Source organism: Triticum aestivum, chromosome 4D (genome assembly GCF_018294505.1).
Source record: "Triticum aestivum cultivar Chinese Spring chromosome 4D, IWGSC CS RefSeq v2.1, whole genome shotgun sequence".
In the NCBI taxonomy this organism is placed as follows: domain Eukaryota; kingdom Viridiplantae; phylum Streptophyta; class Magnoliopsida; order Poales; family Poaceae; genus Triticum; species Triticum aestivum.
Window position 1 is genome coordinate 43,924,740 of NC_057805.1, and position 72,089 is coordinate 43,996,828.

Sequence of the window (72,089 nt, forward strand, 5' to 3'; positions counted from 1 at the left end):
CAACGAAAAGTCATTGTGCATGGTTTGTCGAAGACAAAGTCTATGAAGTTTTAATTGGAGATTGCCTTGAAGAATCTACAACGAGTACTGAAATCTACTATAGAGGACTATTTCTATGATGATGCTTCTGGACCGAGTACTACGATGGTGATGAGACCTCCTCCAATGCATTTGTGCTTAGGTGAGGTGCTAAGTGCACTAAAAGTCTTAGCAACCAATGTCCCAAATGCATGGGTGCTTAGCTTTTGTAGCTAAGCTTGCTTTATTTAATTGTTTAGCAACTAATTTCCTTCATGCATTGGTTGGTAGGAATTGTGCATAGGTCCACGTGCTTAGCATTGTTTCCTGCGGTCACGATAATGCTCTCTCTCCTCTTTAATTGCTTTGCCACATCATTTTTTCGCCTATGTAGCACCCTTAGAGCATGGTTAATAGAAGAGGCTCTAAGAATGTGGAGTATTTAACCAAAAACTACCACATTTCATGGAAACGTGTCGAAAAACTACCACTTTACGAATTTGTACAAAAAACTACCACTTTTGTCCTAATCCGTGGCAAAAAACTACCAACTCGCCAAACCGCTCGCTTCACCCGCGCTAAGCTCGAATCTGACCAGTTGGGCCCACGAACCAGGTGCCACCATGGCCAACCGTCGCCCGCCACGCGTTAACGGCCGTTAACAGCGTGTTTGCGGCTGTCGGTGGTCCAATAAGTGAGAGCGAGCTCATCCACTCACTCATCCTCTTCCTCCTCGCTCGCTCAGTCACTCCTCCTCATCCTCTCCCTCTACCTGGTGCTCTGAGCATATCGCCGTCGCCGCCGCCGCCATTGCTGCCGGTAGAACTTGAGGATGCCATCCTGGAATGACGAGGAGAGCTCGGACGAGAACATCTGCATGGTTTCATGGATCCTCAGCTCTTTGTAAGTGCATAATGGTGGAACAGAGTTAGGGTTAGGGTTAGTTCATCCAAATTGGAGATTCCAAGTTGCTTTTGGTTTGATTCCAAGTTTCTTTTGCAGGAAACCCCTGACAGTGTGGTGGATCCATCTTTCTGTGGTTCTTTCACTAAATCTGAGCCGACGTGCATGATGCATCATCAGAGGCCGAAGAAGATGGTAGCTTTTGAAGGTGCTTTGACTGGGAGGCGATATCTCGGTTGTCCTGTGCAACAGGTATTAAATCTTGAATGCTTACTTGTTTTGCTAGTGGAGATGTGTGGTGTGTGATGTGTTTTGTTGCTGGAGATGTGTGGTGCAGCAGGTATTAAGTTGTGCAGAGATGTGTGATGTCTACTACGCAACCTTCTTCTTGTAGACGTTGTTGGGCCTCCAAGTGCAGAGGTTTGTAGGACAGTAGCAAATTTCCCTCAAGTGGATGACCTAAGGTTTATCAATCCGTGGGAGGTGTAGGATGAAGATGGTCTCTCTCAAACAACCCTGCAACCAAATAACAAAGAGTCTCTTGTGTCCCCAACACACCCAATACAATGGTAAATTGTATAGGTGCACTAGTTCGGCGAAGAGATGGTGATACAAGTGCAATATGGATGATAGATATGAGTATTTGTAATCTGAAAATATAAAAACAGCAAGGTAACTAATGGTAAAAGTGAGCGTAAACGGTATTGCAATGCTAGGAAACAAGGCCTAGGGTTCATACTTTCACTAGTGCAAGTTCTCTCAACAATAATAACATAACTGGATCATATAAATATCCCTCAAAATGCAACAAAGAGTCACTCCAAAGTCACTAATAGCGGAGAACAAACGAAGAGATTATGGTAGGGTACGAAACCACCTCAAAGTTAGCCTTTTTTATCGATCTATTCAAGAGTCCGTAGTAAAATAACACGAAGCTATTCTTTCCGTTCAATCTATCATAGAGTTCGTACTAGAATAACACCTTAAGACACAAATCAACCAAAACCCTAATGTCACCTAGATACTCCAATGTCACCTCAAGTATCCGTGGGTATGATTATACGATATGCATCACACAATCTCAGATTCATCTATTCAAACCAACACAAAGTACTTCAAAGAGTGCCCCAAAGTTTCTACCGGAGAGTCAAGACGAAAACGTGTGCCAACCCCTATGCATAGGTTCATGGGCGGAACCCGCAAGTTGATCACCAAAACATACATCAAGTGGATCACGTGATATCCCATTGTCACCACAGATAAGCACGACAAGACATACATCAAGTGTTCTCAAATCCTTAAAGACTCAATCCGATAAGATAACTTCAAAGGGAAAACTCAACCCATTACAAGAGAGTAGAGGGGAGAAACATCATAAGATCCAACTATAATAACAAAGCTCGCGATACATCAAGATCATACCACCTCAAGAACACGAGAGAGAGAGAGAGAGATCAAACACATAGCTACTGGTACATACCCTCAGCCTCGTCATGGAGAGTGCCGGGATGATGAAGATGGCCACCGGTGAGGGATCCCCCCTCCGGCAGGGTGCCGGAACAGGGTCCCGATTGGTTTTTGGTGGCTACAGAGGCTTGCGGCGGCGGAACTCCCGATCTATTCTCCTTTCCGATGTTTTTAGGGTATATGGATATATATAGGCGAAAGAAGTCGGCCAAGGGAGCCACAAGGGGCCCATGAGGGTGGGGGCACGCCCAGGGGGGCAGGCGCGCCTCCCTGCCTCGTGGCCACCTCGTTGCTTCCCTGACATACACTCCAAGTCTCCTGGATTGCTTCCGTTCCAAAAATAACTATCCCGAAGGTTTCATTCCGTTTGGACTCCGTTTGATATTCCTTTCCTTTGAAACACTGAAACAAGGGAAAAAACAGGAACTGGCACTGGGCTCTGGGCTCTGGGTTATTAGGTTAGTCCCAAAAATAATATAAAAGTGCATAGTAAAGCCCATTAAACATCCAAGATGGATAATATAATATCATGAATACTTCATAAATTATAGATACATTGGAGACGTATCAGCATCCCCAAGCTTAATTCCTGCTCGTCCTCGAGTAGGTAAATGATAAAAGAAATAATTTATGAAGTGTGAATGCTAGCAGGTGCACAAGTTTGATCAATGATAATTTCAATCACCTTTTCTAGCATCATCATATGTCATAACAGTAGCTCAACTCATAGAACTTTTCATGATCAAGTAACAAACTATTCACATGTTAAAGGATAGATCATAAACTTTCTTGAAAACTAACAAACCGTGTTATTAGTCATCAAACAATTACAATTCATCTTATTTTCAGGAAGAGTCTATGTCAGAGCTTTGGTTTAGCAAACTCCACATACTCAACTATCATTTAGTCTTCCATGATTGCTACCAATCAAAGCATATTTTTAGAACAAATAGTATTCATCGAACATAGAGAAAGATAGGGGCTTAATGTTTTGCCTCCCAACCTTTTACCTCAAGGGTAATGTCAACAATAATAATTCATGCTCAAATATATTTGAATGGCCATATATGCTTAGATCTTTCCATCACATGATGCTTGCCAACTAAAGAGTGGGTTGGAATGAGAAGGAATACTACTGACTCTTGCATAAAAGTAAAAGATAGGCCCTTCGCAGAGGGAAGTAGGGATTTGCAGAGGTGCCAGAGCTCGAAGCTAAAACAGAGATGAAAATAATTTTGAGAGGTATGCTTTCATTGTCAACATAACGACCAAGAGTTCCCAATATCTTCCATACTAGATACATTATAGGCGGTTCCCATGCAGAAAGGTAAAGTTTTTACTCCCCCTCCACCAACATTCACGCTCCACGGCTTGTCCGAAACAACGGGTGCCGTCCAACTATCAACATTCCTGGGGGAGTTTTGTTTAAATTATTTGCGATTTTTTTTGATCTTTTGATCATAGGACTGGGCATCCCAGTTACCAGCCATTTTCTCGTGAATGATGAGCGGAGTCCACTCATCGTGAGAATAACCCACCTAGCATGGAAGATACTGACAGCCCCTAGTCGCTACATGAGCGATTCGGGCATACAAAACAAATTATTATTTGAAGGTTTAGAGTTTGGCACATGCAAATTTACTTGGAACGGCAGGTAAATACCGCATATAGGTAGATATGGTGGACACTCATGGAAGAAACTCGGTTCAAGGAATTTGGATGCACAAGCAGTATTCCCACTTAGTACATATATTTTGGCTAGCAAAGGATTCTAAATAGCAAGCACCGCAAGTTAGAGGATCCATAACAATATAACTTCTATACAAATATACACAAGCATAAGTCATTATGTTGTCTTCCTTGTCCAACTTCAACTAATTTGCTCAGGTTTGAAAATAATTAACGGGGCTCACAATCATAGAAGATGTCCAAGATAATATATTTATATGTGAAATCTCTCTTCCTTCAATATTCTTTCATGAATTGTTCAAGTGACCAATACAATGTTTGCTAACCTTCAATAAATTTACCACCTGTACTTCTTATATGTGAAGTCATTACTCCCCATGGGGTAAGCATATGAAACATATATAATTTCAGATTTATGATATTCAAATCATTCAACTATTTACTCATAGGATATAAGTGAAGCACACGAGTAAATGACAAACTACTCCAAAAAGATATAAGTGAAGATCAATGAGTAGTTAAATAATTATGTAGCTATGTGAAGACTCTCTCTCATTTAAGAATTTCAGATCTTGGTATTTTATTCAAATAGCAAGCAAAGCTAAAGAAAATAAAATGACGCTCCAAGCAAAACACATATCATGTGGTGAATAAAAATATAGCTCCAAGTAAAGTTACCGATGAACGAAGACGAAAGAGGGGATGCCATCCGGGGCATCCCCAAGCTTAGGCTCTTGGTTGTCCTTGAATATTACCTTGGGGTGCCTTGGGCATCCCCAAGCTTAGGCTCTTTCCACTCCTTATTCCATAGTCCATCAAATCTTTACCCAAAACTTCAAAACTTCACAACACAAAACTTAACAGAAAACTCGTAAGCTCCGTTAGTGAAAGAAAACAAAACACCACTTCAAGGTACTGTAATGAACTCATTCTTTATTTGTATTGGTGTTAAATCTACTGTATTCCAACTTCTCTATGGTTTATAAACTATTTTACTAGCCATAGATTCATCAAAATAAGCAAACAACACACGAAAAACAGAATCTGTCAAAAACAGAACAGTCTGTAGTGATCTGTAACTAACGCAAACTTCTGGAACTCAAAAAATTCTACCAAAATAGGACGACCTAGATAATTTGATTATTTATCTGCTGCAAATGGAATCAGTATTTTATCACGTTCTGGAAATTTTAAACAATTGTTTTCGTGAACAGAAAGTTTCTGGAATTTTCAGCAAGATCAAATAACTATCATCCAAGAAGATCCTATAGGTCTTACTTGGCACAAACACTAACTAAAACATAAAACCACATCTAACCAGAGGCTAGATCAAAAATTTATTACTAAACAGAACCAAAAAGAAAGAACAAAAGAAAAAATTGGGTTGCCTCCCAACAAGCGCTAACGTTTAACGCCCCTAGCTAGGCATGATGATTTCAATGATGCTCGCATAAAAGATAAGAATTGAAACACAAAGAGAGCATCATGAAGAATATGACTAGCACATTTAAGTCTAACCCACTTCCTATGCATAGGGATTTTGTGAGCAAACAACTTATGGGAACAAGAATCAACTTGCATAGGAAGGTAAAACAAGCATAACTTCAAGATTTTAAGCACATAGAGAGGAAACTTGATATTATTGCAATTACTACAAGCATACATTCCTCCCTCATAATAACTTTCAGTAGAATCATTAATGAATTAAACAGTATAACCAGCACCTAAAGCATTCTTTTCATGATCTACTTGCATAAATTTTTTACTACTCTCCACATAAGCAAAATTCTTCTCTTTTGGAATAGTGCGAGTATCATAAGAGACTCGAATACTATAAATTGTTTCCATATTAAAAGAGTAATGTTCAGAAAAAGGGTAATCATAAGCATGAGAAGTTTTATAAATATAATCATCACTACTTTTTATAGCATAAGTATCGTCACAATAATCATCATAAGTAGCAACTTTGTTCTCATAATCAATTGAAACCTCTTCCGAAATAGTGGATTCATCACTAAATAAAGTCATGACCTCTCCAAATCCACTTTCATAATTATCACAATAAGATTCAACATCCTCCAAAATAGTGGGATCATTACTTCCTAAAGTTGACACTCTTCCAAACCCACTTTCATCAATATAATCATCATAAGTAGGAGGCATGCTATCATCATAACAAATTTGCATATCAAAACTTGAGAGGCTAAAAATATCATCTTCATTAAAAATAGCATCCCCAAGCTTGGGACAAACATTAATTTCAGCAAATATATTCTCAAATATGTCATCCTCATCAAACATAGCTTCCCCATCTTGGGCCTTTTCATATCATAAGCATAATCATTCTCATCATTAATAGTATGGATAGCACCAATAGTATAACAATTATCATCATCACAATGAGTAGTAGGAGCAACATCATTTGGGAGGGATACCTTTTTACTTTTGCTTCTCCGTCTTTTCTTTTTCTTCTTCACATCATGTGTGGGTTGAATCCTCCTTTTGGAGCTCCTTATTAATGAGATTGGTTGAATAGAAGGCTCCTCCTCGTTACCTGATTCATCATAAGAAATAATAGGAGGATATTGGGAAGTCTCTTCCCTTTCATTAGTATTCTCTTCATCTTATATTTGTTTTCTTTTCTTTATGTAATTGGCAATATAAGGATTTTCAATGCAATTCACCGCACAATACATATAAATTTCTTCTAGATCAATATCGAGGAATTTCTCAAGGTTAAATTTTGGAATACCCTCAGTTGCACGTTTCATTTCTTCATAACCCAAAAGCAAACTAACTTCATTATGATATGCAAGGGAAATCAAATCATCACAATTTTTGGACACGATTCGATCATGAAACAATTTGCATCGAAGATTTAAATGACCATGTTCATTGCAAAGTTCACAAGTACGGTAAAGATATTTTAAATTTTCAGCACTCACATTTAGCCTTTCTTGCAACCATTTAGTTTCTAAATACTTATGCTTCTTGCAAAATCTGTCTTCTCTATTTGCTATGTACTTGCAAACTCTATGCACTCCACAAAAATCGACATGCTTATAAGAGACATTTTCATCATGACTAGTACAATCATCATTAGTACTATGGATATTCAAAGAGTTCATACTAATAACATTGCAATCATGCTCATCATCCAAAGATTTAGTGCCAACATTTTATAGACTTCTTCTTCTAGCACTTGAGCACAATTTTCCTTTCCATCATTCTCACGAAAGATATTAAAAAGATGAAGCGTATGAGGCAAACTCAATTCCATTTTTTTGTAGTTTTCTTTTTATAAACTAAACTAGTGATAAAACAAGAAACAAAAAGATTTGATTGCAAGATCTAAAGATATACCTTCAAGCACTCACCTCCCCGGCAACGGCGCCAGAAAAGAGCTTGATGTCTACTACGCAACCTTCTTCTTGTAGACGTTGTTGGGCCTCCAAGTGCAGAGGTTTGTAGGACAGTAGCAAATTTCCCTCAAGTGGATGACCTAAGGTTTATCAATCCGTGGGAGGTGTAGAATGAAGATGGTCTCTCTCAAACAACCCTGCAACCAAATAACAAAGAGTATCTTGTGTCCCCAACACACCCAATACAATGGTAAATTGTTGGTAAATTGTATAGGTGCACTAGTTCGGCGAACAGATGGTGATACAAGTGCAATATGAATGATAGATATGAGTATTTGTAATATGAAAATATAAAAACAGCAAGGTAACTAATGATAAAAGTGAGCGTAAACGGTATTGCAATGCTAGGAAACAAGGCCTAGGGTTCATACTTTCACTAGTGCAAGTTCTCTCTACAATAATAACATAACTGGATCATATAACTATCCCTCAACATGCAACAAAGAGTCACGCCAAAGTCACTAATAGCGGAGAACAAACGAAGAGATTATGGTAGGGTACGAAACCACCTCAAAGTTATCCTTTTTGATCGATCTATTCAAGAGTCCGTAGTAAAATAACACGAAGCTATTCTTTCCGTTCGATCTATCATAGAGTTCGTACTAGAATAACACCTTAAGACACAAATCAACCAAAACCCTAATGTCACCTAGATACTCCAATGTCACCTCAAGTATCCGTGGGTATGATTATACGATATGCATCACACAATCTCAGATTCATCTATTCAAACCAACACAAAGTACTTCAAAGAGTGCCCCAAAGTTTCTACCGGAGAGTCAAGAAGAAAACGTGTGCCAACCCCTATGCATAGGTTCATGGGCGGAACCCGCAAGTTGATCACCAAAACATACATCAAGTGGATCACGTGATATCCCATTGTCACCACAGATAAGCACGGCAAGACATACATCAAGTGTTCTCAAATCCTTAAAGACTCAATCCGATAATATAACTTCAAAGGGAAAACTCAATCCATTACAAGAGAGTAGAGGGGAGAAACATCATAAGATCCAACTATAATAGCAAAGGTCGCGATACATCAAGATCGTACCACCTCAAGAACACGAGAGAGAGAGAGAGATCAAACACATAGCTACTCGTACATACCCTCAGCCTCGAGGGTGAACTACTCCCTCCTCGTCACGGAGAGCGCCGAGATGATGAAGATGGCGACCGGTGAGGGATCCCCCCTCCGGTAGGGTGCCGGAACAGGGTCCCGATTGGTTTTTGGTGGCTACAGAGGCTTGCAGCGGCGGAACTCCCGATCTATTCCCCTCTCCGATGTTTTTAGGGTATATGGATATATATATATAGGCGAAAGAAGTCGGTCAGGGCAGCCACGAGGGGCCCACGAGGGTGGGGGCGCGCCCTGGGGGGGCAGGCGCGCCTCCCTGCCTCGTGGCCACCTCGTTGCTTCCCTGACGTACACTCCAAGTTTCCTGGATTGCTTCCGTTCCAAAAATATCTATCCCGAAGGTTTCATTCCGTTTGGACTCCGTTTGATATTCCTTTCCTTCGAAACACTGAAACAAGGGAAAAACAGGAACTGGCACTGGGATTTGGGTTAATAGGTTACTCCCAAAAATAATATAAAAGTGCATAGTAAAGCCCGTTAAACATCCAAGATGGATAATATAATAGCATGAATACTTCATAAATTATAGATACGTTGGAGACGTATCAATGTGTGCTGTGTTTTGAGCTGAAACTGAAAAGTGCCATACATATGGAAGCATATATGTGAAAGTAGATCTTGAGTTAACTGAATTCAGTAAATGACTGAACCTGAGAACACCTGTTAAATGTGAAACTGTGAACTGAATATATCTGTTAGCTATTAACTGAAAAGAACAGAGTTAACTGAATTTATCTCTCCTGCTAAATTAGGTGATGTGTGCTTAGTTTCAAAGAATTATGTTAGCTGAATTCAGAGAGCATTGATGTAAACATAGGGTTTCACTTAATTGGATTGAGTTTATGACTTGAGTTATCTGTACTAAGTTTGTTACTAGGTTCTTTGTGCTTAATTATAAATAATTGCTTCTGTAGGATGCAGGTGTCAACTGTGGGGTTGTGGAGTGGGTGGATGGTCCTTGGCTAGAGATTCTACAAAGGTGCCTAGCAAGGATTTGGGACATGTAGCATGAGCAGAACTTGGGTAGGGTGAAGGACAAACAAGCCCATGAGAAAGAGGTGGGCAAGCTAAAGAAGGAAATTGATTTCATGTCAAACAACTACAGCCAGTTGGTGAAAGATGTATCCAAGCTTTTTGACTATCAAGATGGCAAGATATCTCATGACATGGACTATACCAGTCAGGCAATCAATGAACTAAATGAAAAGAAGAAACAACTTGAGGATCAGGCAAAGATTGAGATAAGTATGGAAAAGCTGAAGCTTGCCAAGGAGCAAAGGTGCATTCTTCAAAGCTAAGCAGATATCATTCGGAACATGAGGAAGGCCATGAAGGAAGTGGAGGGGGATAGGGACCTACTTAAGCAAGAGAAGAAGAAGCTGGAGTATCTGATTGCTGATCTGCTCAATGCTGGGCCTGCCAACAAAGATAAGTTGGAGAGGATCAAGGCAATAACGAATGATTGAAGTGCTTGTTGTGTTGGTTAAGTAATTATTAGGCCTATATATATAGCTGGCCTTGGAATGTCATGCATGTTAGGTGTATATTTTGGGAAAGTTTCATGTGCTTTCAGAACCTGAATCAAGATGGTATGAGGGAGGTACTGTTATGGTTTAAGAACTAGGTGGTTTTATCTATGATGTAATGACTTTTATGTTAAGACCTACTATGCTAAGTGAGTACTCATGCTAAGTTAAGTAAGTAAGAATGTTTTATCTATGATGAGGCTGTTTTACTCTGCATATATTATGTGTAGCCAATATCTGCATATATATCCTAGCTAACTCACAGTAGTGACATACTTGGAAATGATAACACTGACAATAGTGACATACTGCAAGTAGATAGCAAGTAGAACTGAACATAGATAGCAAGCAGATAGCAAGTAGAACTGAACATACATAGCAAGTAGATAGCAAGTAGATAGTCTGACATACAACTGAACACCTGTCATGTGAAGCTTGCTCATTGTTGCTATTGCATGACTGCATGTCACACCTGTCATGTCCCACCTCCCGCAGTCACATGAGTTAGTAGCTATGTTCACACAGTACTGATTTTCACCATTAGACACTTGCCAAATGTCAGGACCAGCCCTATGTGCCTCACAAAATTTGGCATACTTCTTATTCTCCTCCAGTTTCTGTGAATAGTTGGGTGTGATCATCCACCTGCTGGTCTTTGTATTTTCCCTAGTCTTCTGCCTTTTGATCATCTGCTTTGTCCTAATTCCTTCAAACATTGTCCTAATTGGTTTGTCCATAACATCTGATACGTCTCCAACGTATCTATAATTTTTTATTGTTCCATGCTGTTATATTATCAATCTTGGATGTTTTATAATCATTATATATCATTTTTTTGGTACTAACCTATTGACATAGTGCCAAATGCTAGTTGCTGTTTTCTGCATGTTTTTTACGTCACAGGAAATCAATATCAGACGGAGTCCAAATGCAACAACACTTCATGGAGAATTTTTTGGACCAGAAGACACCTAATGGGCCAAGGCTGCGCCTGGGGGGGTGGTCCTCCAAGGAGAGCACAACCCACCAGGGCGCGCCAGGAGGCCCAGGCGCGCCCTGGTGGGTTGTGCCCACCTCGGGTGCCCCCCCGGACCGCCTCTTTGCTCTAGAAATACCCCAATATTCCCAAAACCCTAGGGGAGTCGACGAAAATCAATTCCAGCCGCCGCAGAGTCCAGAACCACCAGATCCAATCTAGACACCATCACGGATGGGGTTCACCACCTCCATTGGTGCCTCTCCGATGATGCGTGAGTAGTTCTTTGGAGACCTTCGGATCCGTAGTTAGTAGCTAGATGGCTTCCTCTCTCTCGCTGAATTCTCAAGACGATGGTCTCTTGGAGATCCATATGATGTAACTCTTTTTGCGGTGTGTTTGTTGGGATCTGATGAACTTTGAGTTTATGATCAGTTATATCTTTTTATACACATGAAAGTATTTGAGTTTCTTTGATCTCTTTTATGCATGATCTCTTATAGCCTCGTATTTCTTCTATGATATTTGGGTTTTTTTTGGCCAACTTGATCTATTTATCTTGCAATGGGAAGAGGTGCTTTGTAGTGGGTTCGATCTTATGGTGCTTGATCCCAGTGACAGAAAGGGAACCGACACGTATGTATCGTTGCTACTAAGGATAAAACGATGTGGTCTATCTCTACATAGATAGGTCTTGTCTACATCATGTCATCGTTCTTATTGCATTACTCCGTTTCTCCATGAACTTAATACACTAGATGCATGCTGGATAGCGGTCGATGTGTGGAGTAATAGTAGTAGATGTAGGCAGGAGTCGGTCTACTAATCTTGGACGTGATGCCTATATAATGATCATTGCCTGGATATCGTCATGATTATTTGAAGTTCTATCAATTGCCCAACAGTAATTTCTTCACCCACCGTTTGCTATTTTTCTCGAGAGAAGCCACTAGTGAAACCTACGGCCCCCGGGTCTCTTTCTCATATATTTGCCGTTGCGATCTACTTTTCTTTTGCATTTATTTTCAGATCTATTAAACTAAAAATACAAAAATACCTTGCTGCACTTTATTTTATTTGCGATCTATTTATTCAATCTATTACAACTTTCTCCCGTCCACGCACCAATTCTGGCGTCGTTACCCGAAAGGGATTGAAAACCCCTTTAACACGTTGGGTTGCGAGGATTTGTTATCTGTGTGCAGGGGCTGTTTACGTTGTGTTGCTTGGTTCTCCTACTGGTTCGATAACCTTTGTTTCATATCTGAGGGTAATACTTACCGATGTTGTGCTGCATCATCCCTTCCTATTTGGGGAAATACCGACGTAGTCCTAGCAGACATCAACATCAAGGATCATTTTGTTGAAACCCTCAGCAAGGTTGTTCACAACAAGATCAGTTTTGCAATTATAGTCCATTGCAGGCCTACACCAAGTCTCCTTTGAAATTTTCTTAAGCCACTTCCAGGCATCCTCACACTCTGCTTTAAGCTTTGCCATTGCTAATTCATGGCCATGTTTGGTGAATGAGTAGCTAGCCTGATCTACTAGCTTCTTTAGTTCCGCTCCTCTGAAGCTGAAAATTTGCATATATGTGCCTGAGGCAGTATCTCTGAGGGGAATCAGGGAACACCTCATTTATAACCTTAAGAAAACCCTGATTATAAATTAATAACCAAGGTCATGAACAAAAAGAAATAAAGCCAGTAATAACAATATTTCTGAACTACTGGCAGAGATAGGGTGCATACCTTTTGCCTGTCAGAAATAATGGTGTAGGTTCCAAATTTGCTTCCACTTCCAATGCGACATCTTAGCTAGGTTAGGAACCATGTCCAACTATCAAAATCTTCCTTATCAACCACACCAAAGGCTATGGGGTAGATGTTGTTGTTGCCATCTCTTCCTGTGGCTGCAAGAATTTGCTGTCCAGTGGTTAGCTTGATGAAGCAACCATCAAGCCCTGCATCCATACCCAAATTAGAACAAAATACAGTTGTAGATTTACCTATAAAGGGCCTGCAACCATTAAGAAATCCTTGCTTTGATGCATGCAAGCAGTAGAACATGTACTTAAATCTAGGAGTTGGTGCAGGGTTCTCTGGGTCCTCAAATGTTGTAACTATACACCTGCTACCAGGGTTTGTATCAATAACTGCTTGTAGGTAGTCCCTCAGTCTATAGTACTGCTCCTTCTGGTCACCTTGCACAACCTTAATAGCCTTCCTCCTTGCCCTATAGGCCACACTCTTTGATACATCAACTGAAAACTTGACTTTACTGTGTTTAATAAGTGCATCCACATGTGCTCTAGGATCTGCTCTAAGAGAAGGCTCAACTACTTTGGAAAGCTACTTAGTAGTCACCTTTGTGTTCTCAGCTGATGCTGGACAAGTGTGCTCCATGTTACACTTCTTAATGCAAAAAGTTCTTTCATGAGCTATCCTGGAGGCACACATGTAAAATTCACATCCATGCTCTCTCCGTGAACACCAAACAATAATTCTTATTGAGGAGTTCCTGTGGTAGTGAAAATACTTCAAAGTCCTTATATGAAAATCCCTTAATGCTTCTCTGAACTGGTAAACACTATCAAAACACAAGCTCTTGCACAACAGTAAATGTGAATTGGGAATTGAGGGGTCAAAATATACCCTTTCCTTCATCTTTTTCTTAGTACTCTTTGGCTTCTTCACGAGGTATGGTAGTTCAACTTCATCTTCTTCTTCCTCATCACTTATGCCTACAGCACCAGCAAAATAAAACTCATCTGCTTCAGGAAACCAACCTTCAAAGCGTTTTTTTTCTCTACCTTATTGTGACATCTGCTAGTTGGACCAGGATTCTTCACATGTTTCACAATAGCAGTAGTTTCCAATGCTCTATCCTCTTCAGAGGCACACTCTACTTCCATTTGAACAGCTTCAGCACTCCCATCTGAATGAACTGAATCATCAGAACAAAATTCAGACACTTCAGTGTCTCCTTCAAAGTGGTTCAAATCTGCCTCTCTTTGAATCCTGCTCCTCTCAAGCTGAGCCTTTCTATCATTTCTCTGATTCTGAAGCTCAGATTGCTCCACAACCTTTTTCACACAGCAGCTCTCTTGAGTGTTCATGTAATTCTCATTAGCCTGTGTACTACTTCCAGGTTCAACATTTCTCACAACCTTTATGTTCACAACCTTGACATGATGAAAAAACTCAACATTTCATGAACACTAGCTTCATTACCTAAATACTTTACTCTTTCAGATCCAGTTTCCTCCTCCTTCACATAGTACATGTAATCACTCTCCCCATACCCTTCACTAGCAATGAGTGATTGTAGAGTAAGAAAAGAAATATCTGTCTCATATATACCCCTTTTTCACAGGGTTTCTTCCTTCTAAATGAAACCATATCTCCCACTTATGGTCAGCCAAACTGCACAAATAAGTGCTCATCAATTGAATTGAAATTGACAGAACTAGAGGTGCAATAAAGTTTACTAAACATGTTCAACAAACAGAAACAAACTCTTACCAATTTGCCATATTGAAGAAAACATGTGCATTTAAGCAAGAGATTTTTCCATACCTGCCACCCATAGAACATCCAAGCGCCGACGATGACTGGGTGAGCGGTGCCTCCGGCTGCTGCAACCATACCTGCGTCGCGTAACTGCTGCTCCCCAACCAGTTATTGACTTCAGAGAATGAGCCCACAACGTCCAAACTTGTGCCACCGCCGCCGCTGCCATCGCCACCACCCATATCGCTGCCGCCCCCGTCCAGAATCACCGACGCCATGGCGGCCGCCACCTAGGTCAGAGAGAGGGAGAGGAGGGAGAGAGTGAAGCGAGAGAGGGGAATGGCTCAGATCTTGACCCGTTCCGACCGACAGCCGCCGCTCCGACCGCAAAAACGCCGTTAACGGCCGTTAACGCGCGGCTGGTGTCGGTTGGCACGGTGGCAACTGATTCGTGGGCCCGGCCAGTTAGATTCGGGCTTAGCGCGGGCGAAGCGGGCGGTTTGGCGAGTTGGTAGTTTTTTGCCACGGATTAAGACAAAAGTGGTAATTTTTCGCACAAATTTGTAAAGTGGTAGTTTTTTGACACATTTCCGTGAAATGTGGTAGTTTTTGGTTAAATACTCAAGAATGTGCCATGTCACTTATAGCTATTTTAAAAGTTAACTCATATGATAGGTTGTCTGTATGTTAGCTGTTATATGGATTGTATCATTAATTGTTTGCACGTGAAGAAGCACAAGGCACTCACGTGATTGGAAGAGAGGTGGAAACGCCATCCAAAAGCTCTCACATCGGCTGTATGCGGGCGATTTATTCTAGTTTAGTGTGCTACAGCCGGGCGCTAGCCGAAGCGCCCGCTTCATTCTCTCTCTTCCTTTCTCACTCCTCCACATAGGATTTTGCTTTTTCTCGAATACGCACAAGCATGTGTATCATATATTGATAGAAGAAGTAGCCAAGATGGCCAATACAACGCCTTTCGGCAAAGTGTTACACCAAAAGGTTAACACCCACATCCATCAAGGCAACACCGACACACAACTCGCCTTGCCCAAATTCAAGCCAAACAATGGCGAAGAGGACGGACACAGAGCACACATGCCGCGTCCCAACCAAACCGAACACCTCAAAGCTGGACAAAAACGCCAAAGCAAACTAGATCAACGCACTCTCCACTCATGGCGCTTAGGAGATCGGCAAGCGGACAGCAGGAGCTAGCGTAGCTCGATGAAGACGTCGCAGATGAGCCGTCGATGATGGAGCACATAGCGCCCCGAATGCTCATGCCCATAGCAAGAACCAACACATGACAACCCTGCACCCCAAGCTTCGTCGCCGATGCGAACGAGACACCCACACCAGTTACTCCTCCGGAAGACACCCTGATCACCTAGGCAACGCCTTCAAGAAGGGGACGACATCGTGACGTCGCCGCTGCCTGGCCCGGCGAACCGAGCCTACGGTTTCCCCTGGTGTGTGCAAGGGATGGACAAGGCCATGGCAACACCTCCAAGGAGGAGACAACGCCCACAAGCGTCGCCATTGCCCGCAGCCACAGCAGTGCACTGATTTGTCCTCGGCCTAGTCATAATGTCTTCGGAGCGCAGCAAACTGGGAAGGGGGGCAAAGTCGTCACCTTTGGCCATCACCATGGAGAGGGGAAGTCATATGCCGCTGCGCCGCCACCCACGCCGTCAGAACAAGCGCGTCCACCACCACCGTGCCAGCCGGCAACCACCACACGCTGGCCAGAACTCGCACCACCGTGCCGCCTCGTCGCACGCATTTCTCGGGCCGCCGCCCCGGCTTCCACCGAGAGGTCCGCCGCCCGGAGCCGCAGCCCCACCATGGAGCCAGCCGACCCCGAGCTAGGCAGAGCCCCAGCCAGACGACGCCACCACCGTTTCGAGTGCCCGCTCCAGCCCTCCACGCCACCACAGCACGACGCCCCACCACCACCCTCCAGAGCCGCCGGACGAACCCCCGACGCCACCAACCCCCACCCCCGACCGGATCTGGCCAGGAGACCCCAGATCCGCCGCCACCACGCCCCAGCCCGTGCCCAGGCGAGCTGCAGGGCAACGGGAGCAAGGCCGCGCCGGCTGGGCCACCACTACGCCGAAGGGGAAGCGCTGAAGCCGGGATTGGACCACCGCCCCGCACCGTTGACATGCGAGCAGCCCCGCGCTGCCCCGCATCTGTCAGGGAGGGAGACCGCCCCGCCGCCGCCCACATCGCGAGGGCTTTGCCCCGGCGGCGCTCGTTGGCGGCGGCGAGAGGAGGGGTTGTTGGCCGGGCGGCAGGGATGGCTCTCCCGGGTCGCCCGCGGGGGAGCGACACGGGAGGGGGCTATTCTACAGAAAAATACATAGAATTTTGCTTACATGAAACATCTTGCAGCCTGCTGACTAGGACCTATTATACTTGCTCTTAGGACATGTACATCGTAGAGCATTGGGAGGGGCCTGAGTAGCTAGGAGATCCTGGGTGCCTACACGCGACCTCATGGGATGGGACCACATTTTCTTTTCGTTTCAGCCCATGTAGGCATTTTGCATCTTGTATGTACTCAGACTCGCCTCCCTTTGCGCTATGTATAGATGTAGTGTTGAGCCATGTGGCTTCTAGTTCTAATAAATAATTGGGTCTTGACTCATGTGAGTCCTGTTTATTATTTGCTTCTTCCTAGATGATTCTGTAATGATTACCAACAATGTAATATCATGTACCGTATAATCATGCATGTATATATGGTTGAGCTTATAGGATACATGCAGGTATCGGATGTGCTTTTATCCTCAATTGGTTGCATCGCGTTAACTTGGGATAGTGCCGCATCCAGGGCCTTACAGGATGGCCGCTGCCGGCCACAACGTCTCCAATGAGGGTACACCATGACCTCGACATAGGCGGGGAAGAAGTCATCACCAACGGAGCAGAGGAAGGAGGCTAACAGGTTGATATGGAGGGTCACCATGTCGGAGTTAGTGTACTGGGTTTCAAGGGAAGGCTGGGGGGCGACGACACAACATACTTGGCGGCTCGGGTAGGTTGGTGCGGTGAGGCGGCACGCGACAATGGTTGCCAGCTGCAGGTGGCGGCGACTGGTTGGGGGCTAGGGAGAAGAAATTTCAGGCGTCGACATGAAGAAGAGGGACGGGCGTTGGATTTCAATCCGATGGTCCAGGTGAAGTCGGCTTAAACTTCAAAAAAAAAATTCACTTGGGTGGTACGTCGGTGATCACGATATATTTGTTTGCTTAAAGTTGCTAGAACATTTGGTTGTTAGAAGAAAGAAGGGAACAACGCAAGCAACCCTAATCGTCGCGGAGTGTTGTCCTAGGAAAGACTCGAGCGGCAAATGTTAGTCGTTGCCTGAGGCTCTGCAATAGGGTTGCCCCTAAGGACCATCGTCCTAGAGCTGTAATCGTTATCATTGAACCCTTGAATCGATCTCAAGCGTCTAACACTAAATCTTACATGCACACACACTCCAAGAAACCATAATCCTAACCTGGGGGGTATCCTGTATATGTTTGGTATTTTAGATATATATATAGAAAAAAATTCTCTATAAACTTGGTCAGAACTTTGTAAATTTTGACTTTAAAAAAGTTTTACATGCACTACATTATGAAACGGAAAGACTAATAATTATTTGGCATATTTGAACAAACTATATATTTATTTCATCTGTCAAGTTGAATCAGAAACTCCATTCATAAGAAGCAAAACAGGCAAGGAGGTGTACAAGGAGATCGAACAGATTGGGGATTGCTAAAATGAATATGATCGTTTCCCTCAAAAAAAAAGGAATATGATCGCCCTCTGTTCATCCAAAAAGAATGACACGTACATTGGTTCCATTGGGTGACATAATTACACTGTTTCACGATACTATCTAATTGGACATGAATACATGATACGTGTGATGTTCATGTAGCAGACTCAGTACATGCACACAGCATTGGGTGTACCCCAGAACAGATCGACTGCTGGGTCCGACATGCCGAAGCCGGTGGCCTCCGGCAACCCAACGACTGCATCTTCGTCGTCGCGGCAGGGAGGAGGGACGTAGGTGGATAACAACTTGTAGCGACCGTCATCCGTTGGATCCCATGTCGTGTTGCTGGCAGGGGCATGGAGGAGCTCGTTCTGGCTCGACGGTGATGTCGTGGTCCTGCAGGCCACAGCCCTGGAGAGAAGGTCGTTCCGGCAGGGCGATGCGGCTGCAGGTTCTTGATCTTGATAGAGCAAGCCATCGTTGCTCCCGTCAAGCGTGGTGTCGTCTAGCAAGTTGTCGACGGTGACTTCGCCTTCGCAGAGCAAGACCATGTCGACGCTGTCCGCTCCGTAGCAGCCGCCATCTGTTGGGTTCCACGCCGCCGTGTTGCTGGCCGGCGCATGGAGAAGATCGTTCTGGCTCGCGTTGCCGGGGGGCACAGCCGCGGCAAGGAGCTCGTTCCGGCACGGTGGTGCTGGTGCAGGTTCTTGATGCTCATAGAGGAAGCCATCGTTGCTCGTGTCATCTAGCAAGTCGTCGACGGCAACTCCGCTTTCATAGAGCACGATCTCGTCGCTGCTGTCCGCTCCATAACCGAGTCCGGCATCCTCCACGGCGAAAGCCCCTGGTGCCGATTGAGGCGCGACCAGCAGCGCGTCCAAGTCCACGGTAACTCCGGCGTCCAAGTCCAAAAACACGCTCTTCGCAGACGACGAGGAAGCTGAAGCTGAAGCATGGAAGTCACCTTGGGGCGCCCGGTAGGCGGTGCAGAAGCTGAAGCCCTCGTTATCTTGATCTGGTTGGCGTCGCGCGCTGTAGCTCTCAACCTCCTCCTCCATCTGGACGTATGCCTCCTGCGTTTTCCGCTGCGTCGTGGGCGGAGCTTCTGGGTGGTCGCCGGATGCCTTTCTCTTGCAGCCCGATCCGGAAAGATCGGCCGCTGTCGTCGTGCACGATGACGACGACGACGACAACGACGACGCCGGGGATGATAGGCGAGGACGGCGAGCCGGGCGAGGCCGCCGAGGCGTCTTGTAGACCTTGCAGAGAACCAAGTCGCCGGCTCCGTGGATGCTGTACTCGGTCATGAGCCAGCCGCCCGACCCCGACTTCGACTCAACCTTGTAGGTCAATTTCTGCAGCGCCCCACCGGCCGCGCTTCCTTTCACCGCCTTCAGGGAACCCTCCGAGTGCCACCACCGCTTCTTGCCGTCGGCGGCGCCGGCAATGGTGCGCGACATCCTACGGGGGCCGCCGGGCACGTTCTTGCCGGCGTGGCGAAGGGTGGTGAAGAAGTACCAGACGCGTTTGTCTTCCTCGCCTTGGGCTTCGCCGATGCCCGGCGCGTGCTGGAGGCCCTCCACCAGCTTCTCCGGCGCGGCGGAGTAGACGTCGACGTGACGATGCATGAAGCTGGCCGCGATGGGCTGGCCGTCGATCTCGCGGCGGAGGTAGACATCCGTGAGCTCGCGGTCCGGTGGGTTGAAGGTCCATCCTGGAGCTAGATCACGACGGTGAGCCATCTCGACGAGCGGATTGATGATCGAGCGAGCGAAATCCTTGGGGTAGAAGACGAAGAACTCGACCGTGGTAGATCGCGATTATTCTTGTTGGGGCCTTGCGCTTTTATAGTATATGCAAATGTGGTGCGAGCTGCAAATGAATTGTACGAGTTGTCGGACTAGCATGTGATTCGTGGATCGAGCTTTTACGAGCTGTAGGAGGACTAGCTAAGCAGGGGATTAGTTACACGACGAGCGTACGTGCACATAACCAACTACTACGACTACATCCCTCAAAAAAAAAATACTACGACTACAGGAGCAAAACGCTTTCCGGAACCAGCTGTGGACAAGCGTATGTAGCTTGGAGAGAAAGGTTTTTTTTTTACACAGTACAATCAAAGTCGGTCACATACACGCACATACACTCCCTTCCTATGAATGCAAGCACACACATCCTATTCTTATGAGACGGCAAATTATCTTAAGATTGACAAGTCGCCATAAACGCCTTCATAGTCGACGTGAACGTCTCCTCCCATTGGATACACATTGCTGTAAGACCTAAAATAAATCCAGAAAACTCTCTTCGGTTGTTACCATTACTTTTCTCTCAAAAAATTGTAGTTGTCATGCTGAACTCAAGATTGTGCCGTGATTCTTTAGTAGGAGAATGTGAGATATTTTTCTCCCGTTGCAATGCACAGGCATGTTTGCTAGTTCTAAAAAAAAAGGAAAAGCAGAGCTCTTGCTAATGGCTGCCAAAAAGAATGGAAAGAAGAGGAAAAGTGGCAAAAGAAGTGAAAGCATAAACTAAAATTAACGACTATGGCTAACTTTCTCCCCAAGCTACATACCCTTGCCCATACCAGTTCAATATTCTGCAAAAGAAATACGTCTGGTTAGATGGACTTGTAGTTGAACACTGCAGCAAAAATATCTCTGTCCTTTTCTCCTCAACGTGAAGTTCCTCGAACTTCAGTTGATTTCACTTGTGATAGATTCTTCAAGGCAATCTCCAAGCCTTCATAGACTTTTTCTTCGACAAACCATGCACAATGACTCTTCATTGCTCAAGACCAACACCTGACTGTCTAGAAAGTATACAACTCTCAATAGTAATAGGCACAAGCTATCTAAACTTAGTTCTACGTGATGCTCAACCACAAGCTAAGTTTTGGCTCTTGGGTTTCTCTCAAAGTATCACTCAAATCTCCTGGAGAGGGATCCTCAGACAAACACTTGTCAAATAAAACGGAGTAGCCAACCACCAACGGTTGGAATGGGGTGGCTATCTATAGCCAGAGCAATCCCCGAGGTGAAATGACCAATAGGGCCTGTGGACACTGTTGGGGAACATAGTATTTTAAAAAATTCCTACGATCACGCAAGATCTATCTAGGAGAAGCATAGCAACGAGCAGGAGAGTGTGTCCACGTACCCTCGTAGATCGAAAACGGAAGCGTTTAGTAACGCGGTTGATATAGTTGAACGTCTTCACGATGCAACCGATCCAAGCACCGAACGTACGGCACCTCCGTGTTCAGCACACGTTCAGCATGATGACGTCCCTCGAGCTCTTGATCCAGTTGAGGACGAGGGAGAGTTCCGTCAGCACGACGGCATGACAACGGTGATGATGAAATTACCGGCGCAGGGCTTCGCGTAAGCACTACGACGATATGACCGAGGTGTGTAACTTTGGAGGGGGGCACCGCACACGGCTAAGAGAAGACTTGGTGTGTCTTTGGGGTGCCCCCCTCCCACGTATATAAAGGAGGGGGGGAGGTGGCCGGCCCAAGGGGGGCGTGCCAGGTGTGGGGAGTCCTACTAGGACTCCCTAGTCCAAGTAGGATTCCCTCTCCTTTTTCCTTTTTCTGGAGAAGCAAAGAGGGAAAGAGAGAAGGAGTAGGAGAGGGGAAGGGGGGCGCCGGCCCCACCCCTTGTCCAATTCGGATTAGCAAGGGGGGCGCGCCACCTCCTTGGCCGGCACTCTCTCCCCCACTAAGGCTCATGTATGGCCCATTAACTTCCCGGGGGGGTCCGGTAACCCCCGGTTCTCCGAAACTTATGCGATACTTCCCGAAACCATTCCGGTGTCCGAATATAACCTTCCAATATATGAATCTTTATGTCTCAACCATTTCGAGACTCCTAGTCACATCCGTGATCTCATCCGGGACTCCGAACAAACTTCGGTCATCAAATCACATAACTCATAATACAAATCGTCATCGAACGTTAAGCGTGCGGACCCTATGGGTTCGAGAACTATCTAGACATGACCGACACACCTCTCCGGTCAATAACCAATACCGGAACTTGGATGCTCATATTGGCTCCTACATATTCTACGAATATATTTATCGGTCAAACTGCACAACAACATACGTTGTTCCCTTTGTCATCGGTATGTTACTTGCCCGAGATTCGATCGTCGGTATCCTCATACCTAGTTCAATCTCGTTACCGGCAAGTCTCTTTACTCGTTCCGTAATGCATCATCCCGTAACTAACTCATTAGTCACATTGCTTGCAAGGCTCATAGTGATGTGCATTACCGAGAGGGCCCAGAGATACCTCTCCGATACACGGAGTGACAGATCCTAATCTCGATCTATGCCAACTCAACAAACACCATCGGAGACACCTGTAGAGCATATTTATAATCACCCAGTTACGTTGTGACGTTTGATAGCACACAAGGTGTTCCTCCGGTATTCGGGAGTAGCATAATCTCATAGTCAGAGGAACATGTATAAGTCATGAAGAAAGCAATAGCAATAAAACTAAACGATCATTATGCTAAGCTAACGAATGGGTCTTGTCCATCACAGCATTCTCTAATGATGTGATCCCGTTCATCAAATGACAACACATGTCTATGGCTAGGAAACCTAACCATCTTTGATTAACGAGCTAGTCAAGTAGAGGCACACTAGGGACACTCTGTTTGTCTATGTATTCACACATGTACTAAGTTTTCGGTTAATACAATTCTAGCATGAATAATAAACATGTATCATGATATATGGAAATATAAATAATAACTTTATTATTTCCTCTAGGGCATATTTCCTTCAGTCTCCCACTTGCACTAGAGTCAATAATCTAGATTACATTTACATAGCAATCATTCTAACACCCATGGAGTCTTGGTGCTGATCATGTTTTGCTCGTGAGAGAGGCTTAGTCAACGGGTCTGCAACATTCAGATCCGTATGTATTTTGCAAATCTCTATGTCTCCCTCCTTGACTTGATCGCAGATGGAATTGAAGCGTCTCTTGATGTGTTTGGTTCTCTTGTGAAATCTGGATTCCTTCGCCAAGGCTATTGCTCCAGTATTATCATAAAAGATTTTCATTGCACCCGATGCACTAGGTATTACACCTAGATCGGATATGAACTGCTTCATCCAGGCTCCTTCATTTACTGCTTCTGAAGCAGCTATGCACTCCGCTTCACACATAGATCCCGCCACGACGCTTTGCTTGGAACTGCACCAACTGACAGCTCCACCATTCAATATAAATACGTATCCGGTTTGTGACTTAGAGTCATCTGGATCAGTGTCAAAGCTTGCATCGACGTAACCATTTACGAAAAACTCTTTGTCACCTCCATAAACGAGAAACATATCCTTAGTCTTTTTCAGATATTTCAGGATGTTCTTGACCGCTGTCCAGTGATCCACTCCTGGATTACTTTGGTACCTCCCTGCTAAACTAATAGCAAGGCACACATCAGGTCTGGTACACAACATTGCATACATGATAGAACCTATGGCTGAGGCATAGGGATTGACTTTCATTTTCTCTCTATCTTCTGCAGTGGTCGGGCATTGAGTCTGACTCAACTTCACACCTTGTAACATAGGCAAGAACCCTTTCTTTGGCTGATCCATTTTGGACTTCTTCAAAACTTTATCAAGGTATGTGCTTTGTGAAAGTCCAATTAAGCGTCTCGATCTATCTCTATAGATCTTGATTCCCAATATATAAGCAGCTTCACCGAGGTCTTTCATTGAAAAATTCTTATTCAAGTATCCTTTTATGCTATCCAGAAATTCTATATCATTTCCAAACAACAATATGTCATCCACATATAATATCAGAAATGCTACAGAGCTCCCACTCACTTTCTTGTAAATACAGACTTCTCCAAAAGTCTGTATAAAACCATATACTTTGTCACACTATTAAAGTGTATATTCCAACTCCGAGAGGCTTGCACCATTCCATAAATGGATCGCTGGAGCTTGCACACTTTATTAGCACCTTTAGGATTGACAAAACCTTCTGGTTGCATCATATACTACTCTTCTTTAAGATATCCATTAAGGGATGCCGTTTTGACATCCATTTGCCAAATTTCATAATTATAAAATGCGGCAATTGCTAACATGATTCGGACAGACTTAAGCATCGCTATGGGTGAGAAGGTCTCATCGTAGTCAACTCCTTGAACTTGTCAAAAACCTTTCGCAACAAGTCGTGCTTTGTAGACAGTAACATTACCGTCAGCGTCAGTCTTCTTCTTAAAGATCCATTTATTCTCTATGGCTTGCCGATCATCGGGCAAGTCAACCAAAGTTCACACTTTGTTCTCATACATGGATCCCATCTCAGATTTCATGGCCTCAGGCCATTTCGCGGAATCAGGGCTCATCATCGCTTCCTCATAGTTCGTAGTTTCGTCATGGTCAAGTAACATGACCTCCAGAAGAGGATTACCGTACCACTCTGGTGCGGATCGTACTCTGGTTGACCTACGATGTTCGGTAGTAACTTGATCTGAAGTTTCATGATCATCATCATTAGCTTCCTCACTGATTGGTGTAGGAATCCCTGGAACTGATTTCTGTGATTAACTACTTTCCAATTCGGGAGCAGGTACAATTATCTCATCAAGTTCTACATTCCTCCCACTCACTTCTTTCGAGAGAAACTCCTTCTCTAGAAAGGATCCATTCTTAGCAATGAATATCTTGCCTTCAGATCTGTGATAGAAGGTGTACCCAACAGTCTCCTTTGGGTATCCTATGAAGACACATTTCTCCGATTTGGGTTCGAGCTTATCAGGTTGAAGCTTTTTCACATAAGCATCGCAGCCCCAAACTTTAAGAAACGACAACTTGGGTTTCTTGCCAAACCATAGTTCATATGGTGTCGTCTCAACGGATTTAGATGGTGCCCTATTTAACATGAATGCAGCCGTGTCTAAAGCAGTAATTGCAAAATTTTCCTACGCACACGCAAGATCCATCTAGGTGATGCATAGCAACGAGATGGGAGAGTGTTGTCCACGTACCCTCGTAGACCGAAAGCAGAAGCGTTATGACAACACGATTGATGTAGTCGTACGTCTTCATGATCCGACCGATCCTAGTACCGAAAGTACGGCACCTCCGCGATCTGCACACGTTCAGCTCGGTGACGTCCCACAAACTCTAGATCCAGCTGAGTGTCGAGGGAGAGCTTCGTCAGCACGACGGCGTGATGACGGTGATGATGAAGTTACCGATGCAGGGCTTCGCCTAAGCACTACAACGATATGACCGAGGTGGACATCTGTAGGGGGGTTCCGGTAACGCCCCGGTACTCCGGTAATTGCCCGAACTCACCCGGAACCATTCCGAAGTCCAAACATAGTCGTCCAATATATCAATCTTTATGTCTCGACCATTTCTAGACTCCTCGTCATGTACGTGATCACATCCGGGAATACGAACAACCTTCGGTACATCAAAACACATAAACTCATAATACCGATCGTCACCGAACGTTAAGCGTGCGGACCCTACGGGTTCAAGATCTATGTAGACATGACCGAGACTCATCTCCGGTCAATAACCAATAGCCCAAACTTTAAGAAACGACAATTTGGGTTTCTTGCCAAACCACAGTTCATAAGGTGTCGTCTCAACGGATTTAGATGGTGCCCTATTTAACGTGAATGCAGTCGTCTCTAAAGCATAACCCCAAAACGATAGCGGTAAATCAAAAAGAGACATCATAGATCGCACCATATCTAATAACGTGCGGTTACGACGTTTAGATACACCATTACGTTGTGGTGTTCCAGGTGGCGTGAGTTGTGAAACTATTCTGCATTGTTTCAAATGAAGACCAAACTCGTAACTCAAATATTCTCCTCCACGATCAGATCGTAGAAACTTTATTTTCTTGTTACGATGATTTTCCACTTCACTCTGAAATTCTTTGAACTTTTCAAATGTTTCAGACTTATAATTCATCAAGTAGATATACCCATATCTGCTCAAATCATCTGTGAAGGTCAGGAAATAACGATACCCGCCGCGAGCCTCAACACTCATCGGACCGCATACATCAGTATGTATTATTTCCAACAAGTCTGTTGCTCGCTCCGTTGTTCCGGAGAACGGAGTCTTAGTCATCTTGCCCATGAGGCATGGTTCGCAAGCATCAACTGATCCATAATCAAGTGATTCCAAAAGCCCATCAGCATGGAGTTTCTTCATGCGCTTTACACCAATATGACCTAAACGGTAGTGCCACAAATAAGTTGCACTATCATTATTAACCTTGCATCTTTTGGGTTCAATATTATGAATATGTGTATCACTACAATCAAGATTCAACAAAAATAGACCACTCATCAAGGGTGAATGACCATAAAAGATATTACTCATATAAATAGAACATCCATTATTCTCTGATTTAAATGAATAACCGTCTTGTATCAAACAAGATCCAGATATAATGTTCTTGCTTAAAGCTGGCACCAAATAACAATTATTCAGGTCTAAAACTAATCCCGAAGGTAGATGTAGAGGTAGCGTGACGACGGCGATCACATCGACTTTGGAACCATTTCCCACGCTCATCGTCACCTCGTTCTTAGCCAATCTTTGTTTAATTCGTAGCCCCTATTTCGAGTTGCAAATGTGAGCAACAAAACCAGTATCAAATACCCGGGCGCTACTACAAGCATTATTAAGGTACACATCAATAACATGTATATCAAATATATCTTTCACTTTGCCATCCTTCTTATCCGCCAAATACTTGGGACAGTTCTGCTTCCAGTGACCAGTCCCTTTGCAGTAGAAGCACCCGATCTCAGACTTAGGTCCAGACTTGGGCTTCTTCACTTGAGCAGCAACATGCTTGCCATTCTTCTTGAAGTTCCCCTTCTTCCCTTTTTCTTGAAACTAGTGGTCTTGTTAACCATCAACACTTGATGCTCCTTCTTGATTTCTACCTCCGCAGCCTTTAGCATCGCGAAGAGCTCGGGAATTGTCTTATCCATCCCTTGCATATTATAGTTCATCACGAAGCTTTTGTAGCTTGGTGGCTGTGATTGAAGAACTCTGTCAATGACACCATCATCAGGAAGATTAACTCCTAGTTGAGTCAAGTGGTTGTGGTACCCAGACATTCTGAGTATATATGTTCACTGGCAGAACTATTCTCCTGCATCTTGCAGCTATAGAACTTATTGGAGACTTCATATCTCCCAATTTGGGCATTTGCTTGAAATATTAACTTCAACTCCTGGAACATCTCATATGCTCCATGACGTTCAAAATGTCGTTGAAGTCCCGATTCTAAGTCGTAAAGCATGGCACACTGAACTATCGAGTAGTCATCAGCTTTGCTCTGCCACACGTTCATAACGTCCGGTGTTGCTCCTGCAGCGGGTCTTGCACCTAGCGGTGCTTTCAGGACGTAATTCTTCTGTGCAGCAATGAGGATAATCCTCAAGTTACGGACCCAATCCGTGTAATTGCTACCATCATCTTTCAACTTAGCTTTCTCTAGGAACGCATTAAAATTCAAAGGAACGGTAGCACGAACCATTGATCTACAACAACATAGACATGCAAAAACTATCAGGTACTAAGTTCATGATAAATTAAAGTTTAATTAATCATATTACTTAAGAACTCCCACTTAGATAGACATCCCTCTAGTCATCTAAATGATCACGTGATCCATATCAACTAAACCATGTCCGATCATCACGTGAGATGGAGTAGTTTTCAATGGTGAACATCACTATGTTGATCATATCTACTATATGATTCACGCTCGACCTTTCAGTCTCAGTGTTCCAAGGCCATATATATCTGCATATGCTAGGCTCGCCAAGTTTAACCCCGAGTATTCTGCGTGTGCAAAACTGGCTTGCACCCGTTGTATGTTAACGTAGAGCTTATCACACCCGATCATCACGTGGTGTCTCGGCACGACGAACTATAGCAACGGTGCATACTCAGGGAGAACACTTATACCTTGAATTTAGTGAGGGAACATCTTATAATGCTACTGCCGTACTAAGCAAAGTAAGATGCATAAAGGATAAACATCACATGCAATCAAAATATGTGACATGATATGGCCATCTTCATCTTATGCCTTTTGATCTCCATCTCCAAAGCACCGTCATGATCTCCATCGTCACCGGCTTGACACCTTGATCTCCATCATAGCATCGTTGTCGTCTCGCCAACTATTGCTTCTACGACTATCGCTACCGCTTAGTGATAAAGTAAAGCAATTACATGGCGATTGTATTTCATACAATAAAGCGACAACCATAAGGCTCCTGCTAGTTGCCGATAACGGTTACAAAACATGATCATCTCATACAAAAATTTATATCTCATCACGTCTTAACCATATCACATCACAATATGCCCTGCAAAAACAAGTTAGACGTCCTCTACTTTGTTGTTGCAACTTTTACGTGGCTGCTACGGGCTTTAGCAAGAACCGTTCTTACCTACGCATCAAAACCACAACGATTTTTCGTCAAGTGTGCTGTTTTAACCTTCAACAAGGACCGGCCGTAGTCAACCTCGATTCAACTAAAGATGAAGAAACTGACACCCGCTAGCTACCTGTGTGCGAAGCACGTCGGTAGAACCAGTCTCATGAACGCGGTCATGTAATGTCGGTCCGGGCCGCTTCATCCAACAATACTGCCGAATCAAAGTAAGATGTTGGTGGTAAGCAGTATGACTATTATCGCCTACAACCCTTTGTGTTCTACTCGTACATATAACATTTACGCATAGACCTGGCTCGGATGCCACTATTGGGGAACGTAGTATTTCAAAATTTTCCTACGATCACACAAGATCTATCTAGGAGAAGCATAGCAACGAGCGAGGAGAGTGTGTCGACGTACCCTCGTAGACCGAAAGCGGAAGCGTTTAGTAACGCGGTTGATGTAGTTGAACGTCTTCACGATCCAACCGATCCATACACCGAATGTACGGCACCTCCGTGTTCAGCACATGTTTAGCACAATGACGTCCCTCCAGCTCTTGATCCAGTTGAGGACGAGGGAGAGTTCCGTCAGCACGACGGCGTGATGACGGTGATGATGAAGTTACCGGCGCAGAGCTTCACCTAAGCACTACGACGATATGACCGAGGTGTGTAACTGTGGAGGGGGGCACCGCACAAGGCTAAGAGAAGACTTGGTGTGTCTTTGGGGTGCCCCCTCCCACGTATATAAAGGAGGGGGAGGAGGTGGCCGGCCCAAGGGGGCGCGCCAGGTGTGGGGAGTCCTACTAGGACTCCCTAGTCCAAGTAGGATTCCCTCTCCTTTTTCCTTTTTCCGGAGAAGCAAAGAGGGAAAGAGAGAAGGAGTAGGAGAGGGAAAGGGGGGGCGTCGCCCCCACCCCTTGTCCAATTCGGATTGGCAAGGGGGGCGTGTCACCTCCTTGGCCGGCCCTCTCTCCTCCACTAAGGCCCATGTATGGCCCATTAACTTCCCGGGGGGGGGGGTTCCGGTAACCCCCGGTTCTTCGAAACTTATCCAATACTTCCCGAAACCATTCCGGCGTCCGAATATAACCTTCCAATATATGAATCTTTATGTCTTGACCATTTCGAGACTCCTCGTCACGTCTGTGATCTCATCCGGGACTCCGAACAAACTTTGTTCATCAAATCACATAACTCATAATACAAAATCATCATCGAACGTTAAGCGTGCGGACCCTACGGGTTCGAGAACTATGTAGACATGACCGAGACACCTCTCCGGTCAATAACCAATAGCGGAACCTGAATGCTCATATTGGCTCCTACATATTCTACGAATATCTTTATCGGTCAAACTGCACAACAACATACGTTGTTCGCTTTGTCATCGGTATGTTACTTGCCCGAGATTCGATCGTCGGTATCCTCATACCTAGTTCAATCTCATTACCGGCAAGTCTCTTTACTCGTTCCGTAATGCATCATCTCGTAACTAACTCATTAGTCACATTGCTTGCAAGGCTCATAGTGATGTGCATTACCGAGAGGGCCCAGAGATACCTCTCCGATACACGGAGTGACAAATCCTAATCTCGATCTATGCCAACACAACAAACACCATCGGAGACACCTGTAGAGCATATTTATAATCACTCAGTTATGTTGTGACGTTTGATAGCACACAAGGTGTTCCTCCGGTATTCGGGAGTTGCATAATCTCGTAGTGAGAGGAACATGTATAAGTCATGAAGAAAGCAATAGCAATAAAACTAAACGATCATTATGCTAAGCTAACGAATGGGTCTCTTCCATCACATCATTCTCTAATGATGTGAGCCCGTTCATCAAATGACAACACATGCCTATGGCTAGGAAACTTAACCATCTTTTGTTGGTGAACGCAGTAATTTCAAAATTTTCCTACACACACGCAAGATCCATCTAGGTGATGCATAGCAACGAGAGGGGAGAGTGTTGTCCACGTACCCTCGTAGAACGAAAGCGGAAGCTTTTGACAACGCGGTTGATGTAGTCGTACATCTTCATGATCCGACCGATCATAGTACCGAAAGTACGGCACCTCCGCGATCTGCACACGTTCAGCTCGGTGACGTCCCACGAACTCTAGATCCAGCTGAGTGTCGAGGGAGAGCTTCGTCAGCACGACGGCGTGATGACGGTGATGATGAAGTTACTGATGCAGGTCTTCGCCTAAGCACTACAACGATATGACCGAGGTGGACATCTGTAGGAGGCACCGCACACGGCTAAGACAACTGTCAACTTGTGTGTCTGTGGGGTGCCCCCTCCCCGTATATAAAGGAGTGGAGGAGGGGGAGGGCCGGCCCTCTCATGGCGTGCCCCAAGGGGAGTCCTACTCCCACCGGGAGTAGGATTCCCCCCTTCCCTAGTTGGAGTAGGAGAGGAAGGAAGGAGGAGAGAGGGAGTAGGAAAGGGGGCGCTGCCCCCCCCCCCCTTCCCTAGTCCAATTCGGACCCAAAGGGGAGGGGGCGCGCGGCCTACCCGGGCCGCCCCTCTCTCTCTCCCCTAAGGCCCATATGGCCCATTAGACTCCCCCGGGGGTTCAGGTAACCCCCTGGTACTCCGGTAATTGCCCGAACTCACCCGAAACCATTCCGAAGTCCAAACATAGTCGTCCAATATATCAATCTTTATGTCTCGACCATTTTGAGACTCCTCGTCATGTATGTGATCACATCCGGGAGTCCGAACAACCTTCCGTACATCAAAACACATAAACTCATAATACCGATCGTCACCGAACGTTAAGCATGCAGACCCTACGGGTTCAAGAACTATGTAGACATGACCGAGACTCATCTCCGGTCAATAACCAATAGCGGAACCTGGATGCTCATATTGGTTCCTACATATTCTACAAAGATCTTTATCGGTCAAACCGCATAACAACATATGTTGTTCCCTTTGTCATCGGTATGTTACTTGCCCGAGATTCGATCGTCGGTATCTCAATACCTAGTTCAATCTCGTTACCGGCAAGTCTTTTTACTCGTTCCGTAATGCATCATCCCGCAACTAACTCATTAGTCACATTGATTGCAAGGCTTATAGTGATGTGCATTACCAAGAGGGCCAAGAGATACCTCGCCGAAACACGGAGTGACAAATCCTAATCTCGATCTATGCCAACCCAACAAAGACCATCGGAGACACCTGTAGAGCATCTTTATAATCACCTAGTTACGTTGTGACGTTTGATAGCACACTAAGTGTTCCTCCGGTATTCGGGAGTTGCATAATCTCATAGTCATAGGAACGTGTATAAGTCATGAAGAAAGCAATAGCAACAAACTAAACGATCATCGTGCTAAGGTAACGGATGGGCCAAGTCAATCACATCATTCTCTAATGATGTGATCCCGTTAATCAAATGACAACTCATGTCTATGGCTAGAAAACTTAACCATCTTTGATTCAACGAGCTAGTCAAGTAGAGGCATACTAGTGACACTCTGTTTGTCTATGTATTCACACATGTACTAAGTTTCCTATTTAATACAATTCTAGAATGAATAATAAACATTTATCATGATATAAGGAAATATAAATAACAACTTTATTATTGCCTCTACGACATATTTCCTTCATCTTTGATTAACGAGCTAGTCAAGTATAGGCACACTAGGGACACTCTGTTTTTCTATGTATTCACACATGTACTAAGTTTCCAGTTAATACAATTCTAGCATGAATAATAAACATTTATCATGATATAAGGAAATATAAATAACAACTTTATTATTGCCTCTAGGGCATATTTCCTTCATCTTTGATTAACGAGCTAGTCAAGTACAGGCACACTAGGGACACTCTGTTTGTCTATGTATTCACACATGTACTAAGTTTCCGGTTAATACAATTCTAGCATGAATAATAAACATTTATCATGATATAAGGAAATATAAATAACAACTTTATTATTGCCTCTAGGGCATATTTCTTTTAGCCACTCCAATGTTTGGATTTCAAACTCATGCCACAACTTTACTTGAGGAACAAGTATAACTGACTTCAATGCCTGAGATTTTCTCTCAAATACCAAAAGAACATTGTCTCTGGCTTGGGAGTAAAAATTCAGTACACATAGAAATATCTCTCTACTTCACTCTCAGATAGGTTCGTGGATAAGAATCAGCATAGACCTAAGTCTTGACAAACTTGAACCCCCTGCCCTATGACTCAAATGGAAAAAAATGAAACTACGAAAAAACAACTACGTCTTCTCATTGTCTTCATCTTTTTCGCTACATTCAATTGTTCCTTCAATGGCACACCGAACCAATTGCTTCACTTTGCAATTTAGGTCGTCTCCAACACGCAATGTTCTCAGCTTTGCATTCTTCTCTGTAGCACGGATAATCATGACAGGAGTTTATAGCAAAATTCTCAATCCTCTAGGGACCATTGTACTCAGTGTGCACTAGCACACACATTAGTCCCTCAACTATTTTGTGCAACAATCTCAAAAACACTCTTGTTCGATCCAAGTCATCTGTTGGAGATTATGACCCCGACAATAACGAAGAAGCCCAAAACATGCACATTGCGGATATCGCCGCCAGAAACTTGGCCGAAGGTGCGTCACTCCTTGGTGGCCTGGGCTCCGGCATGGCCGCAGGGATGCTCCCATGGTGCAAATCTCCATGTATAAAGTGTGCTCTGCTTAAGATGAAAGCAGTCGACACGATGATTCAAGCATATCATGTGGGGTGGAGGAGGCGGTTCATGATGGGGTGGCGTGATCAACCTCTCCCTCCATTTGCAGGAAAACACCACGTTCTACATGGACCCTATGGCCATCAGCATGTTCAACGCGATGGCCAAGGGCAGGTGGGAGTGTTGCTGATCACAGACAAGGTATACATTAAGACGGTAATAATGTGATCCATATAAACAACGTCGCGAGGTGCAGCCTCACGTAGTGGTGGTGCTACAAGCAACTCGGGGGGGGGGGAGGCAACGCCCCCTGTCGTGGTGTAATTTTGAAAAAAAAATAGCAAGGAAAATTCTTTCAATTTGCCTCTCCAGTATTCTCCGCTAGATCCGTCACTGGGCTCACGGACTATGCCAAGACTCTACATTCATTGTCAAGGGTTAGAAGAAGAGGAGTGACAGAAGACATTCCTGAGGATGTTCTGAAGCAAGCTACCAGGCAACTGAAAATGCAAGAGGGAGAAAGAGGAGAGCAACTGGAAGAGGCAGGGGAAATGTCAGTGGAGTAGGCAGAGCACCCGGGAGAGGAATTGGGAGAGGAAATGTGAGAGGCACTAGGACAGGTAGTGGCAGAGGGACCGGGAGAGGTAACACCGGAGGAAGGACAGGACCAAGAGCTGGGCTGTGGAATATCATGTTTCCACCAGATGAACCAAGATCATATGTGCAAGATGAGGAGTTCCCAGTGACACAAAATGCACCTCAAGAGGAGTGGCCTCACGATTTCCAGACCTTGTAGACCAAGCTGCATATCAAATTAGTTCATGAATGAACCGGAAGAAATGCAATCAAGTTCATTTATGAACTTTGTAATCTGCATTGTTAGAACTAAATTACCCCTTTGCTTATGATGAAACATGTCATGAGCTGAACATGTGTTTTACTAGGATGTTTAAATGAGCATGCATGAGTTTGTTATATGCTTTTGAAGATGACCAATGTTGGTATCTCTGAATGTGCTCTGTATGGTTTCTCTGGAACTAATTTTTTTTCTAAAATTTTACTTCATTTCGTATTGAAACTTTGCTGTTCAATTTCTAATAGAAATCTCGTTGTGGACATTCTCACAGAAACTGATTCAAGATGCAACAGTTTTAACAGTATGAGAAATAACTCATGCCACACGGCCCCGCCTGCGTCCTCTTGTTAACTAAAGATTTCGACACTTGTTAATTGAAGGGGATTTCCGTAAAAACTCATGACGCGCTGGCTTGCTTAGTCCGCACCTGGTTCATACAAAATTGAGAAAAGCACCTTATGTGCACAATCGAGCCAAGTTTTTTCACCACTTTGATATACCCGACAACTTGTAGTACCAAAGTGAACATTCATGCCAACTTATGACATCATCAGTGTAATTGACTCATTCAGGAATATTCCAACCCTCGCCGAAATCACTGAGCTTTAGTGAAATTCTGTGATCCCATTTCGGCCACCAAAACTTCCACTTGAATTTGAATGGGATCTAACCAAATATTTTAAAAACTCAAAAAATAATTTGAATTTTGTGTGCTCTACCGCAATTGCTGAAATTTTTTGATTGAAGGAAAATATTTCAGTATGTACCAACATTAATGAATATTTTTTAATATATATATATAATAAAGCGTCTATTGTTTCTGCCCGTTCACCCGTCACAGACGTTTTGCAAATAGGCGCTCCTGTTTTTCAGAAATTGCACTCGCAGTTCCTCTTTAAGTAATACTAGTGGTTGGGGCGCCCCCGGGGGCGCCTCCTGACAGGAAACTCGGCGGTGCCAGTTAGGCAAGCATCCTTTTCACTCTCTTGTATGCACTATGTGATGTTATTTCATCAGTCAGAGTACGACAAATATGAAGCACTGGTACGTGCAAGTCCGCAGTACTGTTGTGGTTTAGTAACAACGAATGAGGAAAAACTGAAAAATACTTAGTATCTTGTATGAAGGTACTTGAGTAAAAGGAAGCAATACAAGTACAAAGTAGTGACTTCCCTGCTTGCCACCTTTTCTGAACTCCCAATGACCACATATTTCAAACTAAAATTTCTTATCAAGTAAAGGAACTTCATGGCAAACTAGCAACAACTCAATCCAAAAGGGAGAACTGAAGCAAACAAAAGTAGATGCACCTTCCTTTTCCCAACCAGGCCACCACAAAATCCAAGCAAATGCACAGCCCCACCTAGAGACCAAAGAAAAGGATGAGGTGGAGAGAGAGACCAGTGCACGATGGATGAAGAGGCTAAGCTCTTTGTAAAGTTCAGCTAGCAAAAGCATGTTCACTACAGAGCACAAATAAGAACACTGTCATGCTGTCATGTTTCAAAATTGACAGTAACATATATCATAAAAGAATGATAAGATCATGAAACTCAAGTAGTATTCATTAATCTAGGTAGTTAATTATATTGCACAACGTTTTAGCATTTAAGTGGCATTACCTTCACAAAAATGAGACAGAACAACTTCAAAAACAGGTCCAGTACACATGGATTAGCCAAATTCGGATTTTCAAAATGATGTTATATCCCTGGTACTCTCTAACCTGCCAAAGAAATGACAGTATTTAGAGGGCACAAATGAAGGAAAGAAAAAAAATATTATGTACTTGTTTCCCTCCTCCAAACAGGTGTTCCCCCTTCATTTAACTTCTATCAAGAGATCAAATTATGACCATAATAATAGATGACAGACCTAAAAAAATGTTCTCAAATTTGACGAGAGAAAGTGAGGCCTGGGATCTTTTATCGAACGTTTGATCTACCTCTAGATGCTAGGATGATGGCAATGATGAAAGGGACATGTATGCCGGCACTGTCGGCAAAATCGGTGTAATGATTAAAAATATACGCACTTCATATAGTACAAAAAAGAAGAGGAAAACCTGAATGATCCAACAACTATTGACTATTTGACTTCATGTACAGAAGAAATGTAGATTTTAACAAAAATAGTGTGAAGAAACAATATGAATGATGGATCTCACGTAAGGTATAACTATCATCTCATAAGCACAATGTAAAATTAAACTCAAGCAACAACTATCCAGAAGACACAAGTGATCCAACTCATGGACAGAGCATGATAATTTAAGAGAGCTTCAACATAGTGATATAATCTAGTAATTTATCTCTAGTAGCTAGTTACGGATGTCACACATCAAATGGGAAAATAATTCAGTTAACCTCCGCAGATACCTTGTAGGCACTCGTTGAAACAAAACGACTAAAAGAGAACTGACAATGAGTAGAATTCAGAACCAACATGAAGCGAGTCATGTCTGCTAATATCATTTCAAACAACTTGATTAACTTAATACTAATTTGACCCATGGTAAGTTCTCAGGAAAACTAACTTACCCAGTACAACTTTCATCATCGTAGTTCATCACAGAAAATTTTGCAAAGCAATTAATCAATTAAGAGTAACCAGTTATAAATGTTGGGAAATACAATGAAGACATAATCCCACCAGAATCGGAAAACAAACCAATATGCTAGTGCATACTTGTAACTACAGCCATAACTTTCAGAAGTTAGGTTACTCAGCGTGCGGCGTACACATTGATCAATAAAACAAATACACAAACTTATCGTTACAACCATTATTCACTGACTGGATGCATGCATTCACTACATGCATAATATAATGGACTCACGGGGTTAAGTGACTCTGCTCTGCCAAGATCCACATACACTGCAAATCCCAAAAGGCCTATCAGACTATCACCAATATGTGTGAATATTTGGGTGCTGCCGAGACCTGCACCGCGATCCAAATTCAGACAATGGAACGCCATCATACAGCGACACGACCAAATGGTACAACAGACAAATGAACGCCACCGTAGCACCATATTAGCAAAACAAATGAGCATATGTCAACTATTGTTGAACTTAATCGTCCCTCCCAGTCCTTTTTTCTCTACTTGCCGACATGTTTTTTTTAGCGTATCTACTTGCCAACATGTTTAGTCTACTTGTTGGAAAACATGCACCTTGAGCCTGATTAGCATTTTTATTAGGTTTTGCTGGAGCCATTTGCACGATAATGAGTCACGTGCATTAGATGATATCAGGTAATGTACATGGTTGATCATACAAGAGAGAATTGTGATGCACTTCCACTATTCCTTGGCTTATAACCACCACGCATAAGTCGAAAGAAAAAGAAGAGCACCAGATCACCTTAATAAAAATTGCCGTATGCATATAATGGACGTATTGATAAACGTAGGTTACAATCCATAAATACATATTATGAAACCAACATCTATGTTCTTCTGGGCAAACTAATAAGTATACAAATCAGTGAATGTACGTACGTTCCATTAAACTAAAGGTCAGTTTGGGTTTTGAATGCAAGTGCTGATAGAAGATAATTCCGGGTATCCCAACAACCCATTGTTTCCTTTGGCATCATCACCAAATCTGGCAAGGAGGTAGGCACTAAGAAACCAACCTGATTACGTTAGTAACCCCTTCGTCCAACAGAAGAACAACAGAGGAAAAATAAGAAGAGGCGGACAGATTTTCCTGACCAGCAGTGAATGGGTCAGCCATGGCTCAGGCTCCCAATCGCGTAGAAGATCAGGGGAAAAAGCAGATCCCCTCCGACCAGTTTTTATCAGTAAAAGAGGAGGCGGCTCCTGAGAAGAAACAAAAATATATAATATAGCAGTTAACACAAAATCCAATGTCAGAGTAAGCAATATAGTATACACTAACAGTCTGAAACATGCCTTATGGTAGCTTGTAAGAGCGGGGATATGTGAGCATACACCGCGCCATTCAATTTTGTTACCGAAATCATTACAAGAAAATATGCAGATTTTTAAAACATGTAAAAAGAGAGGACAACTGTTATTGTGAGATGCACTACTCAAAGTAAGGTTACAGTTTTCTGTCAGTCTTCAGTGGGTATATTATTGCTCTTGAGTGAGATAGCAGAAATTTTTTAGCCTGAGAAATCATTGCTCATTATAATTTGTACTTAGATCCATGGGTGGTATGGTACAAGATACATTCGGCTGTAACCTTGATACCATGTCAAGTACAGAAATGGTCATAAATAACACTGAAAATAACCATCCAGTAATTGAAATAGTAGTGTAATCAAATTCATATGTCTCCCAACCATTGAAGGAATTTGAAGTACTTATACCTATAAATTGAAGCAGATAATTGCAGCAAATCCTAGATTATATCCTACAGATTGCTCTTAGCTGGGCACATGCCTGTTAGTGCAGATTGCACAATGGCTGAACCTAACAAACTATGTTACATCTCCAATACAGTCAGTGACCATGCATCATAAGCCTTCAAACAGCTACAGAAAAAGAGACGTGCGAAAGAAGAGAAAGAAAAGAGACGCGGTCAACTATACTCGAGCTCCAGACGGATCGCCTCTCTCCGTCACCACGCACGAGGGATGAGGACGACGGCGGCGACACCACGGACTGCTCGGCCTCCTGGTCCGTCTCTCCGACGCCAGGGTGTCCAATTTTTGGTAGCATCATTGAGAAGCAACAATCAAATATTGCGTATACTCTCGAAGCCGAGGGACTACTGAAGTGAAAATTCAGCAGATTAAGCTTCATGTTCAGATCCTTTTATAGTTTCTAAACCTTTAATCTGTGTGGTCATCTTTTTCATTACCAGAACAGAGGAATTATAACAAAATAAAGGGTAGAACTAACCTAAGGTTTTATTGCCACTAATCCTTCTATAGTTTTTCAATGGTTCAGTTATCATGATTTGATGGCTAGTCTTGTAGAAAGGAGTAAAGTTCGTATAGAAATCTTAAGAACACAATAACTAAACTGAAGTATAACCTTCTGAATCCTTTAAGACGTGATTTCATATTAACAAGTGCAACAAGATAAAACAACAAAACACACCTCCGCAACGGAAAGGCACATCGAACGAAGTGAAGACGAACAGGACAGACGATTGACGAACGATGACAAACTGCGTGCTCACTTCACACCGACCCGGGGAAACATAACATATATGGGCACAAAGAGGAGAGAAAATACAACCGATGCAAAGGAGAGGGAGGTGAACTCACAATTCCTCCTCGGCTAGTTTCATCGACAATGCTCTGGCTTCACCATCTATCCGGAAGTGAAATTAACATATTAGAGTAACAATAAAAAGAAGTGCTACCAAGAACGTACAAAATAGAGGTAAAAGCGCTAGGGAATCTCTGACAGGCGCTTGTTGCAAGCATACAAAAATGGAAAAGAAGGATCCAAAATTATGATTCAAATCATTGGCAGTTTCATTGGCATCTATGAACCAAATACTACAGAAAATACATGATATGCATATAACATGTAATCTTTCTCATGTTAACATATAATATATCAAAATGTGTGGTCAATCAGTAAGATAATCAGGGTTTTATAGCAGGTTAGTTTATGAATGCTCACCTCACAATGTCACCACTCCTTGTTCATCTAGAAATAACACTATGGGTAAACTGAAGCAGCCCTTCACATTTCACCAAAATATTCTAGCTTTCAAAAGTTCTGCATAGTAACAGAAGACAGGAAACAACTCCTGAGATGGCCTTAAAATCACAAAGAACCAAGAGGAAGAATACAAATGGAGTTCATAGTCCAAGAAAAGGCTGGGTATTATGTTTAGATACGATGTCTGAGTCATGTGCACCTACCCGTCTGCCAAAATGAACTCCTCGACGCGGAAACAACCTAGCCCCTAACGATTTGGGACATGCAACTTCGTCCTCTCTGCGAAGAAGAGGTCCACGCTGTCACCGTATAGACACAAGCACCATCCTGGCCTCCCTCTCCTTGAGCGCCTCCTTCTCCACCTTGCTGTCGGTGGATGCGATGGCATAAGCCAGCGCACCTGGTACACCTCATTGGTATTAGCCCTTGAAAGGAACTACCTTAGGTTCGACCACGCAAAGCCCACCGTCTGCACCTGGTAGCACAATAGATGTTTTAAACCTCCATCTATTCAGAGAAATAGAAAAGTAGATGGAAGAGGAGATAATTTTGGAAACGCTATGGCATAAATAAGTGCAGAAATAGTGCCAACAGTTATAAACAAATAAAAGCATCAAACCATGTAAATTAGTAAATATACTTGTGGTTTGCAAGTATTCGTAAATAATTTCCTGCAGGTTTCGTTAATAAATTATTAACCTGAAACAGTATCCGGGTGCTACCTTAGAGGACACATCAACAATGGTTTACTTCTTTCTGTTAGGAATCACCAAACCAGCCTTATGTGTGCATCCTGTTATGCCAATACATACTTGAGCTCCATGATTTCAATATGTTACTAATATTATAAAAAAGAAATACATATGATGGGAAAAATAAATTTTAGTCTGTAATACATAGTTCCCCAGAAAAGCTCATGGTGAGGCTTGATTCTTAAATCATTTCAGCTATGGTCCCATTCAATTATGCATGTATTATCCATATTTACATACATTCAAACTCTAGTAGAATCAAAGGGACGATGCAAAAATAGAATAACTGAGAGTACGACACTCAGAACTATGATGGTGCAATTTGAAGCAAATGTGCAGGGATACAATGGAGGAACTAATAATCTGGAAAGGAGAAATGGTTTGTGAACAGCAAGTAAATAAGCCCAGAATAATCATTAGGTCACACCTGGTTAACAAACCAAATTGTGAAGCCCTACATCCCCGACCTAAATTTGGTCTACCACAAGTACATAAACAATCACCTGAAGGCGGATGAGCAACTTGGTGGTAGTCTTGTCCCTGGATTCCTCGGCGGCGGTGAGTGTCGAGGTGGTCAGGAAGAACTTATTCCGCAGGAGCATATAGCCGACCGCCGGCAACGATGGGACATTGTTGAGGTCGCCGCACCTAGGATTCTCAGCACATACCTGAAAAGATAACAACACTGCACAAACAAACAAAAAGGCGTTCAGGAAAACAGTAAGAATTTGAGCTATAAGTAGATTTGGAGATCATCCCAAACAAAAATCTGAACCACCACCAAATCTGAACCAGAACTTATTCTGCATGAGCTCTAAATCTGAGAAAATTATGTGATGCATGTCTCGAACAATCCAGCACAATTATATTTCCCCTGCAATTTATCCATATATAGCTTGCATAGCAAATCACACAACACAGACGTATTTGAGAAACAAATCACTGAGTTCCACAGTGGCCTTGTTGGATTTCAACAATAACCTACATAAGCAAGGATGAAAAAATTGCGGACTAACTGAAAGCAGAGTGAGTACCTGCAAGAGAGTGATGGAGAAATACGCAGAGGTGTCGAGGCCGAGAGGTGGGAGTGGAGGAAGCGGAGCATGACCAACGAGTACACGCCAAGAAGAAGGCCAGGGATGGAGGCAACATAGCGTCTCCACATCCTCACATCTTGCTTCCGTCCCTTATTTCTCAACATCTTCTCTCTCATGGTAGGGAACCCAATTAGTCCTCGGTTCCATGGCTCTAACTTTAGGGTAGATGAGACAGAGTAGAAGAGAGATGAAGAGATGGGGGTGGAGGTTGTGTACCTGCAGACCAGACGGAGATGCCAAGGAGGTGGAGCGCTGCGGCCCGCACGCTGAGGGCGAGGAAGACGGCGGCGGCGACGTGAACGGCTCTACCTCCTCCTTCATCCCTGCGGCCCTCCTGATCTTCCTCCTCTATCCGGTTGCCGCGCACAGAGAGCAGCATGGGCGGGGGAGAAGGAGCCCGGGGTGAGGAACCGATGAGGTGGGGCTTGAGGGGCGCCCCTGACGGCATGGAGGAGGGAGAGGTGGAGGGAAGCAGCAGGAGCAGAGGGAATTGGGAGGGCGGCGGCGGCGGCAGGGATGCGGACGGGGACGGGCTAGGGTTTTTCTTGCGACGACAAAACGAGCAGGGAGAAAATCAGCCCAGTCCCTTGTGCCCACGTGGACGTCGCGAGAGTGCGCACATTGCGCGACCGTTAAAGGGTTTAATCTGGAAAAACGTTTTGATGTTACAAATTGACCCCTGGATTTATTAGAATTCAACCTGAGCTCCGTCTCGCATGCCCTCCCCGTCGTTCCTCCCGTCGCCTGGCCTTCGCCGGCCCTCCGCCCCGCAATGGTATGCCCGAGCTTGGGAGCGTCGCCGCTGCGTCCGCACTGGTCCTGGATCCTAGACGGCGGGCCTCCCCGACCTTTGATCCCCTCGCTTCAACGGCGGCGGCCCCCGTCCTTAACATTGACAGCCCGATTCCGGCCAACTCCGGTGCTTTCCCCGGTCTGCCGCTCACGGGAACGGATCACTTCGCCGCCCCCTACTGATTCGCCCTGCAGCGGGCCTTCTCCGCCGCCCCGGCGAGCCCCTTGGCCACCGAGGAGACGAGTTGCGCTGCCCGTGGAGCACCTCTCCTGATTCCTCTCTTCCCTCTCCCGCATCGGCCGCGGGAGTAGGAGCACGCCGCCTTGCCGCGCGCCGTCGGGCATGGATGCGGCCTAGAACTACTTCCGCCCCTGCCGTGCCGTGCGCCGACGGCCATGGACCAGCCGCGCGAGTAGGAGCACGCTACGGCGGCCGCGCATGAATGTGGCCGAGAACTGCTGCCGCCCCTGTACTGCAGCCGCGACGCGCCGCACCTGCCGTGCGCCCCTGTCCTGGGCATGATGCTGCTGCCGCTCGGTGCTGCCGCTGGGGCGTGCTGCTGCTTGCCTCTCCGGTCCGCCGGTGCCTCCCGCTCGGGCGGCGTCCCGGGCTGACGGGGACGGGCTGCGTGCGTCTGAGCTGCTGCTCGCGTCGCCTCGCAACCGCTGCTGGACCCGAGGGAGCAGCCGGCTGCGCGCGTCCGGGGGAGCGCCCGAGCAGCTCGCGTTCGAGCTGACGGCTGCATGCGCGCCCAAGGGAGCAGCTACCTAGTGCAGCGGCATCAGCTACCCAATGAATGCCCACAACTTTTGTTTATTAGGTTCGTAATGTTTTTGCAACAGTTTTTCTCATTGAGCTTTGTTCCTTAGCTATGGAATTTTGCATAATAATTTGGAATATTCTTGCAGTTTTTTGTCTATTGCTGGTTGGTGTAATCTGCAAGAAAGTGACAGAATAGTCTATTTATGAAGTCCAAAGTCCAACATTCTTTCAATCCGGAAGAAAGTTAACAAAAGCATTTCAGCTTGGAACTCTGGAGGTTGGTGCTGCCGATGTGGCTGCTTATCAAGCTAGATACAGAGAGCTTCCATTTAATGATAGAAAATTTCCTTTGACCATCAGGGAGCAAAATCTTTCACAAAGAAGTATATGAAAGTCTGAAGTCCCCTTTTGAACAAAAGGTTGATCAGAAGCGAACCATGTTGGATCCAAACAATTTCATTGTTCAGGATACGCCTAAGGAGTAAGGACCTTCGAGCTGAATGGATTGATGCAGAAGACATTCCAACTGTCAGTGAGCGGCTTGTGCAGAAGAATAAGAAATAGAAACCTTCACCCAGGGACACTGCCGGTTCAAGATGAGCATGAAGCTGGTACCAAACTACTGTCTCAAGATACTCCCTCTGTTGACAGTCCGAATGTTGTTAATGATAACGCTGCAATTGAAGTTCCTCCTTGACAAGCTGACAAGATAGGTAGCACAATTTCTCCGACGTAATCAAGCCCAACAACGGCATGAACAAAAGGATGAGTTTGTCCTGAACTTCTTATATACCATTGATTTATCATCATATTTTTCATGTTGATTGGGTTATCAAAGTACTTCTATTTTCTCATTCTAATTTGTCACTGGGCAGATTCTATAGGCTTAACCAGGATTATTGTGTTTCAGCCTTTATAGATTATATACACTGTAGAGGTTATCTTATATGATTTACATGGATTTATAGAACATCAGTCTAATTTAGAGGCTATGTGTAGTGCAAAGGAAACTTAATCTGCGCCATTGCCCTGTTCTTTTATATATGTGTCTGAACTCTGGACTGAAGCAGCCTATGTTGACAAGTAATCGGCACAGCAATAGATGGACCCGTTGAAAGTGCAAGTGGCACTTATACTATATTTTGGTGTGATGACAATGTGGTTAGTTGAACTAATATCGGTTGCTTAAGTTTATCTCAGGATAATGGTTCTAAGTGCCCACGATGGAGATGTGCGACCCCCCCATTTCAAAAAGGGCAAAGGCGTGGTCTTTCGACGCTTCGAAGGTTTTAGTTTTGGTTTGCTTCGAGTCGTAGGAAAGACCGCACTATTAAGAGGGGTTTGTGTGGATGAAAGTCGTGTGGGAATGCCATTGCCGAGCCTTACTCTCTTATCCTTCCCACTCCGACCACCTAAAGAACCTAGTGTGTGTGCTGTGGTACTCAGAAAGCTTGCAACAGAAAGTTACTGGGTACCCCGTGCGCACGGGGTCCTTTGACCCTCGTGCGCACGGGGTCTTCTGACCCCCGTGCGCACTGGGTGGTGTGATAGTCTCTGAGTACCCCGTGCGCACGGGGCTGACTTAGCCCGTGCGCACGGGGTCCAACGGGCGGAAATCCCCACCAGCTCAAGAACACTATATATAGGGCCTTCTTCCACCTCCAACCCTTAACCCTAATGTCTTGTTGAGCTCCACCATTGCTACACCCCATTTTGCTCAATACTCTCAATCCCTCCACCCAAACTTGTTGAAACTTTGGGGATTGGGAGAGCAAGACCCGATCTACAACTTGACCAAACCAAATCGCGTTCCCCGCAACATTTCTTCCCCATTGACTTGTTACTCTTGGAGCTTGGGCTCCTAGGCGGTTAGAGGTTCCTCCGGAAGCTTCCTTGCTTGTGGTGTGCTCCGGAGAAGTTTGTAAAGGTGTGGTGGTCGCCTTCAAGACCAACCCTGAGTGATTCGAGGCTCATCCGTTGGGGGTGACTCGAAGGAGAATACGGTGAGCCTTCGGTGGCGTTCCGCAAGCTTTGGCTCCGGCACCGCTCCAAACGGAGAGTAGCTCTTCCCCAACGAAGAGTGAACTTCGGGTTAAAATCCGCGTCCTCGTCTCACTTGTGGTTAATCCTTTCCCGCACCTTACTTTGTGGTTGTTTGCTTGTTGGCTTGCTAATTAGTTTGTTGCCTAGCATATTTTTCTTGGAGCTTGCTTGTCATATAGGTTGCATTCACCTAGTTGCATATCTAGTGAACTCTTTTGTCCGCTTTACCTTAAAAACGACAAGAAAGATTAAAATTTGTAGTCTCCTATTCACCCCCCCCCCCCCTCTAGTCGACCGTATCGATCCTTTCACCCGTGTCTGCAGCCCCATGGATGATATTGCTCTCTCCAACGAAGACCGGCAAAGGTGTGTTTAACATCGAGTACCTTAATTTAGGTCATGATCTTGAGAGTACACTGGCTGATGACCCTTACAAAAAACTGGATGCTCTTGCACTTTTGGTTTTATTAGCAAATTGTTCATGAAAATATGGACGTTGTATATGTAAAGATACTTTTTACTTGACAAGCGAAATGAAATATGAGGTTCAGACTAAATTTCTGATGCCATTTTCCCATGATGCCCTGCATTTTGATGATGAGAATGTCGGTCATACTAATACGTGGAGCAAAGCAAGTTACCTTTTAATGTTTTAGTGTATTTCCCCATGATTAGAACATGCTCGTCAATGACTTTATTTCTTGGTTCAGTGTTTCAAAAGCTAACCTCAGTGAGTATTCAGAAAAGATTGAAGCACTAGCTGCCGTACTCACTACTCCAGTGGTACGTTTTTATGCTGTCGATTCATATTTGTATTGATATGCTGAATTCGTCCACCAGAACCTAAATACGACTATGCCATATTTATCCCCAGACTCATTATTTGAACTGATCTCTCATACCAGTACATGTATTACTTAGTTGTGGAGCTTCTAGATACACTTTCATTACTATCTTTTGTAGGCAGCCAGAAAATGAACATCCAGGTTGATGCGATCATTGAAGAAAGCAAGCTGCTCATCTTGACAAGTAATCGGCACGACAATACCTATAACCATGGCAGTGTCCCCAGCTAGAATATCGCTCTCTCCAATGCCCATAATGGCGAAGGTGCATTGTAACACCGATTAGCTTTATTCAGATCATGGTTAATCTATACAGTAACATTCAATCATGTAAAGTTCAGGGAAATTGGGTTAACAACATTGTTTAACACTTCAATTTTTCAGTCTGATATAATCACGCCTTACGCGCACAAGTTAAGTCTTTTGCCTCTTGAAATCTATAATCCTTTGAATCTGTAAGGTCATTGCAAATGGTGTGTATGCTTCCAAATGTTGATATAAGGAAGATGTTTCCCTGATATTAGATACTCTTTTAGTCTTGTGCAAGCTTTTAACTAAGGACATTTTGGAATTCAAACTGCATGTATCTTTAGGATAGTTGAATTACTCACATACTACTAGCTTTTTATTCCATTCTATTTTGTTTTGTTTTTTTTTTCTCCCGTTGCAACGCACGGGCATGTTTGCTAGTTACAGTTAAAGTGAAAACAATGTGTTTTCATGAATATTACGAGTCAAAGATATAGCATTCTTTTCTAGAAAATCTATCTTACAAAAAGGAGTCGATATATATTTGATGTTTCTGTAACTTAAGTCAACAGATTACACACATTGCAGCACAGCCACCGGGGATTTTTATCCTATAAGAAGCTTAAACCTTGACCGAGTTCCCAAATCCCAAGTTCCCAACAGCACAGAGATCAGCTAGCAATATCCTGCACGACGACGAAAGCTGCAGCGCGGGCAGCCACCAAACGGGATCTCAGACGTGTTGCTCGCCATCTCATCTGCCACCCCGGCGTTCATGCGGACCAATCCACTGATGCTCAAGGCGCCCGGCGGTCCCAGCATCACTGGGTTCAGATCCGGTACAACCGCTGCTGGCTGTGGTGGTAGTGGTAGTGTTGGGCAGAACGGCGTGGCGGCGGCGGCTTGTGGTGGTGGTGGCGGCACCGCTGAGCCCAGTGGTGCTGCCGGCGCGGGCGCGGGCGCCGCAGTTACAACAGTATGGGGAGCCTGGCTGCAGGTGCACGGGAAGAGCAGCTGCTGCATGCCGTAGCCGCCGCAGGATAGCACCTGCAACAAATTGACAGGTAAGCCCGAGCCTCCCCCGTGAGGAAATCTAGATATACATTCAACTTAGCTGGAGTGCAAAGGTAGAAGGCTAGAGAAAGTACCTGGATCTGTTGCTGGAGTGACTTCATGTACTCTATGGCATGGTCCAGTGTAGAGCATTGCTCATCAATCTGAGATTCAGTATTGCAATTGCTTAGACTGTTAGACAATTTAGGAGTGCCTGAAAATACATGCATGATTAACGTTCAGTGGGCAAACCTGTTCAGATGAGTGCCTTTGTGCACCACCGCTGCCTCTCGACGCCGCCGAGCATGGCAATACAGAGTCTTCCTCTTTCAACATAGAGTTCTTGCACGAAGAATCCTATTCATGATGTATACCATTTTAAATGGTTTTGCTAATTCCAAGTTGTAGGTTGCACTTTGGAAAATGAGCAAATTTAGTAGAATCTTGCTGTAGATCATCCCGTAATACTACTATATAACTATAATGGGACCAATTTGACATATTCAAATCAACAACTAAGGTACTGTAAGAACATGTATCAAACCATCAGCTAGCTAATGCGTTCAAGAAAAAAAGCATCACATCAACTAACGCACAACCAATAATAATGTGAGATAACACATCATCAGCACGGGAAAAAAACATAATATTCTATACTACAGGAGGCAAATAAAACCATTGCAGGAATACAAAAAAACATCTACAATAGATAGAATTGCAGGACTATTTTTACCTTGATAAAAAACAAGAAAATTGCAGAATTAAAACTTTCACTGTAGTTGCATGATCTGAGAAGTGCGAGTTTGTTCACTCATTTTCGAAATGAAGATTGTTGCTCAAACTTAGGTAATATAAATGGTTCAGACAATCTGAGCAATATAGTGAACATGCATGTGTAAATAACCTGAGGTGCAGAGCTGCCATGGCCTTCCCTCCACGTCCTCCACAGCTCGTCCGCCGTCTCCTCGTCGGCCGTGGTGCCCATCCGCTGCCTCGGTCCAACGCTCGCAGTTGCGGCCTTGGCATTCACCGACGACAAATCATCAACGACCTGCGGGTAGCCGTGCGCAGCCGCAGCGCCGGCTGCACAGCCACCACTTTCCCCCTCTCGCCACAGCCTCCACCATTCCTCCACCGCCTCCCCTCCTCCGGCCGCCGCGTCCTTTGGTCCACCTTCGGCCTTGCTCTTCATCTCTTCAGGTGAAGAAGCGTCGTCATTGTCGCTGCTCCGCTGATCGAGAACGGGCTGCTCCACGGGGCAGCCGTCCCGCCACTGCAGCTCCAACAGCTCGGTTCTGCATGCTCGGCAACATACTATATATGTATCATCATTCAAGTGTCAACAACAGTAGTATACTACCTGTACGTACTGCTGATCGGTCTACATACAACGGTGTACTACACGATAGGTTTTTATTACATAATACCTTTCGTCGCTCAGCTGTGGGTGGCAATCGCCGGTCGTCTTCCCTTGGTCGCCGGCGCCATGGCTGTCGTCACTGGATTCGTACTCTGGCGCATGGTATTTCATCGCTCGTCGCCGGAGACAGATCGAGTTACTTCCGACGAACCAACCGACGACGGGATCTTATATATACACGACTGAACCACTTGTACCTCGTGCGAACGAACAGACATATCGTAGCGAGGCGTGCATGCATGCACACGTATTAGGTAGCCAGGTCCAGGTGTGTATGCATGCACCAAAACACGGCCGTGCTGGCGAGCTGCCAATCCCATAGGGCACTAGCTAGCTAGTAGACGCATGGATTCGAGGATTCGACGAGATGACGATGAAGGCACGACCATAGGTGCACACGCATGAAACCGACGAGACCACGAGGACGATGCTACATGCGGCGCGCGGCGCCCGCACACGTGTACGTCCTTGGGGCTCCGGCCCCCGTGGGCGGGAGGTGGATCCATGGATGCAGCCAGACGCCTGAGTTGCGACCAACAATATTTAGTAGTACGTGCATGCAGCTCAACTGCATACAATCGAGTCGAGTTCCAGATACGTAGACAAAATGACAAGTGCAACCTGGTCGATCGCTTGGTTCCCGTACGTTGAGGAGTCGATCACATCCTGACGCCGGCCAGAATATATAGCCACGCCCCAGCCGCCACCGGAAGGGCGACTGATGAGTAGCTAGCTATACTAGCTAGTCAATCGCCGTACACGACAATTTATCCAAGGGCAATTTTTGTCTTTATGTATCTATATCATCTCTTTAGACCCGGTGGTTGACTTCACCCGAGACATGCAAAGTATGGACGGCGGCTTGACACAGAGGGATTGTTATACAACGGCGACATGTAGCCGTTGGGATCGTGGAAAAATGATGGTGACAACACATAACTGACGTCGAGGGTGGTGCTACTCAAGCACACGATCTGGAGTTCCTGGGTGAAAGCCTAGGCCTGACCCGTGTTGGTTATACGTAGCAATGGCGACGTTTTTATGTCGTTACATTGTTGAAGACATTGCTCGGGTATGGTCGGATCGGATTGGTTCTTTCGGGTGAAAATCTAGATTCTAGCCTTAGGTGTAGGATCTGGTGACGACGGCGCTTTAGCATTGCTATCTTTCTAAAGGCATTGTTGTCGAAGAATCTTGGCATTGCTTTGGATTTTGGTGTCATATAAGATGGTTGGTGTGGATAAGTTCATTTATATAGTTTACTAGCGCAGATCTGATCGCTTCAGGTTTTCTTTTTTCTTCGCGTACACAAAGCTTTGGTCATATATGGCTTTGCTATTTGTCGGTTTTTTGTGTGCATGTGTTGGTGTTGGCTGTGTGCATCCTAACTATGCAGAGGCCGAGTGTGGGCTCATTATGTTCTTGATGCTCCATTTTGAGCCAATAAATTCACAATTTGTCTAGAAAAGCTAATTGTCCATGTGTTGCAACGGAGCGTACATAGATTCTCCCGTCCAACACTCAATGATACTTTCCATAATAAAAGTGATCCTCTCGTTCAAAGAATAATACTCTCCCTACTCAATGATACTTTTCATAATAGTTCAAAGAATAATACTCTCCCTAAGTAACGTGATCCTCCCGAATGAACGAAGGCAACGGAGGTCATTCTAAATCTCTGAAGTTTTATATCTATACCTACTAATAAAAGAAATAGGTATTCTTGGTCCGTCATGCTATTTTTCAGAAAACGCCCTCAAGTTTTTTGTAATAAACCCGCAGTACATGTTAACAGATTTTTTAAAAATTCATAACTTTTTAATTCTAACTCCAAATTTAACATGTTATATATGAAATTTGATTAGAAAAATATATAGAATCTGAATATGATATTATTTTTAACTGTTAACCATTTAAAAATATGCTATTTACGATGAAACCTTAATCAATAGCGCATGATCAGTCTTTCCTTCATACCGGTGCCGCTCCGAATTGAAAATGAACCTTCGGCAAAACCAGGATGGTGAAATAAACAATATCTAAAAAATTCACAGAAAAAAAGATTTATCATCCTATGCCGAAAGGGAGACTTCTTAAGATTGACAACATTCAAACGTGTTGTGATGGTGTGAACACTGAGCCCAACATCAACGAGAATGGGAAGAAGGATAAATAGAAACACAGATGGGATGCCATGTGTTGAAATAAAGGACATGGACCTACGAATTCATGGTTATTAGATTAGTGAGTGTTTTTTCACCCGTTGCAACGCACGGGCTCATTTGCATCGTATGCCGAGAGAGACGTCTTAAGATTGACAACATTCAAATGTGTTGTGTTGATGTCAACACTGAGGCCAACATCAACGAGAGTGAGAAGAAAGGTAAATAGAAACACAAATGGGATGCCATATGTTGAAATAAAGGACATGGACCTACTGAAGTTTGGACTCATGGTTATTAGATTAGGAAGTGTTTTTCACCCGTTGCAACGGCACGGGCTCATTTGCTAGTCTTGTCTTATATAATCCCGGTCATTTTTAACTTCTAGGTCCTCTCCAAACAGGGATTCCTACGTCGCTGTGGAAAGGCCAGGATGGGTGGATACTCTTTAACTAGTTGACCAATTCTGGGCGGAGGAAACTCGTCGGGGGACCTTGCCGGTGGCTAGTAGGAGGGGATTCACGTGGCAAAGGCCATGGATTCAAGGAGAGGGTGTCGTTGCTGTCCCGACGGTGCATTCGTTGCCGGGGATGACCGGAGCGACGACAGCATCCGTCTCGTAGAACGGCGGCGACAAGGTGCGCGCTGCGGAGGGATCGCCATCATCCGCTCCATGCTCGATGGCCGCCGCCTCCTCATCCAGGCCAATGCGTGAGAGTTCACCGTCGTGGTCACCACGTTGGTCTTCGAATCCGGCCCGACTGCACCCGACACTGCATGGACGAGCTTCGTGCACCAGGCCCGTCTCCGTTCTTAGAGCATCTCCAACAGCCGCTCAACACGTGACGCGCTAAAATTATGTTTGCAGCGCGTTGATCTTATGTTTTGGCGCGGCGGGGAGCGCTGGCTTCAGCGGCCGCTGTAACTTTAGCGCACGCGCGTAGCTCCTGCAGGTGTGCTAAAATGCAGCGCACGCTCTCGCACAAACAACATATGCGCTTCAAACACAAGCAAAAAATCAAATACAAACAAAATAAATCAACAATAAATAATTCAATTTCGTTATTACAACTCAAACAAATAGTTTATCTTTCAATACAACAAATAGTTCAACAATACAACATCAAACGCACAAATCATGCTCTTTGTCGATCATTCCATGCCCATCACTCCTCAATGAGATCCTTCTAAAGATCATCATGCGTTTCGGGACGTCGAATGGCATGATAGGAGGCAATAAAACGGGCCACCCTTTCAGCCCTCCGCCGCACTCGCACGGGATGTCCCAACAGCTCATAGTGAGAGTAGTCTACATCTTGGCCACGCTCATTCTCGATGATCATATTGTGCATGATTACACAAGCGTGCATGATGTACCAAAGCATTTTTTGATCCCAAAATCCAGCCGGTCCTCTCACAATAGCAAATTGGGCTTGTAAAATCCCAAAAGCTCTCTCGACATGTTTTCTAGCCCTCGCCTGAGCATTGTGGAAATCAAGATAGTAGCCATAGTTATATGTATGGCCATTTGCTACAAACTGCACCGGTGGCAGTTCACCATTTGCAATCTTATTCATCAGTGGTGACCGGTTGACAACGTTGATGTCATTCAAAGATCCAGGCATTCCAAAGAAAGCATGCCAAATCTAAGTTTCTTGATTGGCCACCGCTTCAAGGATTATAGTGGAACCCTTTTTTGGCCGTGGAATTGCACATGCCATGCCTTAGGACAATTCTTCCAACTCCAATGCATGCAATCTATTGAGTCAAGCATACCTGGGAAGCCGCGAGCTTTGTTCATCTTCAATAGCCTTGCAGCGTCTTCAGCATTGGGAGATCTCAAATACTCCTGGCCAAACACTTGCACAATTCCAACTGCGAAGCGCTTGACACACATGATGGCTTGACTCTCACCCATGGCCAAGTGATCATCAACTAGATCAGCGGGGATACCGTATGCCAACATACGCAAAGCGGCTGTCACCTTCTGAAAGGTGCTATGCCTGAGCTCTCCGGCGGCATTCCTCCTTTGCTGAAAAAACCGGTCATGGCTCGCTAGTTTCTCTGCAATGCGCCTGAACAACTCGGTGCTCATCCTAAACCGGCGACGAAAGTACGACTCAGGGTATGTGGAATTCTTCACAAAATAGTGCCTTATCAATCTGTTGTGGGCATCGATCATATCCCTCTAAATTTTCTGCCGATCCATAACTGAAGCACCGTGCTTCGGTTTTTTATTGATATGCATAGCTAGGATCATTGCAAGATCCTCCTCCACTTCCATATCAAATTCTTCTTCGAAAGAATCATATGACGAACTCATCTACAATGTTCAATTTAAACTAGACTATAAAAACTACAAACAACATGCATCAAATTCATGTAAAAAATGTGAAGTTGAAGCAATACATACCTTGCGGGCGTTTTGTCGAACACCTTGCGGCGCCGAGCGGCAGTGGGCGGCCGGGCGCTGTTCGTCGGAGGACTGCTGCGCGCGAGGGTGGCGGTGACTAGAGGGAGACGGAGGAAGCAGCGGCGACGCGGGGATAGGCCGGAGAAGCGCCGGAACGGTCGCCGGAAGAAATGGGGTGGCGCGGGCGGCTGGATGGGGTAGGTGGAGTTGCGAGCGGGCGCTCGAGAGTCCAGCGCGCGGGAGCGGGCGCAGCAAATGCGTGCGATGGCATTTCGGCCCGCGCGCGTGGTTTTTGCGCCTTCTTTGGAGCGCCCGGAGCAGTAGCGCGCGCAAAAAACACTATTTTTTCAGCACGGCGTTTATATAGCGTGTTTGTTGGAGATGCTCTTATCTGTGCTCTATAGGGAGATGCGTGGTGAGAGTGCTCTACACGGCGTGCGTTGTGACGGCAAGGCAGCGCGCAGTGCCAGCGGTGTTGTGAAGGAAGAGAGACTCGAAGGTTAGCATGCATGCAGCGCGAGCAGTGTGTCACCGTCGTGCTTGCTCGGGCGCTCGCCGCTCGGTGTCACAGTGGTGAAGCAGCGCGTGGAGGCCGGCGGAGCGTGTTCTTGACGGCGCCCAGCGAGTCCCGCCGTCCGAGGCGAGCGTAGACATGGCGCCGAAGCGGTGTTGTCCGTCCGGCAAGCTCGCCTGCGGCGCGTCCATGCAAATATGCAAGAGCGACGTGGTGGCCTACGGTACGGAGTAGATGGCTGGCGTGTACCACTCGCTCCAGCCGACGGCATCAGCATGCATCCCATCCGACCTGGGCCTCTTTGTCAAGCTTAGTCAGCAAACCCGGCCTTCTCTCCGCCATCCACTCCTAAAACAGCCCCATGTCGACGGTGACTTCGCCTTCGCAGAGCACGACCATGTCGACGCTGTCCGCTCCGTAGCAGCCGCCATCTGTTGGGTTCCATGCCGTGTTGCTGGCCGGCGCATGGAGAAGATCGTTCTGGCTCTTGTTGCCGGGGGGCACAGCCGCATAGAGGAGCTCGTTCCGGCATGGTGGTGCTGGTGCATGCTGACTTGTGATTGAACACTGCATCAAAAATCTCTCCGTCCTTTTCTCCTCAACGCCAAGTTTCTCGAACTTCAGTTGATTTCAGTACTCGTTGTAGATTCTTCAAGGCAATCTTCAATTAAACCTTTATAGACTTTGTCTTCGACAAACCGTGCACAATGACTTTTCGTTGCTCAAGACCAACGCCTGACTGTCCAGAAAGTGTGCAACTCTCAATAGTAATAGGCACAAGCTATCTTAACTTAGTTCTACGTGATGCTCAACCACAACCTAAGTTTTGGCTTTTGGGTTTTTCTCTCAAAGGATTCACTCAAATCTCTTGGAGAGGAATCCTCACACAAACACTTGTCAAATCAAACAGAGCAGCCAACCACCAACGGTTGGAATGGGGTGGCTATTTATAGCCGGAGCAATCCCATGCGTGAAATGACCAATAGGGCCTGCGGCCACTCCAACGGTTGGATTTCAAACTCATGCCACAACTTTACTTGAGGAACCAGTATAGTTGACTTCACTGCCTAAGATTTTCTCTCGAAGCCCAAAAGACCATCATCTCTCGCTTGCAAGTAAAAATTCAGTGCACATAGAGATATCTCTCAACTTCACTCTCAGATAGGTTCCTGGATAAGCATCAACATAGACCTAAGTCTTGAAAAACTTGAACCCCTTGCCCTATGACTCAATTGGAAAAAATGAAACTACGAAGAAACGACTATGTCTTCTCGTTGTCTTCATATTTTTCGCTACACTCAATTGTTCCTTCAACAACACACTGAACCAATTGCTTCACTTTGAAATTTTTGGGGGTCGTCTCCAACACGCCATGTCCTCAGCTTTGCATTCTTCTCTGCAGCGCAGATAATCATCGCATGATAGCGAACTTCTCAAAACTCTAGGGACCATTGTACTGAGTGTGCACTAGCACACACATTAGTCCCTCAACTATTTTGTCCAACAATCTCCAAAATACTCTTGTTCGATCCAACTCATCTCTTGGAGATTATGACCCCGACGATAATTAACGAAGAAGCCCACAACACGCACAACGCGGACATCACCGCCAGAAACTTGGTCGAAGGTGTGTCACTCCCTGGCGGCCTCGGCTCCAGCATGGCCGCAGGGATTGCTCCCATGGTGCACATCTCGATGTATAAAGTGTGTTCTGCTTAAGATGAAAGCAGTCGACACGATGATTTGAGCATATCATGCGGGTGGAGGAGGCAGTTCAAGATGGGGTGGATGTGATCAACCTCTCCCTCAGTTTGCAGGAAAACACCACGTTCTACATGGACCCTATGGCCATTGGCATGTTCAACACGATGGCCAAGGAGGAGTGTTGTTGACCACACACGAGGTACGTGGCTACACCATGGCGCTGAGATATTAACACGGTTTACAATGTGATCCCATATAAATAACTTCGCAGTGTGCAACCTCATGTAGTGGCGGTGGCGCTGAGATATTAAGAAAAATAGTGGCTCAAATTAAGGAAATTCCTGTCAATTTACCCCTCCAGTATTCTGCGCTAGTTCTGTCACTGGGCTCACGGACTATGCCAAGACTCTGCATCCATTGTCAATGGTGTCGTGCCGGGTGTCCAACATTCCCCTAGCGCCGCATCATTCTCTGCTGGGGGTAACCACATAGAGGTCAACCTAGGGATTGTGAAACGACTCGCAAGAGGCCCTCGGGTCGCCCTCGGTGGCGAAACCCTAGCACCGCCACCCAACCCATTCCTTCCACTCTCTCGTCAGGCCATTGTCTTAGGTGGTCGCCAGGCTGCCGCACAGCAATCGAGGAAGGTGGCGGGAGAGGCTCTCCGCCACCCCGCTATCCGCGCGCGGGGGGGGGGGGGCTCCTGTATCTGAGGCAGCAGCTTCTCCGGCAAGAGCGACACCATCCTGATGCCTAATGATGGGTTGGTGCTCTGGGCCACCTCTTGGTCGTGTGGTTGGCCAGGCGGCGGTGGACATTCGTCGTGCCGTGTGGGTCATCCCGTCGGCTCCCGGTGCCAGATCTGAAGACTGCTGCTCCTCTTCACCACAACGTGCGGTGCCCAACTCCGGCAACCCAGGATTCCGACGGCCTTTGGTTCGTTGGATCTGGTGGTTTGTTGGAGTGATGGGGGCTTGGACCGAGGCACTAGTGCAGAATCGGGCTCTAGCGCCGGTTCGTAAGGGCCTTTAGTGCCGGTTCCATAACCGGCACTAAAGGATGGGGACTAAAGGCCCCCCCTTTAGTACCGGTTCGGCACGAACCGGCGCTAAAGTGCCACCACGTGGCAGGAGACATGCCCGGGTGCGGGTAGACCATTAGGATCCATCTAGTACTAAATGTTGGGGGGGGTTGGTTTTATTTTTTGTTTTCAATTTAATTTAGTGATTGTTTTACATTATAATGAGTTGTTAAATCATTAGGTGAAAGTACCGCAGATTAGTTTCGACTGGTTGCATGTGGATCCTAGCTAGCTAAGTGATCAAGTATATGCCATATATCCATATTACTTGATCACTTAATTAGGTGATCAAGGTAATATGGATATGGCATATACTTGATCACTTAGCTAGGATCCATCCAGTTGAAACTAATCTGCGGTTTCTTTCATAAATGATATAATAACTCATCATCATCATCATCATATTAATATAAAAACTATTGCATCATATATATCATCACCAACAACAGTATACTAGCTAGCTAAAATCATCATATATAGTCGTCATTACCACTATTTAATCATCATAGTCATTACCGCTATCTAATCACTACCAACACTAGCTTAAACAAGAAACATTCACTTGTACCAGAAGCAAAGATATCATCGAGTTCAACATGGTCATGATATTATAAGTGTTTGTAACACCACAAAAGAAAATCATTCTTTGAGATTAAGTTCAGTACGAAGAACACGGACATGAGAGGACAAGTACTAAGAGCATGAACTAGCTAATCACTCCTGCTGCTCTCTCCCAGGTAAAATAGCATAGAACATGTATAGCTCTCCTGATTCATCATATTGGAGTATGCAGATGAACCTGTCTCCTAATCGTGGGCTGCGCTTCTGCTTGCTGCCCCCTAGTACTTCTTTGCGATCGTTAACAATTTTGCTTCAATCTTTCACTATTAAGCATTCCTCGCTTTTAGAAATCCTGAATGCACTCATGTGCAATGTAGGATGTCTTGGCCGTAAGCTAACCATTGAATGCGACCTTTAGTCTCGATCCACTGAGGCACAACTGTCATCGGGAGTCCCTGTTGAAGAATATCTTATAGTAATATACTTAGCAATGAAAGTTTAGCTTGAAAAATAATGTATGCAAAAGATGAACTAAGGACAAATAGGAAAAATCTTACCATCTTTCCTAAATAGATGTGACCGTAGTTCAATACGGTCACTATCGGTCGCACGTTTTGAGTACTAAGATTTTCAAACTCAGGAAAATAATTTCTCTTGACAGCATCAAGATCCTCAAGCCATGAAACATAATGACTTATCTCCTCGCAGTTTAGTTTAGCCCCGGGACAGTGGATGGTCCTGTCTACCAAGCGCCGGACATGTTTGCTTGAATGGAAATAAGTTGTCCATAGAAATTAGTTGTCAATTATTTTTGAATAAACAATATCAAAGACATAAATATGGTTGAGAAACTTACATAATGGTAGAACTGGAGGCGTCTGCACATCGACCCAGATGTCTCTATTACCTTCAATATCATCTTCCGGACGAATATCAAAGGTGATAACCATATCAGGCTCAAATGCATAAGCCTTGCATAGTGCTTGTCAAGTTTTGCATTCAAAATAGGTGTATATGTCTGCATTGTATAATTTGACGTTGAAAGTATAACCATGCTCGGTCTTCAAATAAACTCTCTTTACCTCCATAGTTTCCATAGCACTGAAACCTATCTTATCCAAGACAAAAATTCTTGCATGGCAGGGGATGCGCTAGTAGAATAGTGAAAATTTAAAATTATAAGTTCAAGCAAATGAAGCATAAGTCATACTTAATTATGAACAAAGACTTGTCGTGGTGACTTACTGTATCCACTTCGAAGGTTTCATCCAGCTTGATGCTGAAGCGCCTATCATCAACAGGGAAATTTCTGTCGCACAGGCCGCGCTGGTCTTCACAGTATTCGCACATAATGAAATCTTTTTCGTCGTCAGACGACATTTCCTATGTTCATATGCATGGGTGAAACATTAAACACTTACTAGTTCTATTAATTCAACTAAATAAACTAGTTCTATTAATTTTCTTACAAAAATAAAGTAGCTAGTTCTATATAGTAATATTTTAATTAGATAATCAAATCTCAGATACCTAAATTTTCTTACTAAAAATAAACTAGTTCTATTAATTCAACTAATTCAACTAAGAATTTACTAAAATATATAAAGTAGCTAGTTCTATATAGTAATATTTTAATTAGATCATCAAATCTCATATACCTAAATTTTCTTACTAAAAATAAACTAGTTCTATTAATTTTCTTACTAATTCAACTAAACACTTACTAATTCAACTAAGCACTTATTAATTTTCTTACCAATTCAACTAAGCACTTACTAATTCATATAACATTAATATATCTAATTCATCTTTAAGTAAAAGTACAAAAAACTAACTCATCTAATTAACACTAATTAATATCTAGCTAATTCATCTAACAATTGACATTAATATTTAACTTTTCTATCTAATTCATCTAACATTCGACATTAATCTAACATTCTTATCTAGGTAATTCATCTAATTTGATCATCTAATTAACAATTTCACATGCATTAATCTAAAAAACAGAAAACAGAAAATAAGTAAAAAAAAATGTGTGCGTGTGCGCGCGTGTACGTGTGTGTGTGTATGTGTGTGTGTGTATGTGTGTGTGTACGAGCGGGGGCGGCGGCGTACGGGGCGGCGGCGTACGGGCGGCGGGGGCGAGACGGCAACGTACGGGGCGGCGGCGCGAGACGGCGACGACGGGCGGCGGCGTATGGGGCGGCGGCGCGAGATGGCGACGACGGGCGGCGGGGGCGAGATAGCGATGGGCGACGGCGCGGGACGGGAGCGGCGGCAAAGTCGCGAAGAAGTTGGAGATGGGGAGATGAAACTGAATTTTTCGTAAGTGCTATATATATATAGGAAGGGCCTCTAGTACCGGTTAGAGCCACCAACCGATACTAAAGGCCAATTTTGGCCAGGCCAAGCGGCGGGAAGCGGCCACCTTTAGTACCGGTTGGTGGCTCCAACCGGTACTAAAGTCCACCCTTAAATACCGGTTAGAGCCACGAACCGGTACTAAAGGGCGCGGTGTGATGTCAAAAAGTAAATGACTGAAAAATAGCAAATGATGTCAGAAAGTGTTGAAAATTGATGACGTCGCTTTGAATGGTGCATACGGAACGCAAAAAAAGTCTGGAGTTCAAATAAGTTTAGAAAAATGAAGTGCCCGTGTAACAGATGAGTTCTCGTCCGAAACCCTGATACTTTGAAAGAGATTGTCCAGTTTGTACACGAAGTGCATCCAGTTTTTGCCGTAACCCTCTCTACTTTTTTGCACATGCTATTTGGGTGAAATGATGATAACATGCCAAGTTTCAACATTTTCAGAGTTTATTTTGTAGTGATTTTCAATCTCACGGTCATTTAGCTCTCTAAACAAATCGGTAAATGACTGAAAAATAGCAAATGATGTCAGAAAGTGTTGAAAATTGATGACGTCGCTCTGAATGGTGCATACGGAACGCAAAAAAAGTCTGGAGTTCAAATAAGTTTAGAAAAATGAAGTGCCCGTGTAACAGATGAGTTCTCGTTCGAAACCCTGATACTCCGAAAAATATTGTCCATTTTGTACACGAAGTGCATCCAGTTTTTGCCGTAAACCTCTCTACTTTTTTGCACATGCTATGTGGGTGAAATGATGATACCATGCCAAGTTTCAACATTTTCAGAGTTCATTTTGTAGTGATTTTCAATTTCACGGTCATTTGGCTCTCTAAACAAATCGGTAAATGACTGAAAATAGCAAATGATGTCAGAAAGTGTTGAAAATTGATGACGTTGCTTTGAATGGTGCATACGGAACGCAAAAAAAGTCTGGAGTTCAAATAAGTTTAGAGAAATGAAGTGCTCGTGTAACAGATGAGTTCTCGTCGAAACCCTGATACTCCAAAAGAGATTGTCCAGTTTGTACACGAAGTGCATCCAGTTTTTGCCGTAACCCTCTCTACTTTTTTGCACATGCTATGTGGGTGAAATGATGATACCATGCCAAGTTTCAACATTTTCAGAGTTCATTTTGTAGTGATTTTCAATTTCACGGTTATTTAGCTCTCTAAACAAATCGGTAAATGACTGAAAAATAGCAAATGATGTCAGAAAGTGTTGAAAATTGATGATGTCGCTTTGAATGGTGCATACGGAACGCAAAAAAGTCTGGAGTTCAAATAAGTTTAGAAAAATGAAGTGCCCGTGTAACAGATGAATTCTCGTCCGAAACCCTGATACTCCGAAAGAGATTGTCCAGTTTGTACACGAAGTGCATCCAGTTTTTGCCGTAACCCTCTCTACTTTTTTGCACATGTTATGTGGGTGGAACGAACCATGCCTTTGTCTGTAACAGATGCGTTTTCGTTCGAAACCCTAATACTTCGAAATAGATTGTGTAAACATGTAAAAATATACATCAAAAATACATTGATCTAAATGCTATGTGTAAATATGTAAAAATATACCCCTCTTGTCGTGGTTTTGTCACGGCAGATGTCCTAAAGAAAGGACTTAGTCGTAGAGCCATCGCGACGGGTTAGCTTAAAGGGGTTAAAGCGGACAAGGGATGCGGAGAGTTTATACTGGTTCGGCCCCTTGCGGTGAAGGTAAAGGCCTAGTCCAGTTGTTGTGGAATTGCTAGGGTTTCGATGACCAGTGAGCGAATTCGCTATGCCTGGCTCTCGAGTTGTTGTTTGTTGACCCTAAACCGCCGCCGGGTCGTCCCCTTATATACATGGGTTGATGCCCGTCGGTTCACAGGATCCCGAGGCCAGCTCATAAACGTGCCCAGCTCGGTCTCTGCTCTTTCTACCTTACAACACAAGTTTACATATCAATGTCGGTTTACGTCTACAAACCTTAAACCGTCTTTTGGGCCCTGGGCCTTCATAAAGCGCCACCGTCTTTGTCTTCATGGGCTTCAGATATAATAATCCATTATGGGGATAACCCGGCCTCTCCTGGCCGGTTTACACCCAGTAGTAATATCCCCAACATTAGGCCCCAGATTGATTTGAATTGGTTCATGTCAATCTTCAACGCATCATCATCTTCACAGAAATCTTGTAAACCGCCATGATGTCATCTTCCAGAATCGTGATAAACCGCCATGACGTCACCTGCTATTAAAAATTGTATATAGCTCACCTTCCTTAATGAACCTCCGACAATCGAGGCGACAACTCTGCCATATATCTAACTTTTGGGCTCCTCGATTCTCGCGCCTGTCACTTATCCCTTTGTCTTTATAAATAGGACCAGGGGGTCTTTTCCACCCCCCCCGTGAATCTTCGCATCATCTTCTTCCTCGCGCCGACCGAACCTTCGAGCTCTGCCGCCGCCGTCGATCTTCGCATCTGCCTCAACAACGGCCACTGCATCAACCTGATCGTACCAGAAAGCCGCGGCGCCTCTCCGCTGTTCTTTTGACATTGGTAAGTCTTATCATTAGGGTTTGTACTTATCGGAGTTCTTCGAAGTTCTTGGAGCTGTTCTTCCCTGTTCCTCTTCAGTAGTACAAATGGCGAGTTAGATCTGATATTTTCCAGTGCCTTTGTAATTAAAACTCCTTTTTCCTCATTAGAACATCTGCTTTGGTAGAAAAACTCATCTGGAACTATTAAACTGCTTAAGCACCTGCGCGTTAGGTCAGAATATATTTTGATTTTCCAACGTACTGCAGATCTGAAATTACCATACCAAGCTGTGAAACTTGTTTTTCCTTCACTTATGCATCTTAGATTTGTATCTTCTATACCAGAGTAGGAGGTTTAATCTCATAGAAAAATGATGATCCAGGTAGGTACCATTAGTCCCCTGTTGAACCGCCAAGCCGCTTTATCTTTGTACATCTCCCATGTCTGATTCCGGTTTAACAATGTGTACATATTTCTGTCTTCTGCTTGCCCGCTTTATATTTGTCCATCATAAACCTTAAACCGGCAATAACCATGTTTCAGCTTTCCATTGAAATGGCCAAACAAGTCTATGAGTGCAACTGGGTTCCTTCCCGGGTCACTGAAGAACAATTAGACAGATGTGTCGCAACTGGCGCTTTAGCCAAGAAAGAGGTCATCCACTGGAGGGCCCCCGGTCCGGAAAATCCTCCTGAACCCAAAGACGGAGAAGTAGTTGTTTTCGTTGACCATCTGGGTCGAGGCTTTAGCCCTCCCGGTTCAAAGTTTTTTCGAGATGTGCTTGCCAGTTTTCAGCTCCACCCTCAGGACATCGGCCCAAACTCTGTGTCCAACATCTGCCATTTCCAAGTCTTTTGTGAGGCTTATCTTCCAGAGGAGCCCACAGTTGAATTGTTTAGGGATTTCTTCCATTTAAACCGTCGCACAGAGTTCACAGATGGACCCAATACTGAGCTCGGTGGAATGGCGGTTCAAAAGAGAAAGGATGTCAGCTTCCCTCACGCCAAGCTTCACAGTCACCCCAAGGAGTGGAACCAGACTTGGTTTTATTGTAAAGACACATCTCCAACTGATGAAAACCCTTTGTCAGGTTACCACCCTCACTGTCTTAGCAATACACATCCCTTTCCTCAGAGGTTAACTGCAAAGGAAAGGCCCAACTATGCTCCACAATTGTCAAAGCTTAGAGCCTTTATGGCGAACGGTTTAACAGGTGTTGACTTTGCTCGTTGTTGGATAACTTGGAGCATATTGCCCTTAAGCTGACGCCCCGGTTTAATGTGTGAATACACCGAGAGTTTGAAGGACCCTCAACGACACATTGATATTCAGCTTACAGATGCTGAAGTTACTGAGGCTGTGAAGAAGATGCTGAATGAACCGGAGGCTGTCTGTAGCCAGACCGGATTAAGTCCTTTATGTGTTTCTAACAAACCGCCAACTGTAAGGATCACATAACTTTTTTGTTCTAACTTGCTTCTTTCAAATATTCTCTCAAATTTTTTTCCATCTTTGACAGGGCGATGATCCGTTCTGGAAGAAAAAACCACAGGATAAACCGGTAAAACCACAAGATAAACCGGCAAAGCCACTTTGCCAGAAGACCAAGGTTGTCAAAAAACCTGCCAAGAAGAGGACCACTGCGTCTTCCGAGCCAAATGCTGATGCCGATTTGGCTAATCCGGACTCAGAGGTAGAACTTGACTCTCTTGGTTTATTTTTCATACATCTCATTGACAATGACCATTATCAGGACGATGCCGAAGGCAGCCAAGCTGATGATGTAGAGGTAATTATCCTTTCCTCCGGTTCTGATCCTCTGCCAACACTGAAAATCCGTCGAGCAAACCGGAAAGTAAAATTTTCTCACCCCCTTGCTCACTTGGACCCAAACTTTCTTTTGAAGACGCAGCAACACGAAGCTCGCCGCACAACCCGACACAGTGGACAGGTAGTCACCTCAGCCGGTTTACCAAATACTCCAGTCCGGAAACGTCAATCAGAGGTCTCTTACATTCCTGACACTTCTTGTCCCAAGGCGGGTTATTTCCGCCAGCCTCTTAATCCGTCTGATTCAAATTATCAGGGCATGCCTCACTGATCCTCTGGCAAGTCAACGGCCACACAGCTTCCAGCCCTCAAGACAGTTCCTGGGTAAGCTATGCCTTAAATCTGTTCTTAATACTTATATTCGCCAGACGTATTGATCTTTATGTTTATTCTTCTTCAGTGCCAAGCCTAGACCCAGCAAGAAGGCTCGGTTAAACAAACCGTCAGACGAGAATGTGGTTATTGAACCGGAGACCAATGCTGACGCTCTACTTGATGATCCGCCACCACAAGATTATGACTTCGTTGTTGAACGAGTAGAAGTTGACACCACAGGTCACACTAACAAACCGACTAGTCCGGCTCGCACGGATGATAAACCGGCCAGTCCAGTGAAGGCTGCTGATAAATCGTCCACTCCAAAGAAGGTTGCTGATGATAAAGAAGATGATATTATGATTACTGGCGTCAGCCACGCCGCTCCTGGCAACCCGGTCGCTTTATCCAAGCATAGCGCCAAGGATGAGCTTTCTGCTATGGGCAAAGGTAAATGGAACACCGATTTGTCTAGCTACGCCCATCTCAACGCCCAAGACACTCACTCTGGCTTCTTGAACCGTCTGTACACCAGTCGCGACTATGAAGCCGGTTTAGTAAATCTGATGAAGGAGCGATATGAGGTAACCACACAACTGTTTCTCTTATGTCAAATTTCAAATGTCAACTCTAGTAGCCCCCAAGGGCCGGTTTATAATGTTAATCTGTACCGGGAGTGTGAAATATCTTAACTTTGCATGCTTAGCCTCCAGGGATCGGGTTATCTCTTTAAGATGAACCGGTACTTTAGAATTGTAACATTTGTATCTTTCATTGGTGTAGCCCCCAAGTGCCGGTTTAACTTATGAAGGTGAACTGGGACTCTAGAAGAATTCCCATAACGTTACTTTGAGCAAACATACATTAGCCCCCAAGTGCCAAGAGTAATACTTGTATTATGCTTGGGACTTGTAGTAATTTTCGAGAACAAGCAAATATGCATTAGCCCCCAAGTATCAGGTGCATAACTTGTTATGTAATTGGTACTTCAAATATGTACCGTCAACTCATGATATGTCTGTCTCTTATAGGCTGAGCTGAGCAAAAAGGAAACTCAAACTGCCGATCTGCAAGAAAACATCAAGTCCCAGCAAGCCGAAACCTCCAAGGCCAAGGATGAGCTGACCAGCGCTTTAGCTGCTATGGAAAAACTGAAGGAGAGTTTCAACAAGGAGCGGGCGGATTGGGAGACAGAAAAATCCGCTTTGCAAAAAAGAGCCGAGGATGCAGAAGCAACTCTTAAACCGGTAGTAGAAGAACTGACTGGCGTAAAGCGGCAGATACATGCCATGACGGCTGCTGTATTTGGTAAACATCCTTGCCTCACATTTTCAACATAGCGTCCCATACGAAGCCGGTTTACTGATGCTTGTAATTATGTAGGGACTCGCATTAGTCATCTGGGCTCTGACGTACAGAAGAAGCTGAAGGCTGCCTATACTCTTATAGAGCAGTTATATACCGGCGCGCAACGAATCATCTGCACCGCTTTTCACGACAAACCGCCCCCCACTTTAATCAAGGAGACCTTAGAAAGACAGTCAATGCTGCATGCCCGGATAGAAGAGCTAAAGAGATCTGCTGCAAGGGCTAGTGCTCTGACCGCACTAACCCGGGCAAAAGCATGGGTGCCTGATCTTGATCCGGTGCATGTGGCTAAAGGCTACCCAAGCTTAAAAGAAGACGGATCAGAATTTGGCAATGAGGACCTTCGTGCCATAAACCGGGAAGTACGTCCACTGGCTTGCCAATTAGCTGAAGAAGCTGATCTTTCATATTATCAGGCGAATTATGACGTCAACAACAAACGGGTTGCTGCCCCAACTCCGGAGGCTCAAAATCTCATCCCGCCAATTCGTAAGCACACCTATGCCCCTGACATTGAACCGTCCACCCTTATAAGCGACGAAGCTGTGTTCCAAGCCTTAACTGGGATCGACTGGGCAACTATTGACTTCCAGCCGCTGGGTAGAGACGAGGAGGATGAACCGGTGCAAGATGATCCGCAGCCGTCCAGTCAACCTGGTGACGAATCTTGATCCGGATAACGGGTTAGCCTTCTGCGAGCCGCAACACTTGTTTGAAAAACAATTATTCTTTTGGGCACTGAAACGCCTTGTAATAGGCCAGTTCAAATACTTGGTCTGTTATGCCTTCGTGCATATTTATTTTGCCTGATACTTGTTAATTCGCCATGCTTAAGATATATGATATTCATAATCCGTAGCTGCTCCTGCATATAAGAAGTTGAAAGTGTCCTGGCGGTTTACCGCCGGACGGGTCATGATGCCCAGATATATAGCCAGGGTTTATAACCAAGGCTGTAAAAAGATAATCAAATATGGAAATACTTGATACCTGTGACCTTGAGTCATAAAGTTGGCTGACCAACTGTTGTAATGAGGGTGATAACCCTAATGTGTAGTAACAGTAACTCCTGTCATATTATGCCGGTTTACGATAAAACTGTTCTGGGTTGTGATAAACACCGGTTTATTCATATTCAGTTCTGGCGACTTATAGTCGAAACCAGACCGGGTTAAAAAGCGTCGGATTATAATTGATCATGTACTGACAAATTGTAGTTGAAAGTCAAACCGGGTTAATGAACGCCGGCTTATCAAAACATTATAAATGTCATCAAAAGAGAAAAACTTGGCAAACAAAAGCATATGAAAAACGTGTAGTCGAGGCTTTTCACGGGCTGCCAGGCCCCAAATTTGAGGCTTTTCATGGGCTGCCAGGCCACTGCGTTAAACCATTTCACAAAGCCTTTTAAGATGGTCCTCAATCCTTAACCAATCGTCGTTTCAACTTTGACAAGTTCAGGGTCTTATGAGATTGACTTGTTGAAGTTCGGCGGGTCATACCAGGTTTATCTGGACGGAGTGACTTACTTAAAAAGGCAGGCTAACCTGGGGTTTTAGGTGTATACACCAGGCTTCCAAGCCGTGGCTTGATAGCCTATTACAAGTGTAGATTCTTTGTTCATTGCGATAACAAAGAATCCCCAAGCAATATTTTGAGATGTGCTCAGTGGGTGCCTATGTTTGAGTTGTTCTTTTGCAACACTCTCTTTGGCCCCGAAGTAATTTGGCTTTGAGCCGATCAGAGGTGTACTATGGTTCGAATACGACCAAGCCCCCAAGTGATTTTTCTGGTGGCCTTGCGCCGATCAAGAGGTGTAGCTATGGTTCAAGTACAACCAAGCCCCCAAGTGATTTTTATATAAAGCTTTTATAAGCTGAATCAAGGGGTAAACCGGACGCCGCTTTATGAAATAGAAGCCCCCATGTAACCACACATGATGTAAGAAAAACAACAGATACCCCGCTTTAGCTGAGGCTCCGGTTTATTATATTGATCATAATATATACATTGTCATAACTATGTACATAAGCAGAGCCTATGGCTCAAGTATAGTAAGGCCGAAGATGAGCGATATTCCACGGCCGGTGGGTCTCCTCCTCCGATTTACGTGAGTCTTTGTGCTCTCGAACATCTATAAGGTAGTATGACCCGTTATGCAGATTCTTGCTGACCACAAAGGGTCCTTCCCAAGGCGGGGATAACTTGTGCATATCAGTCTGATCCTGGATGAGTCGGAGCACCAGATCGCCTTCTTGAAAAGTTCTGGTTCTAACCCGGCGGCTGTGATAACGACGCAGATCTTGCTGATATATCGCCGAACGGGCTGCTGCAATGTCACGCTCCTCATCTAACAGGTCAAGTGCTTCCTGTCATGCCTTCTCATTGTTAGCTTCAACATATGCCGCCACACGAGGCGAGTCATGACGGATGTCACTAGGGAGAACCGCCTCCGCTCCATAAACCATGAAAAAAGGTGTGTAACCCGTGGATCTATTGGGCGTGGTATTGATGCTCCATAACACAGAAGGCAACTCCTCCACCCAACAACCCGGCATCCGTTGCAAAGGAACCATAAGCCGGGGCTTGATGCCTCTCAAGATCTCTTGATTGGCCCTCTCCACTTGACCATTAGACTGGGGGTGAGCCATTGATGACACGTCAAGCCGGATGTGCTCACGTTGACAAAACTCCATAGCACCCTTGGACAGATTGGTACCATTATCAGTTATAATGCTGTGTGGAAAACCAAACCGGAAAATAACCTTCTTGATAAATTGAACCGCCGTAGCTGCATCACACTTACTGACTGGCTCTGCCTCCACCCACTTAGTGAATTTATCAACTGCCACCAACTGATGGGTCTTCTTATCCTTAGATCTCTTAAAAGGCCCAACCATATCTAGCCCCCAAGTCGCAAACGGCCAAGTGATTGGAATCATCCTCAACTCTTGCGCTGGTACATGAGCGCGTCGTGAGAATTTTTGACATCCATCACACCTTTTGACCAAGTCCTCGGCATCAGCATGAGCCGTCAGCCAATAGAAACCGTGACGAAATGCCTTGGCTACCAGAGATTTTGAACCGGCGTGGTGACCACAATCTCCTTCGTGGATCTCACGCAAAATTTCACGGCCTTCTTCAGGAGATACACAACGCTGAAACGCCCCTGTCACATAGCAATGATGTAACTCTCCATTGATAATAGTCATGGACTTGGACCGCCGGATTATCTGCCTGGCCGAAGTTTCATCCTCTGGTAACTCGCCCCGGTTCATATACGCCAAATATGGAACCGTCCAATCCGGGATAACATGAAGAGCCGCCACCAACTGAGCCTCCGGATCAGGAACAGCCAAATCCTCTTCGCCAGGGAGCTTGACGGACGAATTATGCAGCACATCCAGGAAGACATTGGGTGGAACCGGTTTACGTTGGGAACCCAAGCGGCTTAAAGCGTCCGCCGCTTCATTCTTCCGCCGGTCCAATGATCGACCTAATAACCTTTGAAGTGATCTGCAACAATATCCACCTCTCGACGATATGCTGCCATGAGTGGGTCCTTGGAATCCCAAGTACCAGACACTTGTTGAGCCACCAGGTCCGAGTCACCGAAGCACTTAACGCGGCTTAGATTCATCTCTTTAGCCATCCGAAGACCATGGAGTAAAGCCTCATATTCAGCTGCATTGTTAGTGCAAGGGAACATTAAACGGAGAACATAACAAAACTTATCACCTCGTGGGGAAGTTAATACGACTCCAGCCCCCGAGCCCTCCAATTGCCTGGACCCATCAAAATGAATAGTCCAATAAGTATGATCCGGCTTCTCTTCTGGCGCCTGTAATTCTGTCCAGTCATTGATGAAATCCACAAGTGCCTGAGATTTGATCGCCGTCCGGGGCATATATTTTAACCCGTGAGGCCCAAGCTCAATAGCCCACTTAGCAATCCGGCCAGTTGCTTCCCTGTTTTGGATTATATCCCCCAAAGGAGCAGAGCTGACCACAGTGATGGGATGACCTTGGAAATATTGCTTAAGCTTCCGGCTTGCCATAAAAACTCCATACACCAGCTTCTGCCAATGTGGGTACCTTTGCTTGGACTCAATAAGTACCTCACTGATATAATAAACCGGCCGTTGAACCGGATACTCCTTTCCGGCCTCCTTGCGCTCCACCACAATAGCCACGCTAACAGCCCGGGTGTTAGCTGCCACATATAGCAACAATGGCTCTTTATCAACAGGAGCAGCAAGAACCGGCGGATTAGCCAGCTGCCGCTTTAAGTCCTCAAATGCTTTATTGGCGGCGTCACTCTAGACGAAGTCATCCGTTTTCTTCAGCATCTGATATAAAGGGATGGCCTTCTCACCAAGGCGACTGATAAACCGGCTCAAGGCGGCAATCTGGCCGGCTAGGCGTTGAACATCATTGACACACTTCGGTTTAGCCAAAGAAGTTATAGCTTTGATTTTCTCCGGATTAGCTTCAATGCCCCTGTTAGACACCAGAAAGCCCAAGAGTTTGCCTGCCGGTACACCGAAAACACACTTGGCCGGATTAAGCATCATTTTATAAACCCGGAGGTTATCAAAGGTCTCCTTCAAGTCATCTATCAATGTCTCCTTCTTTCTGGATTTTACCACAATATCAACCACATAAGCATGAACATTGCGGCCGATCTGATCATGACGACAATTCTGCACACAGCGCTGATAAGTCGCCTGGGCACTCTTGAGCCCAAAAGGCATAGATACATAGCAGAAGGCTCCAAAAGGAGTTATAAATGTTGTCTTCTCCTGGTCCTTAACTGCCATTTTGATCTGATGGTAACCAGAATATGCATCCAAAAAGCTCAAACGCTCACAACCTGCTGTAGCATCAATGATTTTATCAATACGAGGGAGAGCAAAAGGATCTGCCGGACAAGCCTTGTTCAAATCTGTGTAGTCCACGCACATACGCCAAGTGCCGTTCTTCTTCAGCACCAACACCGGATTAGCCGACCATTCAGGATGAAATACTTCCACGATGAATCCAGCCGCCAAGAGCCTAGCTACTTCCTCACCGATAGCCTTGCGTCTTTCTTCACTGAACCGGCGAAGAAATTGTTTGACCGGTTTATACTTGGGATCGACATTGAGAGTGTGCTCAGCGAGTTCTCTTGGTACACCTGGCATGTCAGAAGGCTTTCACGCAAAGATGTCCCGATTCTCACGGATGAACTCGATGAGCGCGCTTTCCTATTCCGGATCCAAGTTAGCGCTGATGCTAAACTGCTTCGATGAGTCGCCTGGAACAAAATCAACCAGCTTAGTCTCATGAGCCGTTTTAAACTTCAAGGCCGGATCATGCTCTGTAGTTGGCTTTTTCAAAGAAGTCATATCCGCCGGATCAACATTGTCCTTGTAGAACTTCAACTCCTCTGTTGCACAAACCGACTCAGCATATGCCGCGTCACCTTCTTCACATTCTAAAGTGATCTTTCGGCTCCCATGAACCGTGATGTTCCCCTTATGACCCGGCATCTTGAGCTGCAGATAGACATAACAGGGCCTTGCCATGAACTTAGCATAAGCCGGACGTCCAAACAGGGCATGATACGGGCTCTTGATTTTCACCACTTCAAAAGTCAATGTCTCTGACCTTGAATCATGCACATCTCCAAAAGCAACCTCCAGGGCTATCTTACCAACTGGATACGCCGATTTACCAGGCACCACACCATGGAAGACCGTGTTGGACGGTTTAAGATTTTTGTCTGTTAACCCCATGCGACGGAAGGTTTCATAATAAAGGATATTGATACTACTCCCTCCATCCATGAGTACCTTGGTGAACTTATAACCTCCAACCTGAGGTGCCACCACCAATGCCAGATGACCCGGATTATCAACCCGAGGCGGATGATCCTCTCGACTCCACACAATGGGATGTTCAGACCAGCGTAAGTACCGGGGCACCGCCGGTTCAACCGAATTCACTGCCCTTTTGCGCAGCTTCTGATCGTGTTTGCACAGGCTCGTGGTGAAGACATGGTACTGTCCACTATTGAACTGCTTCGGGTTGCTCTGGTAACCCGACTGCTGCTGCTGTTGCTGACT

General features: G+C 44.8%; 2 protein-coding genes across 36 annotated transcripts; both read right to left on the reverse strand.

The window, feature by feature from the left end:
- Positions 1–35,561: 35,561 nt before the first annotated feature.
- LOC123096061 (uncharacterized) lies at positions 35,562–42,595 on the reverse strand. Of its 35 annotated transcripts, XR_006446443.1 has the most exons (11): positions 42,195–42,586; positions 41,916–42,082; positions 41,385–41,566; positions 40,333–40,604; positions 40,088–40,186; positions 39,040–39,769; positions 38,818–38,920; positions 38,195–38,302; positions 37,313–37,416; positions 36,096–36,199; positions 35,562–35,836 (listed from the first exon to the last, which is right to left on the reverse strand). XR_006446443.1 is itself a non-coding variant. In XM_044517655.1 (3 exons), exons 1-3 carry the CDS (start codon positions 42,297–42,299, stop codon positions 41,790–41,792), a joined length of 345 nt encoding a protein of 114 aa, XP_044373590.1. In that variant the 5' UTR covers positions 42,300–42,595; the 3' UTR covers positions 41,671–41,789. The 35 variants fall into 35 exon arrangements, 1 of the variants encoding a protein (XP_044373590.1); XR_006446457.1 differs by lacking the exon at positions 38,818–38,920 and having other exon boundaries at positions 38,116–38,302; positions 39,724–39,769; positions 42,195–42,593; XR_006446458.1 differs by lacking the exon at positions 38,818–38,920 and having other exon boundaries at positions 39,724–39,769; positions 42,195–42,592.
- Positions 42,596–47,214: 4,619 nt separating this feature from the next.
- LOC123099547 (transcription factor PIF1-like) lies at positions 47,215–49,021 on the reverse strand. Its single transcript, XM_044521686.1, has 4 exons — positions 48,628–49,021; positions 47,976–48,080; positions 47,819–47,887; positions 47,215–47,717 (listed from the first exon to the last, which is right to left on the reverse strand). The coding sequence occupies exons 1-4, from the start codon at positions 48,913–48,915 to the stop codon at positions 47,346–47,348; spliced, it is 834 nt and encodes a 277-aa protein (XP_044377621.1). The 5' UTR covers positions 48,916–49,021; the 3' UTR covers positions 47,215–47,345.
- Positions 49,022–72,089: the final 23,068 nt, after the last annotated feature.

Bases quoted from the DNA above. Each gene is read 5' to 3' on its own strand.
- LOC123096061 (XM_044517655.1), bottom strand. From the start codon at position 42,299: ATGAAGGAGGAGGTAGAGCCGTTCACGTCGCCGCCGCCGTCTTCCTCG. The intron at 42,083-42,194 runs GTACACAACCTC...ATGAGAGAGAAG, and splicing joins CATCTCCGTCTGGTCTGCAG to ATGTTGAGAAATAAGGGACG. The intron at 41,863-41,915 runs GTACTCACTCTG...TTGCTTATGTAG, and splicing joins TCTCCATCACTCTCTTGCAG to GTTATTGTTGAAATCCAACA.
- LOC123099547 (XM_044521686.1), bottom strand. From the start codon at position 48,915: ATGAAGAGCAAGGCCGAAGGTGGACCAAAGGACGCGGCGGCCGGAGGA. The intron at 48,081-48,627 runs GTTATTTACACA...CATCATGAATAG, and splicing joins ATGGCAGCTCTGCACCTCAG to GATTCTTCGTGCAAGAACTC. The intron at 47,718-47,818 runs GTACTTTCTCTA...AATTTGTTGCAG, and splicing joins CACTCCAGCAACAGATCCAG to GTGCTATCCTGCGGCGGCTA.